General features: G+C 41.5%; 1 protein-coding gene across 1 annotated transcript; it reads left to right on the forward strand.

Annotated features, from left to right (window-relative positions):
• Nucleotides 1-19259: 19259 nt before the first annotated feature.
• On the forward strand, nt 19260-46092 carry LOC147461097 (uncharacterized). Its single transcript, XM_086504747.1, has 14 exons — nt 19260-19682; nt 22109-22168; nt 22447-22587; nt 42831-43013; nt 43677-43744; nt 43847-43983; nt 44117-44179; nt 44275-44361; nt 44527-44592; nt 44682-44759; nt 44939-45004; nt 45103-45236; nt 45343-45499; nt 45619-46092. Exons 1-14 carry the CDS (start codon nt 19260-19262, stop codon nt 45936-45938), a joined length of 1983 nt encoding a protein of 660 aa, XP_086360873.1. The 3' UTR covers nt 45939-46092.
• Nucleotides 46093-72089: the final 25997 nt, after the last annotated feature.

A 72089-nucleotide genomic window follows, 5' to 3' on the forward strand; every position in this document is an offset into this window, starting at 1 on the left:
TTTTTCATACCGGTAGGATTATATCATATTCGGTAAGGGTAGATGACAATACCGGTAGGATTATACCCTAACGGTATGATTACATCCTATCGGTATGATAACATCCTACTAGTATGGTTACATCCGACCGGTATGGTTAGATCCAACTGGTATGATAAAATCTAACCGGTTTGATGTTATGCTTCCGGTATAATGTTATCCTACCGGTATGATGTTATACTATCCAGTATAATAACATTATACCGGTGGGATAACATCATACCGGCAGGATGTAATCATACCGGTATGATAACATCATTATATCGATTTTCAAGCATTCATACCGATTTCATACCTATTTGACATTGTCTGATAACAGAGGTCTCTTGCCTGCAGGAAGAATTATCCAAATGCTTGTACCGTGAGAAAACCTTTGGTCTCTATGTCACGCTTGTGACAGACATGATTAGTCAACCAATGCTACCTGAAACCATAGTCTTACCTGCATGAGTTTCAGCTCCTGGACATAGTGTTGTGTCATTGATGTGTGCAATGCTTTGGTGTAAAAATTCATGATCACAATCTCTCAAGCCATGTTGTTCTATTGCCTTGTTCACATGCATACCATGCATTCTGCTATGCTCACTTGGATGAGAAAGGAAAGTGCATGCTTAAGGATTGCCCTGGAGTTATTTCTGCAGAAGACCAATACCTTCTAAAGAAGAAGCTAGTTGAACCATGCCCAAAAACAGGTGAGAAAATTGTTTCAATGGGTAATCAAGTGGTTGATTTTTGTCTTCTTTGATGTTTTTTCAGGTGGTTGATTTTTTTCTTCTCTGATGTTTTTTCAAAGTCAAGCTGCTTTAGAACTACTGCCGGTAAAGACACAGGGAACGATGCAATGACGCCTGCATACAAGACACCTGTGGAGGTATTGCTTGATGAAAATGTCCCTGGTAATGCTGAGAAACCTGTTTCGGAAACAACAGAAGAAGAACAAAACTTTGAGGTAAAGGAGCAGAGTACGACTGGTGCTGAAGGGAAAACCCAGAATGAGGAAGACGATGTGTTGCTAGACACTGGCATGTGGGTGACAAGATCCAAGACCCCGAGAAAACGAGGCCAACATGGCAAGAGTAAGTTTTTTCATTGATTATGGCTCTAATAAGTGATATTTTGCTGCACAGCTTTCTAAAGCTGATGGTAGTGTAGATGTCAGGCTGGAGGGAAGTCCCGAGGAGACCCTTGCTCAGCATATAAGAAAGGCAAAAAGAAAAAAAATCGAGAAGATTGGAGATGAGAAGCCTGAAATGGAGCAAAAAAGCAAGGAAGAGGAAGAGATCCAGGGGCATCCAGAAGAGGAGATGGACATAGAAGACACTAAGGAGATGTAGAATACCGGCACTACAAGAGGCTCTTCACATTAGCGACGCTCACACAGCGACGCTTATAGCGACGCTCATAGCGACGCCAGCTGGGGTAAAAAAAATAACCGAGCGCGCCCAAAAACTCAGATCTCAGATCTGAGTTTTTCGACGCCCTCAAGCAAAGAGCAGGTAACGCTCTCCCTCACTCTCTCTCTCTCTCTTTTTCTTTTACACACACACACACACACACACACACACACGAGGAGAGGAAGGAGAGACAGGTATGCTCCTTCCCTCTCCTCATTCTCATGTTCCCTTCCTCTCTTTCTCTCTCCCTCGCTCTCTCTCTCACACACACACACATACACACACACATATAGTGTTTTTGAGAGAGAGAGAGAGAGAGAGAGAGAGAGAGAGTGCAAAAACGCACACACATACATAAACAAAGAATGCACACACACATTGAGAGAGAAAAAGAGAGAGAGAGCATGCATAAACAGAAAACGCACGCATTGAGAGAGGAAAAGAGAGAGAGAACATGCATAAACAAAAAACGCACACATTGAGAGAGGAAAAGAGAAAGAAAACATGCATACGATCCAAAAAAACGCACACACATTGAGAGAGAAAGAAAGAGAAACTAAGGGAGCGTCGTAGGAAACTAATTAAAATTAAAAGACCTAAAGATCTAGCCGACGAGGAGTTGAACTGAAGACCTATTATTCAAGAGAGAAATGGCATAATCAATCTATCATACTTGGCATGGGTGATAGAAAGGTTATACCATTTATCTCTTTTTATTGGCACACACATCCACACACGCGCACACACACAGGAAGAAGAGAGTTATAACGTCGTAGGAAACTATTTTAAAAGACGTTAAAGATTAGGTTATATGTAGACTTACATTAAATTAGATTTAGGTTTATTTTTAACTAGATTTACATTTATTTAAGCTAGATTTAGATTTATGTTATATTAGATTAGATGCGGGTCTCCATAGACTGCGATGCCTGCATGAAGCGGGTGAAGAAAGCCCTCAATGGAATATAGGGTATTGCTGCCTTCACTCATAGTGGGCTCCGTCGATCCAAAAGTACTGGTGAAATGTCTTCAGAAGATAGGGAAGAAGGTGGATCTTCAGGGCGGCAAGAGTCACTACATCCCCGACACAATGACCATCTAGACAACCTCTAGTCATTAGACTTACGTTAAATTAGATTTAGCTTTATTTTTAGTTAGATTTACGTTTATTTAGATTTACGCTTATTTACGTTAGATCGAGTCCACGCAAGAATTACTTACGGTTTAGGGTTTAGAGTTAGACGAACAGTGAAAAGATCTACTGTGAAAAGATGTTAAGATGAAGTGAAGTGCTACAGCTAGAGAAGAGGCAAAGGGATTTTGTCCACTACATGCAGTATCATGTAGACGTGGGTGTCTAGATTTCTTGTACCCACAAATATAGGTATTGACCAATAAAGACGAGATTATAACCCGGTGGTTCTGATCTCCGTGCACCTCTAGACCGAGGTGTGCGGGGATTGGACATGACTAGAGAATGTGAGGTAAAGAGAGAGAGAGAGAGAGAGAGAGAGAGAGAGAGAGAGATAAGACGAAGAATGCCAATAGAATATTAAATTTGTTGTCTAGGTTATAAGTTTTTTATCCTCATTATGAGTAGCGACGAGGATGTGGGACCGTCCAACCGAAACACCTATCTCTCAACGAGGGTCTTATGTCCTTGTAATCAATGCAAGCATGCTGTGCGACGGACAAGACGTGTTTCTTTGCAGCACGTTCGTGAATTTGGCGAGTTCGATCCATCTATTATAGATCGAGTTGTTGCCAATTATAACTCGTCGGACTCTGACGCTGGCCAACAAGCAGCAATCTTGCAACCCAATAGACGTGTTCGCAGGCGCTTTGGTCAAGCAGCATATGTGAGGCCACAAGATGTAGCCTCTGACAGCTCGGGGGATGATCATGCAGAGCACATTCCCAACGAGGCAATGTTTGAGCCCGAGATTGATGAAATGATCGAGACGATCATGGATTCAGAAAGGCTTATCTATGATGATATGAAAAGTGAAGCCGATACATCATTGTATAATGGAGCACGTATGTCTAGATTGAAAGCACTCCTGGTTCTTCTCAACATGCAGGCAAAGTTTGGATGGAGTGACACTAGCGTCACAGCGCTTTTCAGGTGATCTATTACAATTAGTTTACTTTAATAGAACTCATGGTGTATAATGATCTGATAGATTTTTACACGACTGTATCATATTTTTATGTTGTGTAGATTGCTGAAAGAGCACATTCTACCAGCTGACAATGTGATGCCAGATTCCCGAGATGAAGCAAGAAAGATTTTGCGAAACTTGGGATGGATTACAATTCTATCCACGCTTGTCCTAATGACTGCATTCTTTTCAGAGGGGAATACACAGACATGGAGAAGTGTCTGAAATGTGATTCCGAAAGATATCGAGTAGATCTCCACGGGACAAAAATTCCACAAAAGGTTTTGCGACATTTTCCTTTGCTTCCTCGCATCAAGCATTTCTTCGAATGTAAGTCCATGGCCGCCCTAGCATCATGGCATGAGGAGAATAAATCTTCGGATGGTGTGCTACGAATTCCTGCAGATTGCGCAGCCTGGAAACATATAGATGGAACATGGTCGGATTTTGCCAGGGAAGCTCGAAATTTGCGCTTAGGCCTGGCTATGGATGGCGTAAATCCATTTGGTCAAAGATCAACATCTTACAGTGTATGGCCCGTTGTCATCGTCAACTACAACATTCCCCCGTGGTTGACTACGAAGAAGGGGCACCTATGGCTAAGCTTGATTGTGCCAGGGCGATATAAAGTGGGGAATATGGATGTGTATCTTCGTCCACTATTGGAAGAGCTACAACAATTGTGGATTGGCATAGAGGTGGTGGATATGAGCCGACACACAGGACGACGGAATGCTTTGATCAGAGGTATTCTAATGTGGACCATGCATGACTATCCCGGGCTAACAGAATGCTCAGGTGATCTATTGACACTCCTCTCTCAGACACTGTAAATCTGGTTTTTCCCCATAGTTGATCTATTATCATGTGTATACATGCAGGGCTTCAAACAAGCGGATACAGAGCATGTGTCACATGTGGACCTAGACTGAATGCACGTAGGGCACCCTCACTGAAGAAGCAAATCTACGAAGGTCATCAAGCGTATCTTCCGGAGAATCATGTGTTACGCGACGGCACGTCCGGAGGGTAGCATGGCAGAAGGTTGGTTGGTATCAGAGTCCCTAGTGTACATTGGAGAGTGGTTAGACGGATTTGATAAATCCCGGGACACGCTATGGCGAACCATAGATGATGAGTGCATATCTGGGATTGTCATGTGCAATCTCGGTGTTGAGAAGAAGATGACGGAAGATCTAGAGGCTAAAATCAACCGATTTTGCATGCTTCACAATCCAGTGATGCAAAAGTGGATTTCACAATATGAGGATGCAAAGCAAGAGCGACAAAGGGCACGAATCGAGTGGAGACGGGGAAGACGACCACCGATGCACTATCCAGCGGTTCTGGAGAGCCTACCAACCTTCATGAGCTTAAGATGGTTGCACAACCAATTGAAAAGCGCACAACAATGCGGTGACGAAGTGACTGAAGAAGAGTGGGAGTACTCTCGGGGTTGCGCGACCAAGGTAAGTTTGCAATGTACGACTAGCAAGTGACTTTATTTATAAACGTTTGAACGGCCACTCATAATCTTTGTTCGTTGTAGTATAAGTCATACACAGCAGCATGGTGTAAAGGTCGACATTTTAGGGTGGAACGAATCGACAAAAAGCGTTTTACTCAAGATTGTGGAATCATGGCAAAATTTGAACAGTCTAGTCGACGACGTTCCTCTGATGCAGATCCCGTGGTGGCGGAACTCACTTACTTCGGCACGCTGCAAGAGATTTTGAGGATCGATTACAGAGGATTTTTTGTCGACTTGTTCGACGTGCAATGGTTCAAGATAATCATGGAGGGTCGAAACGCTACTGTGCGTAGAGGAGAGTCTGGTTTTCTTGAGGTGGATTCTACTAAGAAATGGACTGACCTAAGAGACACTTTCGTACTACCCGAGCATTGTGAACAAGTAAGTATATAAATAGTTAACATCCCCCTTTTACAAGTTATGTGCTTGAAAGCTCTCATGTAAGTTATGTGGCTCTGGCAGGTAGTATTTCATCCTACAAAGTCTACATCAAACTGGTGGTACGTCATAGAGTTAGCCCCTCGTAGTGCAAGGACGTATGAAGGCTACCATGTGCCAATCACAACGACATCAACGGAGGAGATCAGAGAAGATGCTCAATCAGAAGCCGCTGCGGTGGTGCCAGACGAGCATCAAGATGCTACTGCTCTATATGGGGTGCATGCAGAGGAGCTACAAAATGAAACAGAGGATATGTGTTTAAACGGAGAGCTCTATATAGATATAGGAAGTTATGCTGAGTTATGCGAGGATGAGAGAGAGATCTCTTAAAGCCACAAATATTGTATTTGAACAATTTTGCTCACATCTTTTGATTGAAAATTCTGAGTTTTCGACTTGCCTCTTCTACCACTCGATTCATTGCGTCATTGTATTTATATGCGTCATTACGTCATTGTATTTAATGGTCTTTGCGTCATTGTCTACTCTATTCATTCAATATTAAGTTTAAATATTCGTGTGTTTAATGCAGGTATGGATGATGAGGAGTTTCTTTCTTCTTTGTCACCGCAGCAGAGACAGTGGTACGTGGAGCGTCATCGTTCTGGCGCATCATCGCGCGTTCCTACACCATCCGCATCTCCCTCTCTTTCGGAGCATTCGGCGCGCTCCGAAGCTTCGGCGTCGACGAGACGAGCGTCACACTCTTCTAGACACCGGTGCTCTAGTGGTGGCGGTGGCGGTTGTTGTGGGGATTCCGCCACCGATGCCTCCACACCGCCTCGTGTTCGACGAGGCTCTTTACCCTCCCCTTCTTTGCCCGCCCCCACACCAGCCACAGCATCGCCGTCTACGCCAGGTTTTGCACGGCTGACTGTTCCTAGAAGCTACACACCTCTACCTACTCCGCCAGGAGCCACCCCACTCGACACTCCTCGCTTCGGGGCCCAGACGCCGGTGGAGACACCTGAGGTCCGTACCCCCATCGACACGCCGCTAGAGACCCCTGCCGGGACACCCAGGTTCACGCGTCACCGGCCAGAGGGCTTGCCTTACTCCGTCGACATCAGCGGCGGCATCATCATGGATGATGACGGCAAGAAGGTGATCTCGCGCATGCGTGGTCTTTGCTCTCAGCTGTTTAGACACTATATACTAAACAAATGGAGTGAAGTACCAAGTGATTTAAAAAACAGAGTCATCAGCATACTTCATGATGAGTTTCCCGTTCCAACACGGGATCAGCGCTTCAATGAAGACCTGATGAAGATTCGAATGCGCGAATACTGCAAACACAAGCGTTCCGAAGTGCAAAAAGCAATCAAGAATGGGTGGAATAGGCCAGATTGGCTGGCCAAAGAAGATTGGAAGAATGCGAAGAAAGCAGCGCGCGAGAATCCCGACAAGTGGAAGCAACAAAAGGATGCAGCCAGAGCGCGAGTAGAGGCAGGGAGCTCGCACCACTTGGGGAGCGGTGGATGGGCATCATTTGAGGCCGATTTTGTAAGTCTTTTCACATTGCTCTTTATGCATGTTCGATAGTTTAGGGTTTATGAGTTTTTTAGTTCTAACATAATGAAATCTTTGTATGTTTTGACAGTGGTCGATGACAGGACGTGATCCCACACCGTACGAGCGCGAGTACGCAGGCAGGAAGGGCTTAAACGCCCTGATGGACATTCTCAGTTCTCACAGCGGCATGGTTAGTATTAGGGTTTACTCTTTTTTATTTTTTGTATTGTTTTATAAATGTCGTTATATGTTTATACTTACTGAAAACTGTCTTATTGTCTTTTTTTTGCAGAATCCGACAGATACGCCGCTTGGACGCGATGAGACGTCTGATTAGACGACGTCAGTTTAGCCGTAGCTAGATAGCATTAGTTTAGGGTTTCTCATAGCTTATGTATCATGAGACGGATTTTATACGTCTTTTTGAACCATGTATATTATTACATTTGTCACCGCAATTCCTTTTGCCAATCAATTCTTTATGCCTATGATGTTGTACAATTGTCATTATTACATTTGCCAATCAATTCAGTTTGTCTATGATGTGTACAATTGTCAATTTTGCAAACAATGCGTCTTGTGGGTGACTATTTTGGGTCTATTATTTACCTTTGCACTTTTTTTAAAAAGTGAATCAAGTACAATATGGTTGATGGGTGGCAGGCATTCAATGCCCTGCCACCAAAAAAATATTCTCTCAGGCGTCGCTATATGCGTCGCTATTTATGGCTCTGTAGCGTCGCTATATGCGTCGCTATACTCTTCTGTGAGAGCGTCGCTATAAGCGTCGCTATAGGCGTCGCTATAAGCGTCGCTATATAGCGACGTCTATAGCGACGCCTATAGCGACGCATATAGCGACGCATATAGCGACGCTCTCGTAGCGACGCTTTTAGCGACGCTTATAGCGACGCCGGGGGTTATAAAAACCCAGTGTATTTCCGTCGCTAAGAGCGTCACAAGAGCACATAACCTCTTGTAGTGCGGCACAAGTTCTGACCCTAAACCCAGAGCCTGCAAAAGATTTTAGTTTGCCCCCCCTATGTTTCTTTTTATGTAACCACTTCTGAAATTAATATAACTTTCTTTCCCATTCGACGTCTCTTTCATCTTGTGCCTAATTTTTGAACATTGTGTGTTTTTATTGTATGATTTCAATCTATAGATATGTCCTAATTGCATATTTAAATTTGAGTCTTGTGTAATTTTTCATCTGCAGATATGTTTTCAGTTGAAGAATGGCGCCTTGCAGATAGGTTCAGAGCTGACAAGTAGAATTGTAGGGCTGACATTCGTGCAATATGGAAGTGTGTGTTGTCTCTTGCAGTGCTCGTGTTTCCTCTATGGTATAGACTAATTAAAAGAATCCCACTGATATGGCCAAGGCCACCACCTCCGTTGAGCGTCCAGCGTAGGGTTCTCATTTTGGACCTTAATGGATTGCTCAAGAAATTTGATGGAAAATATGGTGAAGAATTGCCCCACTGGCCAGAAATGCAGTATGTTGTTGAAGGGGATACACAGTTTTGGGTAAGGCCCGATGCAGAAGTGCTTCTGAATTTTTTTTCAGACGGTTCGAAGTGTGGATATGGATCTGCTGCGAGTTTGAGAAGCTCAAACGCACGCTAGCGACAGTGTTCCCTGACCACCACAAAAGATTCAATAGAGTGGTAAGTCAGGCGCAGTGCACAAGGGCCCCTTTTAAATTGGGCGCGACAGATAAACCGGTGCTCCACAAGAATCTCAAAAATTTTCCTGACCTACCACCTGACACACTTATCTTTGATGATTCTGGATATAAGGTAATGTTTAATCCATTGGGTTCATTTCTTGTTTTTCCCAAGCTAGAAAAGCAGTATAAAGAAGTGCGCACCTGTTTTCTGTCAACCACTGCCATAAACTGGCTGGCACACTGGTTGTACTCTAAGGACAGAATTGAGTATACAAAGAGGACTGTAATTTGTGCATACGGACAACCTGACGACACCTATGTGCATCGTTTTTATTGGAAATGGTGGATTGACTTTTTCAAGAAGAAAGGAACAGATTTTTTATATAAAAAGAAAGCTTCATAAAGTCTATGAAGTGGGCGACTTTTGTCGATGTATTTTTTTCATCGATGGATGTAAATGGAGAATTACTCAGCCTTCTTGTCAATCAATGTAACAGAATTCATGTATAATACATTTACAAGCAAGTTGCACAAAAATACGTTGTATTCTATATTTGAAGTATCTTGCAAATTAAAGGAGAGAGAGAGAGAGAGAGAGAGAGAGAGAGAGAGAGAGAGAGGGAGAGAGAGAGAGAAAGAGAGAGAGAGAGAGAGAGAGAGAGAGAGAGAGAGAGAGAGAGAGAGAGAGAGAGAGAGAGAGAGAGAGAGAGAGTCTGATAACGGTATTATACTGGGCAGTGACTGGTATGATACTGAGAAGTGAGAGAGAGAGAGAGAGAGAGAGAGAGAGAGAGAGAGAGTCGGATACAAAGAAGTGACTTGTATGATATGGGTATGATTCTTTCAAGTGACTGGTATGATACCGGTATGATACTGAGAAGTGACCGGTATGACACACACACACACACACACACACACACACACACACACACACACAGAGTCTTATACTGAGAAGTGACTGGTATGATACCGGTATGATACTGTGAAGTGACTAATATGATACCGGTATGATACTGAGGAGTGACCGGTATGATACTTAGAAGTGACACACACACACACACACACACACACACACACACACACACACACACACAGAGGGAGAGGGACTGGTATGATACCGATATGATACTGTGGAGTGACCGGTATGATACTGAGAAGTGATAGAGAGAGACAGAGAGCGAGAGAGAGAGATAGGGATTGGTATGATACTGAGGAGTTACTGGTATGATACTGAGAAGTGACTGGTATGATACTGAGAAATGACAAAGAGAGAGAGAGAGAGGGACTTGTATAATACCAGTATCATACTGAGGAGTGACTGGTATGATACCGGTATGATACTGAGAAGTGACTGGTATGATGTTTAGAAATGAGAGATAGAGAGAGAGATAGAGAATGTATGATATGGGTATGATACTGGGAAATGACTGGTATGATACCGTATCATACCGGTATGATACTGGGAATTGACTGGTATGATACCGGTATGATACTGAGAAGTGACTGGTATGATATAGATATGATACTAAGAAGTGACAAAGAGAGAGAGAGAGAGAGAGGGAGACAGTCCAGTTTACAGTTAAGGGGAGATATACACAAAATTATGCATATGCATTTGTTAAGATGGGTACAATTCAAAGTCATACTATTGTAGATAGACTCACTGACATCAAGTGATATTGTATATAGTTTTGAGTTGCTGGGATGGGGTATCATGGGGATTTTGATTGCCCGAACAAGATGTGAATATATGAACACCTCTGGCTTTTTGTCCAAAAGCTCGTAGGTCTGCTCATTTATCATACGATAGTAAAACCCTTTGATAGCATAGGATCTTCACCCAATGATATTGCCCAAATGATCTTCAGCGTTTTAATGAAACTCCAGAATAGCTGCAGTGCATTTCACTATATAGAAATCCACTTTTTCTTCATTGTCATTTGGTGCGGGAACAACAAAATTATCACCAACAATAAGATCTTGACTGAGGGTGTCATAGTGTCCTTCATACGCTGCATCCTCATTTATTTTGTCGTCATCGTCTTCCCATTCTTCTGTAGGCTCCAAAATAAGGTATGTCCAGAAAGGAACGTGTGACTTGCTCACACATCTTCTCCACTTTTCTTGTTTACATGCACTAAAGAAACACGACAGTGAACGTGTTCTCAAAGCAGTTGTATCATGCTCTGAATATGCAGAAACAGAGTGCATTTTTTTTATAGCCTTCACATCCCAATTTTTTCCCCTTTCGACATCTCCCAATTTAATCACCCAAAAAATCCTGCTTACATAACGGGCCTGGGATGCATAGGTGGTTGTAGCACCATCTGACAAGGTCCGTCTCAATAATGCCACAACATCTACAGTACAGTCTATCTTTGGGCAGTTTGGCTGCAATTGGTATTGAGTTAAAGACCTTTTTATCACTGCTCCCGCACCGTCGTGTTCTCCCTTACCATGGCCGGATCCAAAAAAGTTCCAAGAAATTTTCCATCCCATAAAAACACTGTATCTGCAATTTATTCAATGGATAAAAGAAGATTAATATACTCTTGGCACGATAAAATTACCAAAAAAAACACGTATTATAATATTAATGATGTTAGACAAGCATTTGATTACAACTTTAATGCCAATATTATAGGTCTCTATATTAAAACCACCTTCAGATAATGTTTGTTAGAACATGGTATACATGGCAATGAAATAGAATGGTCTTCTTGCTTTGAATTGTGAAGCTGCTCCATCAGACCATACCCAATGATGCCTTATGTTTAGACCAAATTGCTTTAGCCATTCCGCATGTTTCAGAAAACAGTGTTGAACAAAATGTGTGTCATGTTGCTTGTCATCTGAAATGAAGAAGTGAATTGTCTTGTGGATGTCACTTGCATAATATAAAAATCAGAAATTATTGAAGGCTTAATACAAAATAAATAATATTGATCTAAGGTGATGTCGTTACCTGCAATTCGGAAATATGTTGTGCACAAAAATAGTTACTTGATTTGAATACCAGTGCATGGACTGAATCTCATTTTGTTCTTTGAAACTATAATTTTTAGCAAAGTCAACAACTGACACAACGACATCTTCTGGAAAGCTTTGTATACATTCCTTATATTGTTCTGCTTGCCATCTATACAGAAAATTATGCATTATGTATTTCTTAAGATGGTCTTTGAGTATGACTGAGAGATCCTGGCATTATATTTCCTTATGTGACAAGACTTTCCTTTTCTTCTTCAGATCGTCACGCGCAGTTCCTACTTCTAGGTCCTCAAAAATCTTCACCACAATATTTTTAGCAATAAATGCAGCCTCTGCAGCACAAAAGTCTAACTTATCCGGGCCACATATTTTACATTGACCACTCAAGCAGGCAAGGGCATGGAAGGTGGACGTATCTGATTCTGGACACAGTATAGAGTCCAATAAGGCTGGGGTACTCTTGATAGGGTTTTTTGGTGCCTTGCATCCATCATTGTCTTTGAATATGTTGCATTGACATTGGCAAGCTTTTCCATGCAGACCGAATACAGAACTTCGCATGTGATTTATGGCATCCTTTAGGAAGGACACTTGAACATGTGAAATGCAGCCACAAGTATATCGGTCTCTCAATTTCCGCACAAAATATGGCTTCATGTACTCAAACACCCGCTGCCTTATTACAATTTCAGGGTATTGTTCTTTGAAGTTGAGAAAGAGCTCCACCTACAATGAAAGACATATATGGTTAAAGAACATTGAAGAAAACTGCATGTTTTTATTATCTTTGAGGAAAACTATTACATTACTATAAACCAGTATTTTTATTTCAAACCACTATGCTTTTCACTTAATTGGTTAGGTAAACCAGTATATATGAATACATGTCCTTGGTACGTACCAGTGGTATATAAGTGTCAACCAGTGCAAATGTTCTTACTGCTGATGTAAACTAGTCTTTTCATTTATAACCGATATGTTATTTACCTAACCAGTACAAGTGAGCACTTAACCACGATGTATACTAGTGAGAAATAAGTGTTAAAAAGAATGAACACATGCCCTTGGTACGTACCAGTGGTATATAAGTGTCAACCAGTTCAAATGTTCTTACTGCTGATGTAAACCAGTCTTTCCATTTATAACCGGTATGTTATTTACCTAACCAGTACACGTGAGCACTTACCCATGATGTGTACCAGTGAAAAATAAGGGTTAAAAAAATGAACACATGTCCTTGGTACGTACCAGTGATATATAAGTGTCAACTAGTTCAAATGTTCTGACTGCTGATGTAAACCAGTCTTTTCATTTAAAATCGGTATGTTATTTACCTAACCAGTACATGTGAACACTTAACCACGATGTATACCAGTGAGAAATAAGTGTTAAAGAAAATGAATACATGTCATTGGTACGTACCAGTGGTATATAAGTGTCAACCAGTTCAAATGTTCTTACTGCTGATGTAAACCAGTCTTTTCATTTAAAACCGGTATGTTATTTACCTAACCAGTACAAGTGAGCACTTAACCACGATGTATACCAGTGAGAAATTAGTGTTAAAAAAATTAACACATGTCCTTGGTACGTACCAGTGGTATATAAGTGTCAACTTGTTCAAATGTTCTTACTGCTGATGTAAACCAGTTTTTTTATTTAAAACCGCTATGTTATTTACCTAACTAGTACATGTAAGCACTTAACCACGATGTATACCAGTAAGAAAAATGTGTTAAAAAAAATGAACACATGTCCTTGGTACGTACCAATGGTATATAAGTGTCAACCAGTTCAAATGTTCTGACTTCTGCTGATGTAAACCAGTCTTTTCATTTAAAATCGGTATGTTATTTACCTAACCAGTACATGTGAGCACTTAATCACAATGTATACCAGTGAGAAATAAGTGTACAAAAAAAATTACTGGATATGTAAACCAGTATTTTCCTTTCAAACAGATATGTTTTTTACCTATCTAACATGACAAACAGTACATGTGAACATTTGACGAGTACATGTGAACACTTAACCACTATGTATGCCAGTGAGAAATAAGTGTTAAAATATTTTTACTGGTTATGTAAACCAGTTTTTTACATAACCAGTTTATACATATCATATGCGTGTGAAAGTATGCGTTTGCAAACGTATGTTTCAGCAAACATACGCGTATGATAAAAACTATGTTTCCATTTATATTCTCCTTCACATCCAATATTTGTCTACTCTTAGTCTAGGACCAAATACAAATTCCCCTTATTTCCATTTATAACTTCCCTCATATCCGATTTCATATCTACTCTTATCAACCCAATTATAGTGAATATAGGTCATGAATGCAAATATTACAAAACAAAAATGGATATAGTGAAGCAAGTTATTACCTGAGATTGTTCAAGAAGATGCACAAGATGTTTGACATATGAATTTCTTCTAATACGCTTTCTGCACACATCCTTCTTATTGGGTGAGACACGAGTGTTAGACATCCAAAAAGAGAAGATCAACTCTTTCTCATTAGGTGTTATGAACCATGATCCATGGGCTATTGAGCACACAAAGAGATTGGCAAATTGCCATCACCTGTTGCCCTCAACCGATTCTTTGTAGCTATGAAGTTCCTCTTGTGCAAATTTAGCAACTTAGATGCAGTTGAAACATTCACTTTTGAGGTAGATGTACACTCAACATTCATAAGCATTGTGGTGATGAACCTTTTAAGAAAGAGCTCTTGTCCGCTCTTGGGTAATTTGATTGCATCTATTGTGTTGCGTATGGCTTCAATGAAGGTTGTTTGTGCCATGGGCATTTCAAGGTCTCCAAGAGAAGGATGATTGACAAACTTGCACAAAATATCTGAGCGTGATGCAACATCGAGGGCTTTTGTACGCCGATTGAAGAGAATAACAAGGTCATTGCAAAGTCTTTGACGCTTTGCATCATCAGCACCATTTCGATCATTATCTTCCTCACGTGCTACCTGCTCAAGCTTGTTCTTAGCACACTGCTCCCTCTTTCTCCTAGCATGATATTCCTTCACCTCATCAACAGCATACCTAGCACACAGTTCACAGTGAGGATGAGAGCAGTCACATACAGTGTGAGATTCTTTCTCCATGCTAGAGAGAGAGAGATTGAGCGCGGTGATAGGCCTACAGAGAGCAAGAGCAGTATATGACAGCAATAGATGTGTGATAGGCCTACAAAGTAAAACAACAATCTGTGCTCCTACACAGAGAGTTGGAGAGAGCGGGAAGACAAAGAGCTGGGTGACGTGCATAGTTAAGAGGTACAGAGCCGTCTTCTATATTTGAAAAAGAGACGTGGAAATAGTAATGGTGTAAAGAGCTAGCTGACGTGCATAGTTAAGAGGTACAGAGCCATCTTCCATATTTAACAAAAAGCTGTGGAAATTCTATATTTAATTAAAAAGCTCTTCAAAATAATATATCGAATTGAACTAATAGAGATGGTTTTATGTACCGGTTATAAAACCTCTGTCCGGGACAAGGTTTTTGGTCCACCTATTCATGCATCCACCCAGTCATGTCCAATCCCCGCACACCTCAATCTAAGGTGCACGGAGATCGGAACCACCGGGTTTTAATCTCGTTTTTATTGGTCAATCCCTATATTTGTGGGTACAAGAAATCTACACACCCACATCTACATGACAATGCATTTAGTGAACAAAACCCCTTTGCCTCTTCTCTAGGTGTAGCAATTCACAGCATCTTTACATCTCTTGACAACAGATCCTTGTTCGAGGAATTACTTAGCACATTACATGTTGGCCTCCAATCTGAGTATCATGTTGTTGAAAGCTTTCCAATTTAAGGTCGAATTCGTAGAGAGGAAGAGAGGGATCACTGTTCGCCTAACTCTAATTTTCTTCCGTAATCCCGAAGGTAGAATTTAACATAAAAAATAAATCCAAAATATAATCTTAAATCTAACCTAATTGAACATATGGTGATTCTGAGCTAATTGAACATGGTTAGTGGGTGAGTTAATAGGTGTCAGATTCTGATGGAAATATACATAATGTTGTGTACCTAGTGTTTTCTCTTTGTGAAAAGCCTTCTTTGACATGCCCTAAAATTTAACCTAAATCTAATCTAATCTAATCTAACATAAATCTAGATCTAATCTAATCTTAAACTCAACATAAACCTAAATCTAGTCTAATCTTAAATCTAACCTAAACCTAAATGTAATCTAACTTAAATGTAAATCTAATATAATCTTAAATCTTGGTTTAATCTTAAATTTAAATTTAATCTAATCTTAAACTCAATTAACATAAACCTAAATCTAATCCAATCTCAAATCCTAAACCTAAATGTAATCTAGCTTCAATCGAACCTAGCTAATCTTAAATATTCTCCTAATTTTAAATCTAACGTAGATCTAAATCTAACGTAATCTTAAACTCAACATTAACCTAAATCCAACCTAATCTTAAATCTAATATAAATCTTAACCTAAGCTTAGGTCTAAGCTAATTTTACCTTAAATATAAGTTAAATGTAATCTAACTTAATCTTAGATCTTAATCTAATCTACTTTTAATTGTAATTTTAAATCTAATCTAACCCTAAATCTTAATATAACATTCCATTTCATATTTTTTTACTTTTTTTCTCTCTCTCTCTCTCTCTCTCTCTCTCTCTCTTTGCTCTCTCTCTCTCTCATTCTCTCTCTTTTCTTTCTCTCTCTCTCTCTCTCTCTCTCTCTCTCTCTCAATGTGTGTGTGTATGCATTCTTTGTTTATGCATGTGTGTGTGTATGGGTTTTTTGTTTATGCATGTGTGTACTCTCTCTCTCTCTCTCTCTCTCTCTCTCTCTCTCTCTCTCTCTCTCTCTCTCGCAAAGACACAATGTGTGTGTGTGTGTGTGTTTGAGAGAGAGAGAAAGAGAGGAAGGGAACATGAGAGAGAGGAGAGAAAAGGAGCAGAGAGAGACAGAGAGAGGTGACATACCTTCGTGGGAGAATGTCGGGTCTTTGTGGGGGAGACCTGTCGTGCTGCATTCCTTGGGCTGTTTCTTAGGTTGCTATCCATAGCGAAGGATAAGCAGCGTGCACAGGGGGCTATAGGGTGAGCTGAGAAAGGCGCAGAAGGAAAAAGGCACAAAGATACAGAGAAGTCACAGTCATGAAAACATTCCACTAAACATTCGTTCTGACGTGGGCTCCACACGTGTTTTTGAATGCTCCACATGATTTTTAAGATTTTATATCCTCCACACGATTATTTAATTCAAACAGTTCTTGTCCATCACACCAGTTTCATACCCCCTAAATTTTAAGCCTCCAAAAGAAACTTTCAACCGGTTAAAACCGGGCCACCTATTCATGTATCCACCCGACTAAAGAATGTGAGGTAGTTTACAGTGTGAACAAAGAGAAAGAGAGAGAGAGAGAGAGAGAGAGAGAGAACACGAGGGATGCCAATAGAAGATTAAATTTATGTCTAGGTTATAAGATTTTTACATTCATTATGAGTAGTGACGAGGATGTGGGTTCATCAAACCGCATGTTGAATAAATCACAAAACTCCTCACATGAGTAGGGCAAGAGAGTTGAGAGAAGTGAGTGCATGATCGAAAAACTTTACAAATGTAAGAAACTAGTGCCATGAGAGAAAGTGAAAAGCTTCTCAAATCTCTCTATTACATAAGGAAGAAAGAGCCAAGAGATGGTGTATCTTGGTGAGAGTAAGCATTATAATAGTAGAAGCCATGGGTGTAGTAAAGGACACAAACATTGCAAGTGCATGCACTATGTGTGTAGGGAGGAGCATAGGTGTGTGTGATGGGCTCAATAGTTGGTGTGGTGTAGCGATTATAGTGATAGTTATTAGCATAAGGTTTATAGTAGTAGGGTTGAAGTGTGCCTGGATCAAGGGGTGGTCGTGGGTCCTCCACCCAATAGTCTGCACCCTTGCGAGTTTTCCTCACTTTCTTGAGCACCTCACATCTGTCCACCAAACCATTTGCCACCACCTTTTGTAGCTACCGCTCTATGTTCACTGTGTGAACTCCTGCTTACATCACGTTAATTTGACTCTCTCTCTCTCTCTCTCTCTCTCTCTCACACACACACACACACACACACACACACACACACACACACACACACACACACACACAAACACACACACACACACAAACACACGCTCGGTCAGGCTCTCTAGTCACCTTCTATGTTGTATAACGTCTTTTGATTTTGCGCTCAAATCTTGGGAAATCTATGGCCATGCGTAGCTCCACCACCTAGTTTTTCAACTCCAAGATTTGACTCTGCTCTCACTCTCTCTCTCTCTCTCTCTCTCTCTCTCTCTCTCTCTCTCTCTCTCTCTCTCTCTCTCTCTCTCTCTCTCTTCCTCCTTCCTTGCCCATGAAGGCAGTCAATATGCCCGTGAAGGGAGGCTACCTTATCAACTACTCTGGACCCCCCTCTCTCTCTCACACACACACACACTCTCGCTATGTCTCTCTAGTTACCTTCCATGTTGTATAATGATCTTTTGATTTTACGCTCACATCCTAAGCAATCCATGGCAAAGTGCAACTCCACCACCTAGTTTTTTGACTGCCAGATTTGATTGTGTGCTCTCTCTCTCTCACTCACACACACACACACACACACACACACACACACACACACACACACACACACACACACACACACACACACACACACACACACTAGACTAGTTAGCGTTATAATGGCCTCTCTCTCTCTCTCTCTCTCTCTTCCACACAAACATGCATGCACATACACAGAACAAAAATACAGATTTGCAGCAATACAGTTACACTAGGCAAGTCGCAATAGGATTGTGCAGCCCATTTTGCCGGGATGCTCTCTCTCTCTCTCTCTCTCTCTCTCTCTCTCTCTCACACACACACACACACATACACACACACACACATACACGTACACACACACACACAAGCTGAAAAATTTGAGTTATCGACTTGCCTCTTCCATCACTCAAGTTACAAAGCCTTTGAACATTCCAAAGCGACAAGCACCTTCAAGCTCTACGTCAAAAAAGAGAGAGATGGTTGGGCTTCTTGTAGGCTTAGCTTTCCTTGCAAGCTCAATCATCCACCTCTGCCATTGTATTCCTAGATGTGGTGCCAGATGAGCATCAAGTTGCTACTCTCTATGGGGTGCATGAAGAGGATCTACAAAATGATAGAGAGGACATCTGCCTAAACGGAGAGCTCTTTATAGACATAGGGAGTTATGCTGAGCTATGCAAGGATGAGAGAGAGACGATGTATAGATTATAACTTTTCCATGTTTTCTTCTCCATTCAGTATTAAGATTAAATGTTTGTGTGTTTAATTTAGGTATGGATGATGATGAGTTTCTTTCTTCTTTGTCACCCTGGGAGAGGAGGTGGTACGAGGAGCGTCATCTCTCTGGAGCACCATCACATAGTTCCACTCCTTCAACGTCTCCCTCTCTTTCGGAGAATTTAGCACGCTTTGAAACTTCGATGTCGACGAGACGATCTACACAATTGTCTAGGCACGAACGCTCTAGTGGTGGCGGCGACGGTTGTTGTGGAGATGCCACCACTGATGCTTCGACACCCCATCATTTTCGACGAGGCTCCTTACGTTCTCCTTCTTTGCCCGCCCCCACATTAGCCATGGCATTGCCGTCTACGCTAGGTTTTATGCGGCTATTGGCCGTTCCTGGCTACATACCACTAGCTACTCCTCTCGGAGTCACCCCAGTCGACACTCCTCGTTTCAGGGCCCAGACTCCTGTGGAGACACCTGCCGTCCGTACCTCCATCGAGATGCCACTAGAGACCCCTACTGAGACACGCATGTTCACGTGTCACAGGGGAGAGGGCTTGTCGTACTTGGTCGACATCAGCGACGGCATCATCATGGATGACGAAGGCAAGAAGGTAATTTCGCGCATACGCAGTCTTTGCTCTTAGGTGTCCAAACACTTGGAGTGAAGTGCCAAATCAATTAAAAGACAGAGTCATTAGCATGCTGCATGACGAGTTTCCCGTGTCAAGTCGGGATGAGCGCTTCAATGAAGACCTGATGAAGGTTTGAATACGTGAATACTACAAGCAAAAGCATTTTGAAGTACAAAAAGTAATAAAGCATGGGTGGAACAGATCAGATTGGTTGGCCAAAGAAAATTGAAAAAATGAAAAGCGAGGAGCGTGTGGGAATTCTAACAAGTGGAAGCAACAAAAGGAGGCAGGCAAAGTGCAAGTACGTAGAGGCAGGAAGCTCGCACCACTTGGGGAGCGGTGGGTGACATCATTTGAGGCCGATTTTGTAAGTGTTTTTGCATTTCTCTTTAGGTTTGGTAGTTAGTAGTTACGTCTATTTGTACTTTTAAATTCTAACATAATGGATTCTTTGTATGTTTTAAAGAGTGGTCGATGAGACAGGAAGTGACCCCCACATCGTACGAGCACGAGTACGCATGCAGAAAGGGCTTAAACTCCATGATGGACATTTTGAGTTCTCGCGGCAGTATGGTTAGTATTTCACTTTACTCTTTTACATTTGTTGTATTTTAATGATAAGCGAAGAAAATAGATTGTTTTGTAATTATATGTTTATACTTACCCAAAGTACGTATTGTTGTTTTTTCTACAGAATCCGACAAATATGCCGCTTGGACGTGATGAGACTTCTGAGTAGACATCAATCTATCCATGGCTAGATAGCATTAGTTTCCCTTTGTCATAGCGTATATAATGCGACAAAGTGTATACGTCTTTTTTTTGTAACTATTAGAAAACAATATATTTTCTCAATAATGACAATTGTGTTGTAACTATTACATTTGCAAAGCTTAACAATCAAGTGAATTTGTCTATGATGTACATAATTTTCATTGATTTACTTTCGTCCAATTGCTTTTGTCAGTTTTGTATCTTTATTCTTCAAACAATACTATGCATGATGGAGTTAATGGTTATATTGTCTTGTGGGTGACTACTTTGGGTCTATACCTTGCACTTTTTTTCAAAGGTGAATCTAGGCTTATCTTGGATTCATTTAGGTTTACTATATTCTGAAAACATTCAATATAGTTGATGGATGCTTATGGCAGCATGGTTAGTATTTCACTTTACGTACTCTTTTACATTTGTTGTATTTTAATGATAAGTGAAGAAAATAGATTGTTTTGCACATAACCTCTTGTAGTGAAAGGTATAAAAAAAAAAACATAGCACAATCCCATGCAATCCATGCAGCAGTAGATGATCCCCAAAAGAGCTTCAACATTTTTTATTTATACCTATTCAATGCACGATTAGACCACTCCAATAAAAGGCAAAAAATAAATCAGGTAGGGTATCAGAATATCGTGCACAACTCGCAATCTAACATGAATAGGCCATTCTGTATAGTGTCATGAAACCACTTTACATTGAATTCTATCTTCCACCCATTAAGTGACCTGCTTAGCAGTTACAACCACTCCCAATGGATACCTTAAATGCCTAAAAGCAATCCACTTGGGACACTTTTTGCCTTGCTAGATGAGATTATGAAATTGTTATGTAGAGACATCAATCAATTGAAACTTATGATTTAGATGATGACCAACAGCCAACGAGTACAGACTCAGATATATATGACATACATTTTTGCCTTGCTAGGTGAGATTATGAAACTGTTCTCTAGAGACATTAATCAATTGAAACTTACGATTTAGATGCTTACCAATAGCCAATGAGTAGAGACTCAGACATATATGACATACATTTTCTTATGTTAGCATTCTTCGAATGTAGAAAGGTTATTGTGTCATCAACAAAACCCAAATCTAGTATATGTCCAGTCCCAACTTGCAGTCCTTTAAGATTTCCATTCTTAACTTGAGTATATAAAAATCTCTCTCTCTCTCTCTCTCTAATGTTTTCAAGCATGCTACTTTATGTTAATCAAATGTTGTCAGGAATTTTTTAGGAACTTTTTTTATGCTCTTCTTTCATGGCTAGACAATGGACATCATATGTAACTATCCAATAGCTCCTGGTTTTAGCTTGACAGTGTGCATGCATCTATGTAGATTATGTTAATGCCTCGAAAGGTATTCCATGAATTGCTCCCCTACCGATCTTTGATCTCCTTGCTGCGAGAGCTTTCACCCAACGTGCTGACAAAGTCTGCCCTTTCGTTATGTATCTGCTTAGTGCATGTTTCTCATTGATGATGGATGCCATATTAGGTTTTGTTGGATAATTTGATGAGCCCAATAATCCTTGCAACTAAAAACTAATTGGGTACATTAGTGGTCAACTAATACTCTAAAGGGAGAAATTTTAAAACCTCAGCTTCTATGAAAAGGTGACAGTTGTCAAATACAGAAATGGTCGCTGGGGGTTTTTTGGAAAAGGGAGCTCGTGGCGAGCAGGTGAAAGAGGCCATGAGTCATAAGCAGACGGGGTGACCATCCGTGATTGCGAACACAGAGGATGTGCCCTGAACTGACAGGAAGCCCACCTTGGGTAGCCAACTGAAAGGGGTGATCGATCGTTGTGAGTAGAAGATAGGGGACTAGGAGCGCAGACCAAGCTTAGAGCGAGTGGCCAACAATCGAGCTACAGGAGCCTGCAACGAGGTCATAAGGTGCATGCTAGGCATTCAAGGGCACCTTAATTGAGCGAGAAAATAGTGGGTGGCTTGCTTCAGAAAAGCGGGTTGGGGTTGATTGGGTTGATGAGAAGCCAACGGGGCAGCTCTGGGCGGACAGGGGCAACAAACAAGCAGGCTGAAGAGATCAGATCAGAGAACTGTGAGCTCGTGTGGGTAAAGGGGTCAAAGATGACAGAGGTACTGCAGGCCATGCCAAGGCGAAAGAGGCAGTCAGGCCGGGGTTTCAATTGTACCTTGTGAAGCCAAAGTTTGAGAAGCAACTAGGCCAAAGGATAGCTGAAAGAGAGAGCCATTAAGGGGGCAACACTGCCGATCGAGAGAGCAGACCTCTGTAACGAGCTTGCCATTATGGGAGCTTGCCATTATGGGTTGTAGAGTAGTGGTAGATCCTTGCTTCTGAAGACCGAAAAAAGACTACCTTTATCATACCATGAGGTTGTTTTTGCTTTTCTTTCCTTCCTTTTGAGTTGACAAATGGGCCGGGAGCCTTCAAAAGAAAAGTAGATTGGGTCCTTACCCCGTTCCTTGGGAAGTTTGTCAAATGATTCATAGACAATTTCTGTGTATACAATTCAAGAAAAGATCATGTTCAAAAGCTTGAAATGACTTTTGGAAGGTACGATGAATAAGGGGGTCAGCTAAATCCAAAAAATGTCATTTGGCACAACCACGGGTGAAGCTTCTTGGGCATTGAAGCATACCCAGAGAAAGTGGAGGCTTTGCTGTTACTCTCATCCCCAAAAGATACCAGACAGTTGGCCACTTTTATACAGAAAGTTAAATATCTGTTTCGTTTAATACCTTTGGCATCACAACTATTCTATCCATTGCAACAAACAATTAAGAATGATCCTTTGGAGTGGTCTCACGAGTGTGACGATGTTTTTGACAAAGTTAAAGAAGTCCTGAGTACGTTACCTATTATGCAAGCTCCTGACTGGGAAAAGGAGTTTTATGTCAACCCATCGGTGGGAGATGATGCTATCGGGGCTATGTTACTGCAAAGGGGAAAGGAATCTCAAAATATGAAGCATGTTCATTATGCTATCAGAGTAAAGACTCCTCATGAAATAGGTTTTTCAGAAATTGAATTGGTGATTACCAGTATGGTTTATGCTTGTAGACGATTCAGAAACTACTTGCTGCAAAAGTCATTCACCTTCCTCACCATTTACTCATTGCTCCAGGAGCTATTCAATAATTCAAATATATCAAAAGCAGTGATGATGAAATGGGTTATTGAGCTTCAAGAGTTCCAGTTCACCTTTGTGGTGGAGGAAAGTACTCGGGCTACCCTGGAAGATCTTCTCACTTATAAGGATACTCCGGTTTTGGTTAAAGAAGAGGTGGTGCGAAAGAAGGAAGTCGGGATTCTTTCCATCCCTAATGCTTCACTGTTATAATTTGATGGTTCTTATCAAAGAAGTCATGATGCTGCTTCAAGAGGCATTGTTATTTATGATGCACAAGGAAAGCTTATGAGGAAGCAAGGGCTGAAACTTCATGCCAAAAGTAACAATGAAGCACAATACATGGCTCTTGAAGGTGGTTTGCATATTTGCTTACAATTGGGAATTAAACGCTTAGGAGATGCTTTGTTGGTTTTGAAGCAAGTGTTGAAAGTATGGAAGAATAAGAACCCTAAACTGAAAAATTTATGCTTTAAAGTGAAAAGCGTTGCTCAAAAATCTTAAAGCATGGAGTTTGCATCATATGGAGAGGTCTCTAAATGAAGAAGCCCATGATGCTGCCCAAGAGATGATCACTTGTGTGTTTGTGGTAAAGGCAGATGCTCCTTTGTATCATGGGAGGAAAATCTTATCAAAGGAAGTGGATTTTCTATTGACAAATGTTCTACATGAAGGTTTGTCGTCTTCTAAACAATTTACGTTCATAAGGAAAGACAAGAAAGACAAAATGCTTGATGATGTGCTTTACATGAAAGGAAGTGATTTGGTTTTGCGTCGTGTGCTTTGGAAAGAGGAAATTTATAAAATCCTGGAAGAAATCATGAGGGATCTTGTGGAGGCCATTTTGCTATGTTGATCATGTTGCATAAGGTCTTGCAAGAAGGTTATATATGACCGAGTATTCAACGGGACGCTAATCATTGGTGCAAGTCGTGTTTGCCTTATCATAGGAAAAGAATTTTGACGCCTGTGTTTGAAAAATGGGGTCTTGATGCTATTGGACCCTTACCTATGACTAGCAAGAGAAATGCTTACATTTTGACAACAGTGGATTATTTGTCACGATGGGTAGAAGCCAAAGCTATCAAACACATTACTAGTAAGGAGATGGAAAATTTGTTTATGAGTACATATATTGCAAATTTGGTGTCCCACTAGAGTACTTTCGGATAGTGGACCAGTATTTAGAGGAGAGTTGTTTGATTTCTTATGCGAAAAGCTCAATATACAACATATGTACAACTCTCCCTATTATCCACAATGCAATGGTCTTAATGAAAGGTTTAATGGAGAGTTGGTAAAGATCTTGACAAAGATGACTCAGACACATGGGAAGACTTGGGATTCAGAGTTGCCTTGTGCGTTGTGAGCCTATAGAACTGCTACTAAAACTAGAAGAGGCTTTTCCCCTTACCACTTGGTTTATGGCATGACTTAGTAAATTCATGCTTATTCAAAAAATATCTGATATAGCTTGCCAACCCCCCCCCCCCCCCCCCCCCCCCCCCCCCCCCGAGCTTGCCTGCTTAGTCAATCATGACAAATAGAGGTCTCTAGGGTGAACAACTGCTTCATATCATCCCCAGAAACCTCATCTACATCCTCAAATGTCTCAACATTATTTCTCTCCATTTATAACATTTCATCTGTCACAATTGTCATCAAGCGTGCCAGATACTTCTTCAATTTATAACCATTAACACGATATTTATGTCGTGCACCACCCAAATCAGCCAACTGATATGTGCAATTATCAAATTTATTCACAACAATAAAAGGACCCTCCTATTTGATTTAGAACTTCTTTTGAAAGGTACTGTCCAACTTACTATTGTATCCCAGCAGAAAATCACCCTTTCAATTTTTTAATCCTCCATGCACTCATTGGCTTTTATATGAGCCTTCCTTGACACTTCGTCATAGTAACTCAAAGCTAAAACTCTATCCAATTGTAAGCCACTACAAGAGGTTGTGTGCTCTTGTGACGCTGTTAGCGACGGAAATACATTGGGTTTTTATAACCCCCGGCGTTGCTAAAACCGTCGCTACGAGCGTCGCTACGAGAGCGTCGCTATCAGCGTCGCTATATGCGTCTCTATCAGCGTCGCTATATAGCGACGCATATAGCAACGCCTATAGCGACGGTCTCACAGAAGACTATAGCGACGCTACAGAGCCATAAATAGCGACGCTTATAGCGACGCCCGAGAGAATATTTTTTTGGTGGCAGGGCATTGAATGCCCTGCCACCCATCAACCATATTGTACTTGATTCACTTTTTTAAAAAAAGTGCAAAGGTAGATAAGAGACCCAAAATAGTCACCCACAAGACGCATTGTTTGCAAAATTGACAATTGTACACATCATAAGCAAAATGAATTGATTGGCAAATGTAATAATGACAATTGTACAACATCATAGGCATAAAGAATTTATTGGCAAAAGGAACTGCGGTGACAAATGTAATAATATACATGGTTCAAAAAGACATATAAAATCCGTCTCATGATACATAAGCTATGAGAAACCCTAAACTAATGCTATCTAGCTACGGCTAAACTGACGTCGTCTAGTCAGACATCTCATCGCGTCCAAGCGGCGTATCTGTCGGATTATGCAAAAAAAGACAATAAGACAGTTTTCAGTAAATATAAACATATAACGACATTTATAAAACAATACAAAAAATAAAAAAGAGTAAACCCTAATACTAACCATGCCGCCGCGAGAACTGAGAATGTCCATCAGGGCGTTTAAGCCCTTCCTGCCTGCGTACTCGCGCTCGTACGGTGTGGGATCACGTCCTGTCATCGACCACTGTCAAAACATACAAAGATTTCATTATGTTAGAACTAAAAAACTCATAAACCCTAAACTATCGAACATGCATAAAGAGCAATGTGAAAAGACTTACAAAATCGGCCTCAAATGATGCCCATCCACCGCTCCCCAAGTGGTGCGAGCTCCCTGCCTCTACTCGCGCTCTGGCTGCATCCTTTTGTTGCTTCCACTTGTCGGGATTCTCGCGCGCTGCTTTCTTCGCATTCTTCCAATCTTCTTTGGCCAGCCAATCTGGCCTGTTCCACCCATTCTTGATTGATTTTTGCACTTCGGAACGCTTGTGTTTGCAGTATTCGCGCATTCGAATCTTCATCAGGTCTTCATTGAAGCGCTGATCCCGTGTTGGAACGGGAAACTCATCATGAAGTATGCTGATGACTCTGTTTTTTAAATCACTTGGTACTTCACTCCATTTGTTTAGTATATAGTGTCTAAACAGCTGAGAGCAAAGACCACGCATGCGCGAGATCACCTTCTTGCCGTCATCATCCATGATGATGCCGCCGCTGATGTCGACGGAGTAAGGCAAGCCCTCTGGCCAGTGACGCGTGAACCTGGGTGTCCCGGCAGGGGTCTCTAGCGGCGTGTCGATGGGGGTACGGACGTCAGGTGTCTCCACCGGTGTCTGGGCCCCGAAGCAAGGAGTGTCGAGTGGGGTGGCTCCTGGCGGAGTAGGTAGAGGTGTGTAGCTTCTAGGAACAGTCAGCCGTGCAAAACGTGGCGTAGACGGCGATGCTGTGGCTGGTGTGGGGGCGGGCAAAGAAGGGGAGGGTAAAGAGCCTCGTCGAACACGAGGCGGTGTGGAGGCATCGGTGGCGGAATCCCCACAACAACCGCCACCGCCACCACTAGAGCGCCGGTGTCTAGACGAGTGTGACGCTCGTCTCGTCGACGCCGAAGCTTCGGAGCGCGCCGAATGCTCCGAAAGAGAGGGAGATGCGGATGGTGTAGGAACGCGCGATGATGCGCCAGAGCGATGACGCTCCACGTACCACTGTCTCTGCTGCGGTGACAAAGAAGAAAGAAACTCCTCATCATCCATACCTGCATTAAACACACGAATATTTAAACTTAATATTGAATGAATAGAGTAGACAATGACGCAAAGACCATTAAATACAATGACGTAATGACGCATATAAATACAATGACGCAATGAATCGAGTGATAGAAGAGGCAAGTCGAAAACAGAGCTTTTACAGCACGGAGCAAAATTGTTCAAATACAATATTTGTGGCTTTAAGAGATGACAATGACAACGGGCCATACACTGTAAGTAGCGTAGCGTTGCGACCCTCCATGATTATCTTGAACCATTGCACGTCGAATAAGTCGACAAAAAATCCTCTGTAATCGATCCTCAAAATCTCTTGCAGCGTGCCGAAGTAAGTGAGTTCCGCCACCACAGGATCTGCATCAGAGGAACGTCGTCGACTAGACTGTTCAAATTTTGCCATGATTCCACAATCTTGAGTAAAACGCTTTTTGTCGATTCGTTCCACCCTAAAATGTCGACCTTTACACCATGCTGCTGTGTATGACTTATACTACAACGAACAAAGATTATGAGTGGCCGTTCAAACGTTTATAAATAAAGTCACTTGCTAGTCGTACATTGCAAACTTACCTTGGTCGCGCAACCCCGAGAGTACTCCCACTCTTCTTCAGTCACTTCGTCACCGCATTGTTGTGCGCTTTTCAATTGGTTGTGCAACCATCTTAAGCTCATGAAGGTTGGTAGGCTCTCCAAAACCGCTGGATAGTGCATCGGTGGTCGTCTTCCCCGTCTCCACTCGATTCGTGCCCTTTGTCGCTCTTGCTTTGCATCCTCATATTGTGAAATCCACTTTTGCATCACTGGATTGTGAAGCATGCAAAATCGGTTGATTTTAGCCTCTAGATCTTCCGTCATCTTCTTCTCAATACCGAGATTGCACATGACAATCCCAGATATGCGCTCATCATATATGGTTCGCCATAGCGTGTCGCGGGATGTATCAAATCCGTCTAGCCACTCTCCAATGTACACTAGGGACTCTGATACCAACCAACCTTCTGCCATGCTACCCTCCGGACGTGCCTTTTGACGCACATATCCCTTAAGCGTTTTCATGAAACGCTCTAAGAAGAACATCCATCTGGAATGAACTGTGCCAGCTATTTCCACCTCATCAACTATGTGAACAAGAAGATGCATCTGAATGGTTAGCATTGTAGTAGGAAAATGTTTCTCAAACATGCACACAAGCTCCGCAGCATTTAGTTTGGCGAATGGTATGGAGTCTACGTCGATCTCCTTTTGTGAGATCCATTGCACCAGCTTTGCAAGTTTGTAGATTGTGTTACGGATGTCGAGAGACAAACATCCCTCAATGGCAACCGGTAAGATAAACTGTAAAGTATGTGTAGCAATGATATTAAAGTCCACATTTTATGCAATGATATTAAAGTCCACTATGAACGAACCTGACACATTTTATGCCAATCGTGTGACTTCAAACCGGTAAGCTTTCCTTCTTTAGTAAAACACGTTCGGAGCGAGTGCATTACGCCAGTGGGGGTCCGCAAAGATCGAATGGCCTCTTTTACTTTGCGTTCTTGGGCTCCTGTGAAAATCCATGGTGCTTTAGGGAGTTTTATCGATCCATCAGACACTGTTTGCGGCCAATATTGCTCCATACGATCCACATTTCTAAGGTCAACTCTGGCTCCCAAAGTATCTTTCTTGCCGGTCAAATGGTCCCATAGTAGATTACCCACATTCTTGAATATGTGCATTGGATCGAGCAAGTGATTGATCACGAGTCGGGGCCAGTATGGTAACTCGTACCATAGAGATAGTCTCTTCATCCCTGGAGGCAATCCGTCATCGCACATCTCCTTCTGCTCTAACCATGCTTGTGCAGACATCCTTGGTGGCTCTCTTCCCAAAAAGCCGTCGCGTAACACATGATTCTCCGGAAGATACGCTTGATGACCTTCGTAGATTTGCTTCTTCAGTGAGGGTGCCCTACGTGCATTCAGTCTAGGTCCACATGTGACACATGCTCTGTATCCGCTTGTTTGAAGCCCTGCATGTATACACATGATAATAGATCAACTATGGGAAAAAACAAGATTTACAGTGTCTGAGTGAGGAGTGTCAATAGATCACCTGAGCATTCTGTTAGCCCGGGATAGTCATGCATGGTCCACATTAGAATACCTCTGATCAAAGCATTCCGTCGTCCTGTGTGTCGGCTCATATCCACCACCTCTATGCCAATCCACAATTGTTGTAGCTCTTCCAATAGTGGACGAAGATACACATCCATATTCCCCACTTTATATCGCCCTGGCACAATCAAGCTTAGCCATAGGTGCCCCTTCTTCGTAGTCAACCACGGGGGAATGTTGTAGTTGACGATGACAACGGGCCATACACTGTAAGATGTTGATCTTTGACCAAATGGATTTACGCCATCCATAGCCAGGCCTAAGCGCAAATTTCGAGCTTCCCTAGCAAAATCCGACCATGTTCCATCTATATGTTTCCAGGCTGCGCAATCTGCAGGAATTCGTAGCACACCATCCGAAGATTTATTCTCCTCATGCCATGATGCTAGGGCGGCCATGGACTTACATTCGAAGAAATGCTTGATGCGAGGAAGCAAAGGAAAATGTCGCAAAACCTTTTGTGGAATTTTTGTCCCGTGGAGATCTACTCGATATCTTTCGGAATCACATTTCGGACACTTCTCCATGTCTGTGTATTCCCCTCTGAAAAGAATGCAGTCATTAGGACAAGCGTGGATAGAATTGTAATCCATCCCCAAGTTTCGCAAAATCTTTCTTGCTTCATCTCGGGAATCTGGCATCACATTGTCAGCTGGTAGTATGTGCTCTTTCAGCAATCTACACAACATAAAAATATGATACAGTCGTGTAAAAATCTATCAGATCATTATACATTTAGAGTTCTATTAAAGTAAACTAATTGTAATAGATCACCTGAAAAGCGCTGTGACGCTAGTGTCACTCCATCCAAACTTTGCCTGCATGTTGAGAAGAACCAGGAGTGCTTTCAATCTAGACATACGTGCTCCATTATACAATGACGTATCGGCTTCACTTTTCATATCATCATAGATAAGCCTTTCTGAATCCATGATCGTCTCGATCATTTCATCAATCTCGGGCTCAGACATTGCCTCGTTGGGAATGTGCTCTGCATGATCATCCCCCGAGCTGTCAGAGGCTACATCTTGTGGCCTCACATATGCTGCTTGACCAAAGCGCCTGCGAACACGTCTATTGGGTTGCAAGATTGCTGCTTGTTGGCCAGCGTCAGAGTCCGACGAGTTATAATTGGCAACAACTCGATCTATAATAGATGGATCGAACTCACCAAATTCGCGAACGTGCTGCAAAGAAACACGTCTTGTCCGTCGCACAGCATGCTTGCATTGATTACAAGGACATAAGACCCTCGTTGAGAGATAGGTGTTTCGATTGGACGGTCCCACATCCTCGTCGCTACTCATAATGAGGATAAAAAACTTATAACCTGGACAACAAATTTAATATTCTATTGGCATTCTTCGTCTTATCTCTCTCTCTCTCTCTCTCTCTCTCTCTCTCTCTCTTTATCTCACATTCTCTAGTCATGTCCAATCCCCGCACACCTCGGTCTAGAGGTGCACGGAGATCAGAACCACCGGGTTATCATCTCGTCTTTATTGGTCAATACCTATATTTGTGGGTACAAGAAATCTACACACCCACGTCTACATGATACTGCATGTAGTGGACAAAATCCCTTTGCCTCTTCTCTAGCTGTAGCACTTCACTTCATCTTAACATCTTTTCACAGTAGATCTTTTCACTGTTCGTCTAACTCTAAACCCTAAACCGTAAGTAATTCTTGCGTGGACTCAATCTAACGTAAATAAGCGTAAATCTAAATAAACGTAAATCTAACTAAAAATAAAGCTAAATCTAATTTAACGTAAGTCTAATGACTAGAGGTTGTCTAGATGGTCATTGTGTCGGGGATGTAGTGACTCTTGCCGCCCTGAAGATCCACCTTCTTCCCTATCTTCTGAAGACATTTCACCAGTACTTTTGGATCGACGGAGCCCACCATGAGTGAAAACAGCAATACCCTATATTCCATTGAGGGCTTTCTTCACTCGCTTCATGTAGGCATCGCAGTCTATGGAGACCTAAATCTAATATAATATAACGTAAATCTAAATCTAGCTTAAATAAACGTAAATCTAGTTAAAAATAAACCTAAATCTAATTTAATGTAAGTCTACATATAACCTAATCTTTAACGTCTTTTAAGATAGTTTCCTACGACGTTATAACTCTCTTCTTCTTGTGTGTGTACGCGTGTGTGGATGTGTGTGCCAATAAAAAGAGATAAACGGTATAACCTTTCTATCACCCATGCCAAGTATGATAGATTGATTATGCCATTTCTCTCTTGAATAATAGGTCTTCAGTTCAACTCCTCGTCGGTTAGATCTTTAGGTCTTTTAATTTTAATTAGTTTCCTACGACGTTAAATTAGTTTCTCTCTCTTTCTCTTTCAATGTGTGTGCGTTTTTTTGGATCGTATGCATGTTTTCTCTCTCTTTTCCTCTCTCAATGTGTGCGTTTTTTGTTTATGCATGTTCTCTCTCTCTTTTCCTCTCTCAATGCGTGCGTTTTTTGTTTATGCATGCTCTCTCTCTCTTTTTCTCTCTCAATGTGTGTGCATTCTTTGTTTATGTATGTGTGTGTGCGTTTTTGTTTTTGTTTGTACTCTCTCTCTCTCTCTCTCTCTCTCTCTCTCTCTCACAAAACACTGTGTGTGTGTGTGTATGTGTGTGTGTGAGAGAGAAAGAGAGGGAGAGAGAAAGAGGGGAAGGGAACATGAGAATGAGGAGAGGGAAGGAGCATACTTGGCTCTCCTTCCTCTCCTCGTGTGTGTGTGTGTGTGTGTGTGTGTGTGTGTGTGTGGAGAAGAAAAAGAGAGAGAAAGAGAGAGAGTGAGGGAGAGCGTTACCTCCTCTTTGCTTGAGGGCGTCGAAAAACTCAAATCTGAGATCTGAGTTTTTGGGCGCGCTCGGTTATTTTTTTTACCCCAGCCGGCGTCGCTATGAGCGTCGCTATGAGCGTCGCAAATTTACAAATAAATTTGCGACGCTCATAGCGACGCCGGGAAATTTTTTCTTGAGCGTCGTTGTGTGAGCGTCGCTAATATGAAGAACCTCTTGTAGTGAGCATTGTAAATCCAATAAACTTTTTTGCCATGCATCTGTTCACTACAAGAGGTTCTTCGTATTAGCGACGCTCACACAGCGACGCTCAAAAATTTTTTTCCCGGCGTCGCTATGAGCGTCGCTATAAGCGTCGCTATGAGCGTCGCAAATTTATTTGTAAATTTGCGACGCTTATAGCGACGCTCATAGCGACGCCAGCTGGGGTAAAAAAAATAACCGAGCGCGCCCAAAAACTCAGATCTCAGATCTGAGTTTTTCGGCGCCCTCAAGCAAAGAGCAGGTAACGCTCTCCCTCACTCTCTCTCTCTCTCTCTCTTTTCTTCTCCACACACACACACACACACACACACACACGAGGAGAGGAAGGAGAGCCAGGTATGCTCCTTCCCTCTTCTCATTCTCATGTTCCCTTCCCCTCTTTCTCTCTCCCTCTCTCTCTCTCTCACACACACACATACACACACACATAGTGTTTTTGAGAGAGAGAGAGAGAGAGAGAGAGAGAGAGTACAAACAAAAACAAAAACGCACACACATACATAAACAAAGAATGCACACACACATTGAGAGAGAAAAAGAGAGAGAGAGCATGCATAAACAAAAAACGCACGCATTGAGAGAGGAAAAGAGAGAGAGAACATGCATAAACAAAAAACGCACACATTGAGAGAGGAAAAGAGAAAGAAAACATGCATACGATCCAAAAAAACGCACACACATTGAGAGAGAAAGAAAGAGAAACTAAGGGAGCGTCGTAGGAAACTAATTAAAATTAAAAGACCTAAAGATCTAGCCGACGAGGAGTTGAACTGAAGACCTATTATTCAAGAGGGAAATGGCATAATCAATCTATCATACTTGGCATGGGTGATAGAAAGGTTATACCATTTATCTCTTTTTATTGGCACACACATCCACACATGCGCACACACACAGGAAGAAGAGAGTTATAACGTCGTAGGAAACTATCTTAAAAGACGTTAAAGATTAGGTTATATGTAAACTTACATTAAATTAGATTTAGGTTTATTTTTAACTAGATTTACGTTTATTTAAGCTAGATTTAGATTTACGTTATATTAGATTAGATGCGGGTCTCCATAGACTGCGATGCCTGCATGAAGCGGGTGAAGAAAGCCCTCAATGGAATATAGGGTATTGCTGCCTTCACTCATGGTGGGCTCCGTCGATCCAAAAGTACTGGTGAAATGTCTTCAGAAGATAGGGAAGAAGGTGGATCTTCAGGGCGACAAGAGTCACTACATCCCCGACACAATGACCATCTAAACAACCTCTAGTCATTAGACTTACGTTAAATTAGATTTAGCTTTATTTTTAGTTAGATTTACGTTTATTTAGATTTACGCTTATTTACGTTAGATCGAGTCCACGCAAGAATTACTTACGGTTTAGGGTTTAGAGTTAGACGAACAGTGAAAAGATCTATTGTGAAAAGATGTTAAGATGAAGTGAAGTGCTACAGCTAGAGAAGAGGCAAAGGGATTTTGTCCACTACATGCAGTATCATGTAGACGTGGGTGTGTAGATTTCTTGTACCCACAAATATAGGTATTGACCAATAAAGACGAGATTATAACCCGGTGGTTCTGATCTCCGTGCACCTCTAGACCGAGGTGTGCGGGGATTGGACATGACTAGAGAATGTGAGGTAAGAGAGAGAGAGAGAGAGAGAGAGAGAGAGAGAGAGATAAGACGAAGAATGCCAATAGAATATTAAATTTGTTGTCCAGGTTATAAGTTTTTTATCCTCATTATGAGTAGCGACGAGGATGTGGGACCGTCCAACCGAAACACCTATCTCTCAACGAGGGTCTTATGTCCTTGTAATCAATGCAAGCATGCTGTGCGACGGACAAGACGTGTTTCTTTGCAGCACGTTCGCGAATTTGGCGAGTTCGATCCATCTATTATAGATCGAGTTGTTGCCAATTATAACTCGTCGGACTCTGACGCTGGCCAACAAGCAGCAATCTTGCAACCCAATAGACGTATTCGCAGGCGCTTTGGTCAAGCAGCATATGTGAGGCCACAAGATGTACCCTCTGACATCTCGAGGGATGATCATGCAGAGCACATTCCCAACGAGGCAATGTCTGAGCCCGAGATTGATGAAATGATCGAGACGATCATGGATTCAGAAAGGCTTATCTATGATGATATGAAAAGTGAAGCCGATATGTCATTGTATAATGGAGCACGTATGTCTAGATTGAAAGCACTCCTGGTTCTTCTCAACATGCAGGCAAAGTTTGGATGGAGTGACACTAGCGTCACAGCGCTTTTCAGGTGATCTATTACAATTAGTTTACTTTAATAGAACTCTAAATGTATAATGATCTGATAGATTTTTACACGACTGTATCATATTTTTATGTTGTGTAGATTGCTGAAAGAGCACATTCTACCAGCTGACAATGTGATGCCAGATTCCCGAGATGAAGCAAGAAAGATTTTGCGAAACTTGGGGATGGATTACAATTCTATCCACGCTTGTCCTAATGACTGCATTCTTTTCAGAGGGGAATACACAGACATGGAGAAGTGTCCGAAATGTGATTCCGAAAGATATCGGGTAGATCTCCACGGGACAAAAATTCCACAAAAGGTTTTGCGACATTTTCCTTTGCTTCCTCGCATCAAGCATTTCTTCGAATGTAAGTCCATGGCCGCCCTAGCATCATGGCATGAGGAGAATAAATCTTCGGATGGTGTGCTACGAATTCCTGCAGATTGCGCAGCCTGGAAACATATAGATGGAACATGGTCGGATTTTGCTAGGGAAGCTCGAAATTTGCGCTTAGGCCTGGCTATGGATGGCGTAAATCCATTTGGTCAAAGATCAACATCTTACAGTGTATGGCCCGTTGTCATCGTCAACTACAACATTCCCCAGTGGTTGACTACGAAGAAGGGGCACCTATGGCTAAGCTTGATTGTGCCAGGGCGATATAAAGTGGGGAATATGGATGTGTATCTTCGTCCACTATTGGAAGAGCTACAACAATTGTGGATTGGCATAGAGGTGGTGGATATGAGCCGACACACAGGACGACGGAATGCTTTGATCAGAGGTATTCTAATGTGGACCATGCATGACTATCCCGGGCTAACAGAATGCTCAGGTGATCTATTGACACTCCTCACTCAGACACTGTAAATCTTGTTTTTCCCCATAGTTGATCTATTATCATGTGTATACATGCAGGGCTTCAAACAAGCGGATACAGAGCATGTGTCACATGTGGACCTAGACTGAATGCACGTAGGGCACCCTCACTGAAGAAGCAAATCTACGAAGGTCATCAAGCGTATCTTCCGGAGAATCATGTGTTACGCGACGGCTTTTTGGGAAGAGAGCCACCAAGGATGTCTGCACAAGCATGGTTAGAGCAGAAGGAGATGTGCGATGACGGATTGCCTCCAGGGATGAAGAGACTATCTCTATGGTACGAGTTACCATACTGGCCCCGACTCGTGATCAATCACTTGCTCGATCCAATGCACATATTCAAGAATGTGGGTAATCTACTATGGGACCATTTGACCGGCAAGAAAGATACTTTGGGAGCCAGAGTTGACCTTAGAAATGTGGATCGTATGGAGCAATATTGGCCGCAAACAGCGTCTGATGGATCGATAAAACTTCCTAAAGCACCATGGATTTTCACAGGAGCCCAAGAACGCAAAGTAAAAGAGGCCATTCGATCTTTGCGGACCCCCACTGGCGTAATGCACTCGCTCCGAACGTGTTTTACTAAAGAAGGAAAGCTTACCGGTTTGAAGTCACACGATTGGCATAAAATGTGTCAGGTACGTTCATAGTGGACTTTAATATCATTGCATAAAATGTGGACTTTAATATCATTGCTGCACATACTTTACAGTTTATTTTACCGGTTGCCATTGAGGGATGTTTGTCTCTCGACATCCGTAACACAATCTACAAACTTGCAAAGCTGGTGCAATGGATCTCACAAAAGGAGATCGACGTTTACATTGGAGAGTGGCTAGACGGATTTGATAAATCCCGGGACACGCTATGGCGAACCATAGATGATGAGCGCATATCTGGGATTGTCATGTGCAATCTCGGTGTTGAGAAGAAGATGACGGAAGATCTAGAGGCTAAAATTAACCGATTTTGCATGCTTCACAATCCAGTGATGCAAAAGTGGATTTCACAATATGAGGATGCAAAGCAAGAGCGACAAAGGGCACGAATCGAGTGGAGACGGGGAAGACGACCACCGATGCACTATCCAGCGGTTCTGGAGAGCCTACCAACCTTCATGAGCTTAAGATGGTTGCACAACCAATTGAAAAGCGCACAACAATGCGGTGACGAAGTGACTGAAGAAGAGTGGGAGTACTCTCGGGGTTGCGCGACCAAGGTAAGTTTGCAATGTACGACTAGCAAGTGACTTTATTTATAAACGTTTGAACGGCCACTCATAATCTTTGTTCGTTGTAGTATAAGTCATACACAGCAGCATGGTGTAAAGGTCGACATTTTAGGGTGGAACGAATCGACAAAAAGCGTTTTACTCAAGATTGTGGAATCATGGCAAAATTTGAACAGTCTAGTCGACGACGTTCCTCTGATGCAGATCCCGTGGTGGCGGAACTCACTTACTTCGGCACGCTGCAAGAGATTTTGAGGATCGATTACAGAGGATTTTTTGTCGACTTGTTCGACGTGCAATGGTTCAAGATAATCATGGAGGGTCGAAACGCTACTGTGCGTAGAGGAGAGTCTGGTTTTCTTGAGGTGGATTCTACTAAGAAATGGACTGACCTAAGAGACACTTTCGTACTACCCAAGCATTGTGAACAAGTAAGTATATAAATAGTTGACATCCCCCTTTTACAAGTTATGTGCTTGAAAGCTCTCATGTAAGTTATGTGGCTCTGGCAGGTAGTATTTCATCCTACAAAGTCTACATCAAACTGGTGGTACGTCATAGAGGTAGCCCCTCGTAGTGCAAGGACGTATGAAGGCTACCATGTACCAATCACAACGACATCAATGGAGGAGATCAGAGAAGATGCTCAATCAGAAGCCGCTACGGTGGTGCCAGACGAGCATCAAGATGCTACTACTCTATATGGGGTGCATGCAGAGGAGCTACAAAATGAAACAGAGGATATGTGTTTAAACGGAGAGCTCTATATAGATATAGGAAGTTATGCTGAGTTATGCGAGGATGAGAGAGAGATCTCTTAAAGCCACAAATATTGTATTTGAACAATTTTGCTCCGTGCTGTAAAAGCTCTGGCTCTCTAAGTAGCTTCCATGGTGTATAACGCTCTTTTCTACTCGCGCTCACATCTTTTGATTGAAAATTCTGAGTTTTCGACTTGCCTCTTTTATCACTCGATTCATTGCGTCATTGTATTTATATGCGTCATTACGTCATTGTATTTAATGGTCTTTGCGTCATTGTCTACTCTATTCATTCAATATTAAGTTTAAATATTCGTGTGTTTAATGCAGGTATGGATGATGAGGAGTTTCTTTCTTCTTTGTCACCGCAGCAGAGACAGTGGTACGTGGAGCGTCATCGCTCTGGCGCATCATCGCGCGTTCCTACACCATCCGCATCTCCCTCTCTTTCGGAGCATTCGGCGCGCTCTGAAGCTTCGGCGTCGACGAGACAAGCGTCACACTCGTCTAGACACCGGCGCTCTAGTGGTGGCGGTGGCGGTTGTTGTGGGGATTCCGCCACCGATGCCTCCACACCGCCTCGTGTTCGACGAGGCTCTTTACCCTCCCCTTCTTTGCCCGCCCCCACACCAGCCACAGCATCGCCATCTACGCCAGGTTTTGCACGGCTGACTGTTCCTAGAAGCTACACACCTCTACCTACTCCGCCGGGAGCCACCCCACTCGACACTCCTCGCTTCGGCGCCCAGACGCCGGTGGAGACACCTGACGTCCGTACCCCCATCGACACGCCGCTAGAGACCCCTGCCGGGACACCCAGGTTCACGCGTCACCGGCCAGAGGGCTTGCCTTACTCCGTCGACATCAGCGGCGGCATCATCATGGATGATGACGGCAAGAAGGTGATCTCGCGCATGCGTGGTCTTTGCTCTCAGCTGTTTAGACACTATATACTAAACAAATGGAGTGAAGTACCAACTGATTTAAAAAACAGAGTCATCAGCATACTTCATGATAAGTTTCCCGTTCCAACACGGGATCAGCGCTTCAATGAAGACCTGATGAAGATTCGAATGCGCGAATACTGCAAACACAAGCGTTCCGAAGTGCAAAAAGCAATCAAGAATGGGTGGAATAGGCCAGATTGGCTGGCCAAAGAAGATTGGAAGAATGCGAAGAAAGCAGCGCGCGAGAATCCCGACAAGTGGAAGCAACAAAAGGATGCAGCCAGAGCGCGAGTAGAGGCAGGGAGCTCGCACCACTTGGGGAGCGGTGGATGGGCATCATTTGAGGCCGATTTTGTAAGTCTTTTCACATTGCTCTTTATGCATGTTCGATAGTTTAGGGTTTATGAGTTTTTTAGTTCTAACATAATGAAATCTTTGTATGTTTTGACAGTGGTCGATGACAGGACGTGATCCCACACCGTACAAGCGCGAGTACGCAGGTAGGACGGGCTTAAACGCCCTGATGGACATTCTCAGTTCTCGCGGCGGCATGGTTAGTATTAGGGTTTACTCTTTTTTATTTTTTGTATTGTTTTATAAATGTCGTTATATGTTTATATTTACTGAAAACTGTCTTATTGTCTTTTTTTGCAGAATCCGACAGATACGCCGCTTGGACGCGATGAGACGTCTGATTAGACGATGTCAGTTTAGCCGTAGCTAGATAGCATTAGTTTAGGGTTTCTCGTAGCTTATGTATCATGAGACGGATTTTATACGTCTTTTTGAACCATGTATATTATTACATTTGTCACCGCAATTCCTTTTGCCAATCAATTCTTTATGCCTATGATGTTGTACAATTGTCATTATTACATTTGCCAATCAATTCAGTTTGCCTATGATGTGTACAATTGTCTGGGTCTATTATCTACTTTTGCACTTTTTTTAAAAACTGAATCAAGTACAATATGGTTGATGGGTGGCAGGGCATTCAATGCCCTGCCACCAAAAAAATATTCTCTCAGGCGTCGCTATAAGCGTCGCTATTTATGGCTCTGTAGCGTCGCTATATGTGTCGCTATACTCTTCTGTGAGAGCGTCGCTATAAGCGTCGCTATAGGCGTCGCTATATAGCGACGCCTATAGCGACGCTCTCGTAGCGACGCTGTTAGCGACGGTTTTAGCGACGCCGGGGGTTATAAAAACCCAGTGTATTTCCGTCGCTAACAGCGTCACAAGAGCACACAACCTCTTGTAGTGGTTTTCTCTTCATCTTCCAATGACAACAACTTGAGAGCAAGAATTTCCACTTCAATTGGCTTACCCACTAGCAAGTTTTAGAAATGGCCTTGTAAAAATTCATTTACACAGGTGTGATTTTGCCAAGATTGAGTGCTGATGTTTTGGGTTGTTCAAGACTTCAAAATATGGTTTTTAATAAGTATTCTTAGCCATGCTTTATAGCTTGTGAATTGGACTTGTACATCATGAGTTATGAGCATTCAAAGTGGGCGCTCTCACCTTAGAAGGTGATTGCGGGTGCATGCGAGAAGGGCAACTAGACCAACTTGGGGGTCTAAGATTATCAATGCTGAAGTTTTATATTTTTGGAGATAGCGAGGTGATGGGCTTCGAGCCGTGTGTTACGGTGCGTCATTCGATGATCGGAGCAGGAAGATATGCCTCAGGGAAAATTGTCCGAAAAGTCCGCTCATGCTTTGGGAGAAGCTGGGAATTTTTGAGGAAGTTGAGAAGGGTGGAGGATGGTGCCGCATGGACTAATCCCACATGGGGGAGAGAAAGTGGAAATTGGAGGGTATAAGGGGGGGAGTGGGTACCCCCTAAGGTTGTATTGAAGGAGCAAATGGAGCTCACTTGCCTAGCCCATGAGGGCTTGTGGACTTTGGGGGAGGAAAGGATGTCCATTTTTAGTTCCCACTACCTGAACAGCCGCTTGGTCACTTTTTTGGTCCCCGGACACTTTCCCCCACGCCATTCCTTGGTCAAATGGTCACCGAAAACTCTTTTTTTATCCAAAAGTTAAGGCCAAAATTGGACCAATTAAAAGGTGTCCAAAGAGAAAACCATGTCAGCTAAGAGGAGAGAGAAAATTCCTTGGGATAAGAGAAAGAAAACCCTTTTTAATAGCTGCAATTCCCTGCACATCTTTTGGACTTACAGAGACTAGCTTTTTTGGAGCTTTTGAGGGATACCCCAACATTGAAAGCTTGTAACTCTCTCGTCTGTTGTCGGAATCAAGTATATGGATACTCTACGGATGTTTACATGACACGAGCTTTATCTTTATGGTCTTGGTTTTCATCAATTTTAATCATGGTTTAGGTTAGGGTTGTTTCCCGCCGACTTTACAGGTGTTCGATATAGGTGTTTTTCGCAACTTTATGGTGTTTCCTTCCGACGGTGTGGTGTGTTCAAGGCTATAGAGGTTCTCGTTTTCCTTTGTTTGCACGCTAATAACGTGTGTGACTAATTTAATGATCAAATATCTATCTTTCTTTGTCCATTGTTTTAATGAAAAATATTAAATTCTCTATAATTCTTTTAATGAAAAATATCAAATCTTTCTTTGTCCATTTTTATAAAAAATATCAAAGACTTTCTAAATTCTTGTTTGGAAACAAGAAGAAGTACTCAAATTTAAATACTATTGCTCCAAAGCATTAAGTATGCTAATTTAAGTTACTCATATATATGTGATTAATTTAATGATCAAATGTTTGCCATTTTCTTTGTTCACGTTTATGAAAATATCATGCTCTATAAAACTTTTTTTGTAAAATAGAAAGACGTAGTTTTTTTTTTGCAAAATAGAAAGTACTTAAGTTTGATTTTTTTTTGGCTACAAAGCATTGTGCAATAATAACAACAGTAAAAAAATTGACAAATTGCAGAGTTATAAAAATAGCAATTGGCGTAGTAATATGCTCGATAATGTTTAATTTGCAAGAAAGCTCCTTCTTGCCGTCCTCTCTCCTCTTTGGCCACATCATTTTCTATTCTCACTACAAAACACACTTAAATGTAAGTAAGTGATAAACTTTGATAAAATTTTATAATGTCACTGCATGAAATGCCTATCTTAGGTGTTTTTTCAAGATATGAAGGTCTGAATTTCATGAGTGTACCATTAATACTCTCCCTTCTCCCCTCGTGGGAGGGTCACTAAATGGAAACCCTCTATATTATGTATTTAAGGGGTGTTCAAGAAAATCCCTATCTATAGATTTTTTTGTTAAATCTCGTTATTGAATACTTTTTATATTAAAAGTATCCTTATGTATCAAAATTTGACTATTTCAAATAAAAGCACACTGAACTCCATATATCGAACAAGTCTATTATATCCAAGTGGTAGAGCGTCTACTTTTCGTTCTACTATATATAGTTTAAATTGTATATATATATTTTCCCACGCCAACTCTTGGAATTGGCTGCGGCACTAGAAAGTTGGACGATCTCACTTGGCCAACTATCTGACAAAGATATGTGACTATGTTTTTGCCTCAGCACTAAGTAACACCTATATTTAAGAGGGGGAGGCAATGGGATGAAAGGCGGAGAAGTTCACGTACGAAGGTCGAGAAGATCGCAGCCGCAAATATCAAATCAAAAACTAAACGTGGACACGCACTAAACATATACAGACTGGACAATGCATGTTAGCTTACAATGTAACATTGTAAAAACGGCTGTAGATACACAATGCATGTGCGCGTGAAGTGGCTAGCTTATGTGACCCTAAACACGAACTACGAGGTCACGGTTTTAAATCTTCTCGTCATGCCTCGTTTTTCTCACTGACCAGGTTTAATTCGTCTCGCTTTTTTGGCAGCGTGCCTCATTTTTCCCGCTGGCCAAGTTTAGTGCGCCTTGAGATTCCCCCCCCCACCCCCAACCCCAACACACTTAAGTCTTAGTTTCAAGGATGTTTTCGTGCCGAATAGACTCTTGCCATCTAACCGAGTGACATGTACCTATAAGGAACATTCAAATCCACGGCAAGTAATTTGCCCTACCAAATTTACCTGGGTGAATTTAACTTCCACGTCACCCTCCCGCTCTCTCGTTTTAAATTTGTTTCCCGTCGCTGTCTTAGAAGTATTACTTCTTCGCCATCGCCGAACGAGCTCCTGCAGGTTAAACGCAGCAAAGCGATTTCTGCAGGTTATTTCGCTAACTCTCTTATATTACGTGTTTCAGCTCGGCCTTGCCTTACTTATATGCTTTACGTAGTTAACCAATCCCTTAACGTGCCCCGTATTCACAAAGCCATTAGCTCCATTCTAGTGGCTTAGAGCAGTAATATTGTAAATACTCACCAGATCATGCAGGACTTATACCTGCTCGCATGAGTAGTCAGTTCGATGAGCAGGAATATCTACCCTGCAGCTCGTTTGGATTGCTTCGTTGTGCTTGATTAGCTGGAGTACATGTCTCTTGCCACGTCCGATTGATTTGGCTGTTTCTTCTTAGAAAGTGAATTGTCTGCAAACGGGATAAATGAAGAGTAGTCAAGATGACTTCATTAATACAAACATGCTAGGTGATTCAACTCTTTCATCTACGCAGTTGATATATTAATTTAGCTTATAACGTCACGTCCTCATCTTAGAAAGTGAATTGTCTGTCGAAATATATAGCAGCTTATATGCTTGAAGAAACTCGTGATGCTTAGGCGCATATCAATCGGAAAGATGTTAGCAAATTATGCGGCTTCCATGAGAGGATTATTTTTTGAAATCCACTGATCAAATGGATAGATACTATTGTCATCTTCTTAAGCTTGATGCAAAATACTGAGCTTGCAGGACTGGGCATTGCATGCAGATTGCGCGTGGTTCATACTGTAAAGCAGTCTATAAGGCCAAGCCAGCAACAGCAAAGGAAGTCAAAATGTGAACATCTAATCTTGACATGAGTCCTTATCCACAAACGTGCAACCAAGCACCCTAAGAATTTAATGTCAACACGTTCATCTGTTAAGTACTTTAATGCAGGGAGAGGGAGGCAGAGATCAAGGCCCGACATGAAAGGAGAAGACTTGCAATGCAGGACAGCACAATAGCGTCAACACCAGCAGCTTACAGTGATGACGTAATTGCAGCAGCCGATCCAATCACTGTCCGATCAGGGGGTACCTATTGCAAGCTATAATTGCAGAATCAATTAAGATGTCATGGCCGCTGTTTATGTAATTAGGCGATAAATAATTAGGATCACGTTTCTGTTTCTTTGTTACATAAATATCATCGCATGATCTCTTGCAGCTGGTGATAACCCTGCAGAGGTCAGTCAATCAGAAAGCCAGCAGTCATTTTTTGTGTCAGGAGGTAGCTATTGCAAGCTATTGCAAAATCAGCTCAATTTTCGGAGACACAGTTTCTTCCTTCTGTAACAGCTAGCATCGCCTGATCTGATCTTGCAGTGGACACCTCAGGGCCGGCAGCTGCTCTTGACGTTGTTGCAGCGAGTGTACCTATTGATGATCTCGTTCCCGTGATCCGCGAGCTGGGTACCTATTGCAAAATCAATTCAGATTTCACTAGTGGCAGATTGCGGAATGAATAGCATGTCCTTTCTTTATGTAATTACCATAAAGAGAGACGCTGAATTAGAATTAGAATTAGCGTCATATCGCTCGTTCACAGTTATCTTATTAGAATCGACTCTCTCGCAGCTGGTGATGATCCTGCAGAGCTCGATCAATATTCAGAAAATCAACAGTCCATTCTTGTCGCCAGTGGTACTAGCTATTGCAAGCTACTGAAAAATCAACTCAATTTTCATTGACAGTCTCTCTCCGTTATGTAATTAGCATCGTCTTTCTTGCAGAGGGCGCCTCAGGCCGAACAACGTCGACGTCTGGTCTTGACAATGAAGTAGCCGATCTGAGTATGACTGTCCGCGAGGGTACCTATTGCAAAATCCATGCAGATTTCAGTGTCAGAGTGCGGCATGAGTAGCATCATCTCTCTTTATGTAATAAGCATAAAGAGAGGCAATGAAATAGCATTGCCTCTTTTTGTGCATGATTAGCATCATATCTCTGTTTCTTTGTCATATAATGAGCATCACCTTTAATGGTGCAGGTGGTGATGACGCTGCAGAGATCAATCTTTATTCAGAAATCCAACAGTCAAATTTTGTTCCCAGGGGTAGTACCTATATTTTCAAGCTACTGGGATTGTATCAGCTCAATTTTCAGTCACAGCGTCTCTTCGATATGTATAAACTAGCATCGCCTCTCTTGCAGTGGACATATCGGAGGCAGTCGATGGTACGGAACACATCCCAAGGGCAAAGCAGGCGTTGGAAGAATCGGTCTGGCAGTGCATATACGCGGTCTTTTCATACGAAGAAGATAGTTCAGTAAAATATCATTTACAGGTAATTGTTAGAATCTGTGCCAGATAACTTAATTAATACTGCTAGTCTAGTCTTGATTTTTGATAGAGCGTATGTCAGCTCTGCCTCGTGATTGATTAATACACAGGACTTAATGGATATGGACGAGGAAACGCTCCCCTTATTTGCTACGACCCTGGGAGTTGATGACGTGAATCGAGATCCCACAGACGTTAAGATATTGAGGAATAACATTGTGAAAGAGTTAAGTAGTAGAAATCAATTAGTGACATCCACTTCATCAGGTACGACGTACTGAGGCAAGTACATTAAAGTTTTGGAAGGTTACTTCGTGCGCTCTTAACCCTTTTTAATTACTCTGAACCTAGTTTAATGCCCAGTTAATTACTTGCATGACAAATAGATAAAGCCGGCGCTGTGCGAAGGCTCTCAATGGCGCATCTGACAAATGTGGTTGAGGCAGAGCTTGCAAAACTTCTCATCTTCTATATGGCTGTCCCAGGAAGCCGGGGCAGCGAGATCCGTCAGATTCGCTCTGCTAAAGCCTTTGTTGAAGCCTGTTCGGAAATGTTTGTTGAAGCAATGGAAGGTAGCGCTGCTCCTGTTTACGAGCCTCGGACCACATTCCGTGCTCTAAATCTGGCTGCGGCGATGCTGGACCGACTATGTCAACGTCCAGGAAGTCCTCTTTTTACGCGTGGAAGAATAAGTCGACGAGGCTGAATGAATTCAGTTTTCTTTCAAAAAATTTAATTTGTTTTTACCAAATAATGAATTCAGTTTTCGTCAGCAGACTTTCATATAAAACAATTAAAGCGACTTTCATTACTTTTTTCTAGCAAATAGAGATATGGAAATAAAGGAACTAATTGTGTTCTGGATTCGAGAACTGAATCCTCCCTAGTTGTGGAGACAACAGTACAGTTAATGACTTTTGAGAGAGAGGTAATGAAAGGGACTCGAGAGAGAAAGATACAGAAAGAATTTGGACAACAAAGTAGGCACAACAGAGTTTATTTGGTTTAAGAAACTATGCGTTCAAAAAATGTCTCGAATAAAACCTATTCATACCATCGACTTCAACTTAGTAGCGGGGGTGCATTTATTCAATTCACTAACGAAAAAAAACATTTTCTTCGAGAATAATCATGTATTTTCAAATAAGCTTTCTATTGATCGGTATCATGGGGTAATATGAATGTGCAAAAACACCATTTAAGCAAAAGCATGGAATGCTTGCTATCAAAAACTTTGGCCTACAATTATACACGAATTGACATAAGATTTTTATGATGATATATCTCAATGGATAGCTCTTAAAGAATACAATCTAGAAATATAATAACCAATGAATTTTATAATGGCTTAAATAGCATTTCACCTATTCATGCTTTCACCGATTTGAAAGGCTTATCAATTGCATGCTTATACACACTCTCTCTCATCACTCTCCCTCTAGATATCTACACACTCTCTCTCTTATTGTCACCTTCTCTCTAGTTATCCAAACATCCTCTTCCTAGCTTGCAGACACACATTCTCTCTCTAGTTAGCCACACACAATCTTTCTCTACCTACATTCAACTCATTAGCTATATTCTAGATTGGAATATTAATGTTTTGATGTTTTGTACACTCTTAGCATGTAATATGCATCTATGGTGTGCCGTACTACATAAGGGGTGTATAGAGTAGATAGATCACATTACATACAAGGTTTTGTTCACCATCTAGTGTTTTCTATGCGAAAGGTAGTTTAGGGGGACTAGGTAGTTGACTAGACGTTATTGTGGGTTGTTTATCTCTTACTCCCACAATAATGTAGGAGAAAACTGAATACACACCTCTTGTTTGACTTACCGGGTCCTACTTGAGGTGAGGATGTGAGAGACCATAATAAATATGTACACTTTTTGTTTCACCTGTATAGTTTCTTATTTCTTGTAGATCTTTTACGATTAGCATAGCTCAACCATATTGTGAGGTACCACAATTCCTACATCTCTTTGCGTCCAAGCCCTAGATATAACCCTATTTCTTATAAAGAGAGAACACATTGCTAGTCATAGTCATTTTTTTTCAATGTAATCTTTCACAATTCTCGCACTCAATGTTACTTCCTTGCTCGCACAACGGAACTAGAAACCCTTGCATTAGATCTTGAAAGTGGCTTTGATACTAAGGAATTAATATTTGCGATCAAGTGAAATATCTTGTGATCACAATGTTTATTATCACATTCACAAATCACAATTAACGTGATTACAAAAAAGTTGATAATGTTGAGAGAGAAAGAGAGAGCACAGAAATAGAACCCCAAAGTGTGTAGAATACACACATGAGATGATGTATATATAGAGGGGACCTGGGTGCCATATATTGAGTAGCTTCACATATAAGCTCAACACCCCCGCTCAAATAAGGGTCCCTAACTGTGGATGAAAAAAACCCTTGGGGGATGAAGGGAAAAACCCACAGCTCTATATACACCCACCGTTATATTATAAAAATCATTGAATATACAAATGTTCATGAGGAGCTACATCACTCCTTTTACAATGAATGTTTTATGAGGAGTTACATTACTCCTATCCTATCAAATACAATAATGAATACAAAGGTTCAATAAAGAGATGTAAAGGCTATCGATTAGCTCGTAATCAGAAGTGTCTCCATGAATCTGCTATGTAGCTTGTCATCACTATCGTATCACCAAACATATCTTCATAAATCTTTTATTGTCACCAAGTTTGTCTTCATAAAATCAATTCTTTGATGAATTCTACATAGATCATAGACTCAAAAAAAAAAGTCATGAAAATTATTAGCATCGTTAGTGAAATAATTTACGTTCACAATGCCATAAGAGATGGTTCGTGACGCCACTCTTTTGACGACATATATACGCACGAAAACATATGGTACATAGAGTATGAACGTAAAAGTACAAGATGCGTGATTACATGATGCAAATGATATGTGTATATACTACATAAAACAACATTTATCAACGTAGTGATCAATGAATATCATCAAAGTATTAACAAAACATCATCATTGTATCAATAAAAATGAATAAATCATCATGGTATCAACGAAAAGTATCATGATATCATCGAAAATAATCATTGTATCAACGAAACAACATCATGGCATGACCGAGAATAACCATGGTATCAACGAAACAACATCATGGTATCACAGAGAATAACCATGGTATCAACGAAACAGCATCATGGTATCAACAAAAATTACCATGGAATTAACGAAATATCATCATGGAATCACCGAGAATAACCATGGTATCAACGAAACATCATCATGGCATCACCGAGAATAACCATGGTATCAATGAAATATCATCATGGTATCAACAAAAATCACCATGACCAAAGTACTAACAAAACATCATCATGGTACCATCAAAATCACTATGGTATCAATGAGAAATTTTCAATAAAACGACGTAAACTATATCTCTAAAAGAATAATTATACGAGAATCAATGAACGAGTATACCATATAGGAAAAGATCATGTACCAACAGTAGCTCGATAGAATTTGGACGATCATCAACTACTCGACTGAATCAAAACGATATGTAACTGGCTTCTGCAGCAAAGTTACGTCAGTAACAAATATATGATTGATGAAGAAAAAATATAATTGAGAAGTTTTCTATTATGAGAAAAATCAAAAGCAAAAAGTAAAATTTTGCTTTTCAAACATATTCGCAGTCCAAGACGATAACCCAAAATCAGTGCAGAATTTAGAGAAACTTTCTTCTGCAAAGTTATAGACCACATCGATTACGATGGCTTAAGCAAATACTTTCTCATCGATTTCGATGCCTACAGCGGCTAGTTTCTTCTACAAAGTTGTAGACTACATCGATTTCGGTTCCTTGCACGGGTAGTTTCTGCAAAATCATTCTCAATTAGCAGAGAAATCTAAAACAAAAAGCGAAAGTTGATTTTCAGGTATGTACGCAGTCCGTGAACGATAACTCAAAATTGGAGCAGAATTTGAAAAAATATCCTTCTGCAAAGTTGTAGACCACATCGATTCCGGAATCCCAGTCAAGTAGTTTCTTCAAAATCGTTTTCAATTTGCAGAGGAATCAAAAAGAAAAAGCAAAAGTTGTTTTTTAGGTATGTACGCAGTCCGCGAACGATAACTCAAAATTGGTGCAGAATTTGAGAAAACTTTTTTTGCAAAGTTGTAGACCACATCAATTCCGGTCTCTCAAGCGGGTAGTTTCTGCATAATCGTTTTCAATGAGCAAAGAAATCAAAAACAACAACGTACTGCTCTAATACCATGTTGAGAGAGAAAGAGAGAGCACAGAAATAGAACCCCAAAGTGTGTAGAATACACACATGAGATGATGTATATATAGAGGGGACCTGGGTGCCATATATAGAGAAGCCATATATTGAGTAGCTTCACATATAAGCTCAACAGATAAGTGGTGACGTGGAAACCCACAAAAATCTGATTGGGGTACCTGTTTTTCTCGATGGGTCCACACGAAAACTATAAAAACGTTAAACCAAGCCCACCAAGAAATGAAAAAACCCGAGTGGGCGTACTGAATTGGATAATTTCTATAGCTTAAAAGAAAGTCACGTGAATATTTAATGTAATCACGTATTTTGAAATGTGGACACTCAACGCTTTTAACTTGATTATGTATTCGTGATCATGTAAATGAAATCCCTGTTTGCTACTTTCAATGGGCAAGATTACATGCAGTATCATTGTTTTACCATTTTTGTTTGCTTGATTGCATCAATTGTGTTTGCTTGATCGATTACACTTCAATTCGCTTTATTGTATTTTATGTTCTCACATTGCACTTCCGCTTGTATCATCCTATCCATACAAATATCTTATATTATCTCTTGCTTACTGTGTTGGGATCTATGACTGTGTGATTGTGCACATTTGATGTTGCTACTCCATGCAACATGTTCAACAAGCTTAGAAAACTAGATCATTGGTTTATAGAGGAATTTATATGCATGACGCTTCATTCCACTTGAGAGGACAATGTAGTTCATCTGGCTGCAAAGATACTCTAACAAGAGGGGAGCTAGAAATCAAGTGAGATCTCACAAATATTTGGCAAAGTGGTAAGGGTTGCTAGAATCCTTCAGCCAGTGGTTAAGACTTGACTAAGCTTTATGGATTGCATAAAGATTTATAGACTATCTATAAAAACTAAAGAGGGAGGGAAAATTTTCATGCATGGATGATGAGTTTCTTGTTGCTTAGCACTAGTGGTGAGGGTACTAGTAACCCCATCATTGACACACACCCTTGTTTCTCGTGTGCTTTGTATCTTTCACCATGCCTACATTGAGTACTTATTGTCGAGGAAGGTAGATTTGGCATCATCGTTAGAATAGAGGTTCTTGAAAATGGATTTTTAGATGAGTTCCATGTTAACATGTTTGCGTGTTTGTAATCATGTTAATGAAATCCTTAGCTGAAATCATCGTAGCTTACAATAAATAGCCTTGCTAATTATTGTCTTGATCTATAAACGCTTGCTGGAAAAGACCGTGTCAATTTTGAGCATTTAAAACCAAGAAATCTTACAAAACTCTATTGTCGTTGAACCTCCCTTTGAGATTGTTGTTGATGAAGCGGATGATGTTTCCTAAATTTTCGTTGGAAGACTTCCCGTTGTGCAAAGCTCACTCCAAAGTGTTGGCTATGGCGAGGTCCGCTAATTTAAATTATCTTGAATACTCACTTGCTTGGGAATTTCTGTAAATTTATAAAATGTTCAAAAATTCATCAATTTGTAAAGAGCTCATGTGATCACCCTGGAGCGAGTTTCTTGGTTTTCATCACAAGGAAAAGAGGTGAGGATGAAAGGGGGGGGGGGGGGGGGGGGCATGGGCACCCTCCCTTAGAATTACTTGGCCTAAAGGCCTTGGGCGCTTGGTGTGAAAAGTGCTGAGAGCATGGAGACAAGGGAGCGACACCGATACACACGAGGAAGACAGAGATGCGTTACCACAATTTTGCAACCCCAAAGTGTGCATTCTCTTCAGTCTAAGTGTACATATATAATGGGGACTTCAACCTCTATATATATATATATATATACATATATATATATATATATACATATATATATATATATAGTATGAGGGTGAGATCTATACAAAGCTTCAACACCCCCGCTCAAATTGAGGCCCCTTGATGAAAAAACCGTTGGGGGTACAAGGGAAAAACCCAGATATACACTATTGTATTAATCAATTATCAAATTCACAAAATATGTTCCTGAAGAGCTACGTCGCTCCATAATATACAACAATGGTCATGAAGGGTCATAAAAATTCTAATTGACATAAAGTTAAAGTTTTAGTTACAGGAGTCACCCTATACAATTGACCTATTGTAAATGTTTTGGTAGAACAGCTTTAGCATCATTGATCCCCCGTCACATATGCTACTTGATTTGTTTTATATCCTGGAAAACAACAACTTAAGAAACATATCGATATGCGAAGGTTAGAAATGACCACAGCATATTGTCCTTAGAGACGGTTTGTGACGCAGATCTAGAGATGACCTGGGAACAAACGTAATGCAAATGGAATCACTTGTGCAGATGACATAGAAAAAATAATAATATTAATGTAATCACATGTGTAGATGACATAGAAACAAATGTAATATGAATGTTATCACATGCTGTTGAATGTGGAGTCTAATGAAACATAGTTAAACTTAGACAATGAATATGTCCACGTTAGCATGCTTCCTTGTTGTGGACCACGCGAATGGATCATGATGGAGGAGCCAACCAAGTGTGCCTACCCCTTGCTGTCTTATCAAGGTTGATGCGATGAAAAATAGCAAAATTGTGCTAAAACCACTAAGGCTCATTCGGGTCTCGTAAGACGCTCAATGCGACCATTGTTGATCAAGCTAAGCACTTGAGGGCTAAGGAATAGGAAAAGGCCACACAGACGTAACGAGAACATGTTAAATAAAGCACGTTTAATAAAGCATGGTCAAGGTCAATGGATTGCTTAGAGAGATAAATAAAGCATGCCAAAAACAACCGCTTGCATGCTGATATATATTTTTCTAGGCTTGGCCATGGAGTAGACCCAAAATCAAAACTCTCAAACCCAAACTCACCAGCAAGAAATTATGGCTAGAAGGTGCTACTAAATTTAATACCAAAGAATGTGCATGTAGTATCAGTATTTATCCCATTAACAGTCAACATTCAACACGATCATTATAGTTCATTCAATGAGAGAGTGAGAGAGAGAAAAGAGAGATTCACGTTTTTCATAAAAAATGTGAGACAAAAGATGATGTGCATTGTAAAATTTTTTTATGATTTGAGATAACTTTTACAATATAGTTCAACAAAACTTATGTATTTTTTAAAATTTGTAGTCGTGGCCGGTTCAAATCTTCATATGCTTCAAACCTTTTGAATGATGAATGCCAATAGCCCAAGCAAATGTCTTACACGTACCCTATAGGGCAACACATTTTGTTTGGTCTACACCCTTCAGGGCAGCTCACTAGTTATGTTCAGAAGCACCAAACACTCGCTCTCTCTCACACTAAAGTCCCATCTCTCTCTATCAAATATGGCCCAAAAGATCTCTCTCTCTCTCTATCCTTAAACTCACCCTCATCTCTCTCTCTCTCTCTCTCTCTCTCTCTCTCTCTCTTTGGGAGTTTATTTCCATTAATTACATCAAATCATCTTGCACTTATGTCACAATTGTGCCATAAACTGCAAACATCTCTCCCTCATCTTTCCGTAAGAGGAGACACAGAAACAATCCTCCATCATCTTTTTCTTAATAATCTCCCATGGGAATAATGACTCTACAAAGTGAGACTTTTTCAAAGCATGCATAATTCCTAGCGTTCTAGATGAAAAAAAGTAACCATGCTCTAAGGACTGCATACAGAATTGCATAGCATCATCTCAAAATTTGTACAAATCAAAGAAAGTAGAAAATTTAAAAGCATCCCAATTCTACACATGCTGCAGAATCCACGACCAACACTGCCTTACATTTTCTGCAACTACAAAATGTATGTTTAACAGTTTTCATAGTCTTACATGTAGGACATTTCCCCTGAGTAATACATTCTTGTAGCAGTAGTTCTCCATAAGAAAGGGTACCTGTAAGTAGTCTCCACATAAACACTTTGTGCTTGTTTGAGCAAGGGAGACTCCATAAAGAATCCAGTCTCTGTATCCTCCAGTCTTGTGATCTGTTAAATCTCCAAGATCTATTACATATGACATATATGTCCATAGTTGGTATAAGCAATTTGTAAAATTGACCTGTAGAAGACTTCCACCTATCACCTAGATTCCCTAGGAGGTGCCAGTCTTTGAATCTCTCCCATAGGTTCTCTATAATGAGAACTGGCAGCGTGAAAGTTTGAATACACAAATCTCTCCAACTTGTTCTAGTGAAGGCATTGGAAAGTTTGAATTGTCTCCTGGCTGCAAAAAGAGAACAAACAATCCATGAGAGTCCATCATTTTCTCAATGCATGTAATACCTTTTCTAAACATCCTAATAGATGGTTTTCAAAGCAAGAGGGTTTTCAAAGAAAAAAATCTAGAAGACATTCTCTTTTCCAAGAGAGTTCCATGTATGCCTAAGCCAACCCTGCCATATCAAGTTAGAGCATATATGTTTCTAGGAGATGATCATCAACTGAGCAGTGAGACATAATTTCTTTGATGGAGCATGTGAGAACAATTTATCCCATTCAGACATATTCCATGTCCCATGAAAGTACACCATTAACAAAGATATATTTTCCCACATACATTTGGACCAAATAATACCTCTTTTGAACATATGTTTCACTATAGTAGCTCGTCTAGCATGAGTATGTGCCTACAAGTTTGGGATTCCCAAGCCCCTTGGCTCTTAGGATAGACAACAAAGTCCCATTTGATAAAAGAGTGGGTTTTCCCTTTATTCCCCCAAAGAAATTTTGTAAGAAAAGTTTGTATCTGACCTAGATGAGTCTTTTTCCAGTCGAACAATGGAAAGCAATATCACAGATAGGGAGCCAGAATAGCGTGTATAATTTTGAGCGTGACATGCAAAGTCCACTCATCAATACCATGCAACAATTTTAGTTTTGACTCTAGATACCACCCACTGAACCAGTTGGGTGTTGGATGTGTGCATCCCTAAAGGGTACCCCAAATACCTTAGAAGGTGACCTTTGTGAACTCTTTTGCCAGCCACATGAGATTTTCAAATTGTTTAACATTTATATCAATAAGTACAAATTTTTTCAAGTTCAAGTTCATACCAGCAGCCATAGAAAACGGAGCAAGGTAAGACATGCATTTAGTCAAGTTTAGATTTGTAGCTTGTAAAAAGATCACAATTTCATAAGCAAAACCAAGAGCCAACATTTGTTCTTTGGTGAATTTTAGACCAGTAACTCTCCGTAAAGTTGCTTGTTTCTCCATAAAGTAGAAAAATAGATGAGTTGTAACATAAAAAAGAGAGGACAGGGGAACCCTTGCCTCATTGATCTTTGCATATGAACAAGGTCTGAAAATGGATCACAAACAATGATCCTTGAAACATCATTTTGACCCAGTAAGAAGATGCAGACACTCATTTTGGCCCTCAAAAATCTAATTTTTGCATAATGGCATGAATAAAGTCCCAAGCTACTGTATCAAATGCTTTGGCATATTCAATTGTAGAAATATTGTGTTTAGGTGAGTTTTGACAACATATTCAGACCCCAATTTCATAGCCATAATGTTGTCCATGATAGATATGGACCCACCAATAAACCCACCATGACTTGTATGAATATGTTTCCTTAGCAAAGGAGACAGTCTTACGGAGATTGACTTAGCATGAATCTTATACAACATACCCATCATGGTTATGGAGTCTCCACTAAGAGAGAGTTGAGCAAGACTTTTGCTTAGGGATGAGTTTTATAATCCCCTCCTTGAGATGGGGGTCCATAGACTGTGATGCCCATATAGAATTGATGGCTTGCTTAACCATACATTTGAGGTGAAGCCAAAAATACATTAAGCATTCCTTAGAAAGCGCACATCCTCTAGGGGTTTTATCATTCCCCAGCTTAGTGATAGCATAGTTAAGTTCTCCCTTATCAAAGCTTTCCTCAAGCCTCTGGGAGTCAAATTTGTAAATACAATAGTCCACAAAATCTAACATCACATCCATAGCATGCTACCTTTCCTTGGAATCATCCATCGGTTTATTGAGAATGGCATTAAAGTGATCCGCATAGGTTTGCATAAGGTTCTTGCTGTCAGTAACCTCAGTCCCATTTTTTTTTTAATTTAATGATAACTTTGTATTATGCTTTGCCTTCAGCTTAAGAAAAAATACCTTAGAGATGTCATTCACATCAGATAAGTCTCTCAATCTACATTTGAACCTGTATATATTAGCCTCAACTATTGAGAGAAGGAACCCTTTATGTACTCAATTTCTTTACTCTGTACAACTACTTGTCTGTTGTGCACCTGATCCAACAAGGGTTTTAGTTTGATATTCAAATCAGACACTCTTTGCTTTTTTTTGAAGCCACCATCTTATCATTATATCTTACGTATTTTTTCATTTCAGAGAAGAAAAAAATCCAGGTATTAACAAGATCATCATTCAACATTTTAGCATGTCTAGCATATCTTAATACATATTCCTAATAGTGTTTACTATGTAACAACAAATTATTCACCATTAAAGGCCTTGCTTTACCAATTTTAACAGACATAGAATTAGCATTATCTAAAGATTCATTACGAGAGGAAAGTGATCAAACACACAAAAGTTGGGACCTGAACTTGCATTTGCAGGTAGCCATACATCCTACAAAGAATACAATATATCCAACTTGGACCAAGGTGACATATGAGACTTAGAGTGAAAAGTGAACCCATTTAAATTGAAAAACTTTAACTAGGTTTAGTTGGCAGTGGAGGCAGCCCGACTTAAAGACAAGAAGCTTCACATGCAAGCAAGAGTCAACGAGTCAGAGGAATGAAGCTTAGTCCAACTAGCCCAAGTAATTGCAATAGCCACTATGAGCGGGATGCAAACACACAGAACGCCTCTATAATGACTTGACACACACTCTTGGGATGATACACACACACACACTATGGGGCACCACTCGGCTTACACAACCCACCTGGCCGAGACAGGGAACACACTGATGGAGTGAGAGGAGATAGACTACCCATTTACCCACTCCACACAGAGAGACACTCACACACACACACCCAAAAAACTTAGCTCAAAAGAGGAGAATTTTTTATGTTTAGATACAATTGAGCTTGGGCCAACACCAATGGGGCAAATAGCTCACACAATATGGGTAAAATATTCCAGATACAATCACAAATTAGAGTAGAAGCTTCGCTCATAGAAGAAACTTACACAGCCAAAACAAAAGAAAATCAGTGAGGAATTTGGAAAAATGGATGGAGCCATTGCGTCCGCAACGGCCCAAAACCCCAGTCTACAATGTCAAAGTGCTCAAATCCGACCTCGGATGAGCAGTTTACGGCCAAAACATGCTCCAAAAACAGCAAAAACATAGTTGCAGCTATTCCTCCTCTTCTCTCCAAGTTTTTCTCTCAGTTTATTCAGTTCTTACACTTAGATTTATTACTTGGGCACCCTTGGCCTTTTAGTTGACGTCAAACGGACCCCGAACATGCCAAAAAGGGGCTAGGATTTAGAACATGCCAAATCTTGATATGATCAGCAACATCAAAAAGAGATATTAGACTCACCGCGTCACAGGTCTCCTCATCCCTCACATAACTTACTTGTTCTGCAGACAGCTCATCTTGCTCCACCATCATCTACTTGCCATGATACAATTTAAGACGCAATCCATTTACCCTTGACTTATGTAGAATCCCATCCAGGTTAGCCAACTGCTATGTACCATTCAGAAAACACTCCACTACCTTAAAAATGCCTTCCCACCTAGCTTGAAACTTCTTTTGGAAGGTGTTGTCCAGCTTACTGTTATAGCGCAAAACCAAGTCATGCTTCTTGATACCCTTACTTTTGACCTTTTCATTTATCTTTGCCAAAGCCCTATCGTGCATTTGCCCATAATGTTCCAATGCACTCATCCTATCCAACCGAACCTCTTGTAACTGTAAGAGCCTCTCTTTGAATGCATCACTAGGCAGCCCAAGAAATTACTTCTCTAGCATCTTTACTGCAGGCAACTCTACTTCCATAGGCAATCATGCTTCCTTTCCATATACCAAGTGAAATGGAGTAAACCCTGTACCTGTCTTCACCGAAGTACGGTAAGCCCATAATGCACTAGGAAATTCCAAATCCCAATTCTTTCCTTGGTGCTCTGTCACTTTCAAAAGAATCTGTACCAACTCACCATTGAACCTTTCATTTAAGCCATTACACTGCGGGTAATAAAGAGTGGTATGCTAGTGCCTAATCTTCATCTTAGCGCATAAAAAGTATAGCAGTTTAGCTCTAAATCCTGGCCCCTTATCTGAAAGTAACTCTAGTGGCACCCCAAACTTGCAACATATTTCATCATACATAAATTTTCCCACATCCTTTGGAGTGATCTATTTTACTACTATAGCCTCTGCCCATCTATAGAGATAATCCACTACAGTCAAAATATAGCTTTTGACCTTGCTTGTGATAGGTAATGGGCCTATTGCATCAATCCCTCACTTTTCAAACACATCAAACGCCATAATGGTTTTTCATAGCTCTGGCTTCAACACTCTCTTCCCAAATGCTTGACACTTATTGCAAGACCTACACCAATGGTGAACATCCTTGTGCAAACTAGGCCATACATTTCCTCTTGCAAGATCTTATGCAAAGTGATCTTTAGAGAAAAATGTCCGCCACATGCGCCTTCATGATTCTCTTCCAACACTCTATAAAGCTCCTCCCGCCAAGGTACACGTCTCAACATGAGATCAGCCCCTTTGATGTACAAGACATCACCAATCAATTTGTACCTCGATGCTCTACGCACAAAACCATACTTCTTAGACTTTGAATGTCTTTCGAAATGATTCTTGTTAGCAAAAACTCCTCTTCTTGAGCCAAACTTTCCCGGCCATGATAAAGAGGTAAATTGGTCCTCAACACAAATAGCTCCCCAATCTTACTTTGAGCTGCTTCATGTGCCTCTCCATTTAGAGCACGTTCAATGTGTCTGATGCTCCATGCTTCAAACTTTTTTAACAAGCCTTTAATTCTGAAACACATTTCCTTCAATGAGGTGTTATTGCTCTTCCACACACACAGCACTTGCTTCACAACTAGCAAGGCATCACCTTTTATGCTCAACCTTCTAATTCCATGCTTCAAACAAATGTGTAATCCCGCTTCCAAAGTAGCATATTCGGCCTCATTGTTACTATGAGCATCCAATTTGAATCCTCTCTTACATACTAGCTTCCCCTCTGGATCATAAAGTGCTATACCCCCTGAAGTGGCATCATGGATCTTTTTGTATGAGCCATCAAAGAACAACACATGTGCATTGCTGATCTGTGGCACTTCTTCAACTACCTTTCTCACCACCTCTTCCTTAACAAAAAGGGGATTCTCCTCGTAAGTCAGCAAATCAACTAGGATAGCTCTTGTACTGTCTTCCACTAGAAAAGAGAACTCAAACCCTTGTAGCTCAATTACCCATTTCTTCACCACATGTGACATGTTAGTGCCATTAATTAACTGTGGCAAAAAGGAGTAACTCGTCAAGAAAACAAAAGGTCATGGTAGCAAGTAATGATGAAATCATCGACAAGCAAATATTACAGTGGCCATCACTAGCTCTACTTTAGAGAATTTTCTCTCTGCTACCAACTTCACTCGGCTTGCACAATACATTGGCCTCAGATAATGGTTGCCCTTCCCCTTTTACAATAACATGGCTCCAATGGCATCATCCCCTACTGATGGATTTACATAAAAAACTTTCTCCCAATCAAGAGCCTGCATGGCTCACAACCCCCCTAACACCTCTTTCACCTCTTGAAACACTTCTTCACACTTGTCATCCCATTGCAATGGATCATGCTTTGCCACTTGTTGTAATGGATACAGGAGTTGTGAACACAATGGAATAAACCGTGCCATGTACTTCACTTTGTGTATAAAGGTTGTTAATTGCTTTGTACTCGTAGGTGATGGAAGAAGAATAATAGACTTAACCTTATCTGGATCAGCCTCAATGCAATTTTCTAACACCATGTGGCCCAATAACTTCACCCTTGGCTGTGCTAGATGACATTTCTTTGGATTTAGTTGTCCTCCACATTCATCATATCGAGCCAATACCATTTGCAACTTCTCATGGTGCTCAGCCCTACTGCTGTAGACACAGAAGTCATCCATAAAAGCTTTAACATAACTACCAATGAATGGTGCCAATACCCAATTTGCTCTCTCTTGATAGAAAGATGGTCCATTTGACAACCCAAATGGCAATACCATGTAGCAATAACAACCCCATGGCGTAATGAAAGTTGTCTTTGTTCGGTCTTTAAGAGCAATATTCAATTGAAAATAGCCTGAAAAACCATCACACACACTGTACCTCTCATAACCTGCAACCACTGAATCCAAGATCTGATCAATGAATGCAAGAGGATATGGGTTCTTCTTAGTGGCTGCGTTTAAGGGTTTAAAATCTAGACAAATCCTCCACTTCCCATCCTTCTTTGGACTGACTACTACTGGACTCACCCATTCTGTGGTCTCCACAGGGACTATGAACCCTGGCTTCAATAACTTGTCCACCTCTTCCCTCAAGGCTTCCATTTTCTCTTGACCCATCCTTCTTAGCCTTTGCCTCACTGGCTTAGCACCTTCTTTTAGCTCTATATGCATCTCTTCTCCCTTGAACCCTCTAATCTCTTCATATGAAGTAATGAACAAATCAGGAAAACTAGCTAGCATGTGCAAATATATCTCCTTCTCCATAGCTCAGAGGTCTTCACTGATCATTTGTGTCATCATTCCGCTTCTTTGACAATTCAACCTTGGTTTGCATCAGCCCTTCAATAACTTCATAAGGCCGTTCACTTTCATCTTCAAACTCATTTGCAAATGCGACTAAACCAAACTCCTGGATTTCTTGGTCCATTAAAAGAAATGCAACATCAACATCCTCATCACTGCCATAGTACTATCACTATCCTCATCAGTCTCACTATGGAATAGTCTTCATCACTAAACTCATCTTCATCTTCATAAAGCTCCTCCAATCGTTTTCTCGTGTCCATATTATATAGCTTCTTGGAACGTGTCTTTCCATAGAGGCTAATCGTACCACGTCTCCAATCTTGAACAGCTCCTACTGCACGTAACCATGGTCTGCCCAGTATAATAGGATATGCTCCCAACCCCGCTGGCATGACATGAAAATAAAGCACCGCCTTTGCATCATAGGCCTCCACTTCTAAGCTCTTTACAACACCCAAACATTTTAGTTATTGATGGTTTGCCAATCTCATCCTTAACCCTGACACCCCAGTCACTGTAAGACCCATCTTCTCAACGAATGAGTGTGTTATGACACATATTTGGGCTCTGCAATCAACATGACCTTGTCCCATATTTTTTTCTTTTGTGCCACACATCTACTATTGGACAAATGTCTGGTAGCTCATCCATCACCAATACCTTCACTGAACCTCTCTTTGGCTCTTTCTCCATTGGATTAACCATCGTCTTCCACTATTGCTGTAGCTTAGGCACCAACTCTATAAGCTGCCCAAAAGTAACATCTGCTCGTCAAATCCTCCTTCAAGTCATAGCATAATTGCCCATCCTCTAGTGGAAAATCTGAAACATGAAACTTGCGACGAGCTCTCCTTTTTCTCTTGGCCTTGACATCCTCGCCTTCATGACTCTTTCCTTTCTTCTTACTAGGACCTGGGCCACTTCTTCCTTCCTTGTCCTCTGTGGTACTCTTCTCAATAGGCACCACTAATGTATCCTCTAGCTTTGATGCCTTCTCCAAGGTGACTACACTTATCACTTTTGTCTTTCCCTTTTCCTCCTGGGTTAATCCACTGGTTTCTTCTTCTCCCTTAATTTCAATGCCATAATCATTTGATCTAGTTAGCACATGTCTTGGCAATGGATACATGTCTCCACCCATCCTTGGTGGCTTATCACATTACGGGCTGATGTGGCCCAACTCTCCGCAATTATAACATATGGGTGTCTGCCTCCAAAACCTAGCATTGCTTTGTCCAACACCATTCCTAGGTCTTTCTTCACCTCCTGGATCATTTTCAAACCTCCCTCGACCTCGATTATTTCCCACTTGACCTAGCATGTTTAGGCTGAGATTCTTCATTAAATCTACCACTTGCCTCATGTGTTGCCTTAGCCCATCATCTTGCACTGATGTAGTGACCACTGTTGGCATAACCTGAGGAGTAATAGAAACCCCTGGTTCATGATGAACCCCTGGCATGCGACCCTGCGAAGAATCCATAGGATGAAACTTAGACCTCATGGGCAAAGACACTACTCCTAGCTGGCTCATTTTTCTCAGCTTCCACTCTTTGTTCCTTGCTACCTCTAGTGCATCTTCATATGTCCTAGGCTTCTTTAGCTCCACTCTCCAACGTACATTCTCCCAAAGAGCAGCCAAGAACCTGTCCTTCTTCATCATGTCAGGCGGGGGTACTTGTGGTGCTAAGGCCTTGCACATCCTCTCTGTTGGACGGATACGCAGCGACGGACGTCAGCACAGTGAGAACTCACTTAACAAGTAATGTCAGCTAAGGACGAAGCTCGACCCACACGCACGTGGAAGCAAGCATAAGGTGTCAACCTACACTCGACCAACTCCTAACTAATTCCTACAGAGGTCTCTACCAATTTTCTAAGTCACAGCCTTCAAGAGTGCAAAAGAGGAAACTTCCTACAACGCTGGCTAGAGCCGAACACCCATCAAACACTTTCAAAACACCATAAAACTTGAAGGAGACCCTACTAATACCTATAGGCCACTCTCCCTAAGGTCTATGAACCAAAATCACGACCCAAATCACCCGGTGCAGAAACACGTAGGATGTCTGGCCGAAATCTGCAGGTCTTCGGTTTCGAAATCTGAAGTGCCTAATGTGTAGTTCTACTCAATGTGAACGCGTGGATATGCTGCAATGCGAAATCGGATAACGTATGCTCACCCAAACAACCGATGAAGCTCGTAGAAGGAGCTCCCAAAGCCGGCGGACCGTATGCGCGCAATGTTGGTATCGGCGCGTAGCTCTAGCCGGGGGCAACACGCTGCACTTCTCTGCACTCGATTCCGACCACTGTAGCACACGTGGGTCAAGACAAAGCTCACACTCTCTCTCTCATACACAATACGCTCACTCACAGACTTCAAACTTGTTTTAAAATGACAAAAGGTTTTTTCATTAAGGTCAAAAAGTGGTATATATACCTTACAACTTCTAAAACCATAAAGTTCCAAAATCAACCATCTACTCAATCTAACTATCAAAACTGGGATACAATCTGGAAACTTCTGTAAGTCCCAATATTTACAAGGTGAAAAATCGGGTTTTCCTCAATGAATGAATAATTACAAAAATAATATTCCGTCGAGTAGTTAGATGCCGTGGGGTGTGTCCAGCTTCTAACATCCCCCTCCTCCTTGTTCATGTCGTCCCCAACATGGTCTGGATCAACTGCTTCATCTTATGGTTTCTCGCAGCTTTAGCAGTGATTCGTACCTTGCATGTAGGTTCAGCATTGTTGGGCCAAAGATATCTGTGTGCATGGTGAAGAATCCTGTATAAAATGCTTCTTCAAAAGCCTAGAGGTGATAGGATTGTAGAAACATGATTCTTTGGTATAGCGCATGTATCACCTCCTTGGAAGGCTGACCTGACAGATCGTAAGCACATCTGTATGTATCTTGAAAGAAGAATATGTTGTCGGTCACCTGGCCTGGCTTGAAGGTCTCAAACACTGCTAGGATGGTTCTGTAGATTTTTCTCATCATAATGCATGTAAGGCCAGGTGAGCCAGTGAACAACTTTATGGTGCCCGTTAGGGTTTTCACCATGTGCAGGATTTCTTGTGCCTTCCACGTCCTAACCCTTGGTAGAGGACAGAAGCTGAGGTTGTCTCTGATATGTTTAGGTGCCTCTACCAAGTGGATTAGGTATTGTGGGTACTTGGTAAGCCAAGCCTTCCTCCAATTTGGTTGAGAATCCACTATGAGCTTAACTCCTTCTAGCCTCGAGGTGTCTGCATTGTAGAGAGGTTCCGTTGGCTCTTCTCTGATTCTCTTGTTTATTGTTGCTGCCTCATATTTCAACAATGGATACGGGAGAGAGGGTTGAAGCCACTCGCACCTGAGATTGCTCGCGTCGATCTTCTGAATGGTCATAGATTTGAAGACCCTCTGCTCCCATTCCTAGGCTTCCTTTGTGCTTTCTCTTAGCTCTGCCTCTATATTCTTACGCAACTTTTCCTCCTCTTCTTGTGTTAGATCCTGCGGCTCTTGAGAGGATCCTGCTATGCTTTCCTCTTGCATGGGTGTGTCCACAGGATCTTCCACATTTTCGAGGTCAATGCCCTCATTGGCGGCTGGCCCTGAGCTTTCTGCCTCTGCTTGTTGCTGGCCTTTTAACTCCTCAATTTGCCTGAGGAGTGTTTGTTTTTCCACTTCAGCTTCTTTGCCCATATTTACAAGGAGGTCATTAAGCTCAGCGTTTACTCTTTCCGCCTCCTCGAGCTTTTTCTTTATGCTTTCCACATCTTCTTGTAGGGATTTTTGGCTGTCCTCCATTCTTGTTTGCATTTCTATAGAACCTTCAGCCATCAATAACCTCTGCTTTTTCTCGAGAGTCAGCTCCTTCTGAAGTTCTTGCATCTGCTCTTCATATATTTGACTCTTGGAAATGATTTGAGTCGAGCTCGTAGCTCTAACTCTAGCAGGTGATGCTCGTAGCCTCTGGATGGTTTGATCTTTGACTTTTAATTTTTCCTTGAGCTCAAGGACTTCATCTAGGCTTGCTTCTAGTTCTATCTCTGCTTTTTCCTTGGCCTTTCTCATGGCCTCTACTTATTTTGTTTCTTCTGCCAGCTGTAGTGTCAGATTATCCCGTTCTTTTTCAGCATCTCGTAATGACTTGATGAGCTGCAGACACTCTTCTTTAGCTGCTTGTATTCTTTTTGCTGCTGCCTCATTTTTGCTGAGCCGTTGCCAAGCTGGCCTGGAGGTCAGCTTCTCTCTCTTTTTGCCCTTGGCTTTGTGCCTGCAGAGAATCCCTTTCCATCTTGGCCTTTTCTTCGGTGACCTTTAGAGTTATCATTTCTTTCTCTGATGCCATAGATTGTGCTCGTATTCCAGCTAGCTTTGTCATCACCACGTCCCAGTCATTGGAGGACGGGTTCAGGTCTACAGTGTCTGTAGCAATTTCTTTAAGTTCCACTAGCCGAATGCCTTGCACCTGTTCTTTATGCCCTGTCCTCGCCAAGTTGAATGCGACTGTGGCGGCTTCTTCCCTTGTATAGCCTGCAGCTAGCAGGTCCAAAAATGCATAATAGGCCTCATCTAGTCCTTTTTGTTCAAACTCAGGCTTGGCCTCTTCCTTTGGCTCAGGTTCTTGCCTTTGCTCTTGCTCCTCATCTTGGTTTTCTTCTTGTTTGTCCTTAGCCTCCTTATCTTCTGGTGGAGGGCTGCTAGGAGGTGGTGATGGATGTGGGCTGGGTTTAGGGCTACTTGGTAAAGTTTCCGGTTTGCCCTTTAAATCCGTGTCTGCTTTTTTTTCCTTTCCCTTTCTTGGATTTCTTGCTCATCTAGCAATGTTTTCCTTATCTGCTCCACTTACTCCTCGGTGAAAGGGACATGGGGAATGTTTTCCGCTGCTGCATCAAGAATTTCGAAATTCTTGATATAATCTTCAAAGCGGTCCCTTTGCACTCTTCTTGATGATCCGGACATAGACTCGAGAGATGGCTTCCAGAGTTCGTTTAAATCACCCTTGAGGGCTCTTTCTACTCGGAAACTCTCCATCAGCCTCTCGAGTCTTGCCGCTTTCTGAGACCTGGTTTCTTTAGCCGGCACTTGAGCAGACTCCTTCTTTCCTTTCTTCTGCTCGGGTTGCTCCTCTTCAACTGGCTCTAACCGTCTCTTCAATCTCGTAGCCACCCTTGGTGCTCTTTGTGGCTCATCTTCCTTGTCTTCTTTTACCCTTAGCCAATCTTTCTGAGATGGGGGATCCGACCACCTTCCTTTAGCGTGTAGTGCTGCATAAACCACCTTGGTTATAATTTCTCTTGGCACTATGTAGGTTGGTTTTTTGTTGCCCATTTTTACCAAGCTGTCATGTATGTATACCGCATAGTTGATTATCTTTGGGGTGCCTTTTGTCATTGCCCAAGTAAACGTTGTGGCAATTGCACCTGGCAGCATCCTGTACTTCTGTGGCCTCTTCGTGCACATGTGGAAGTACTGGTTGTACAATTGGCTCATGATTGCCACCTTTGGGTTGGCAATGTCTTCAAAGGTGTAATTTGCCTTTTTCTCTTTGTACACCTTGACTTCATCCCTTCTTTTTGTCACACTATCTCCCTGATTGGAGAGGTCTAGTGCATGGGCTACAACCCGCTCCATGATTATGATCTCTGTATCTGGTCCGCCTTTTAAATCTGTCACCTTGGCCACTCCATTCTCTTTGATGCTTGTTACAAAATCCCATACTCTTTTGATGTCCACCCCTACTGGTATCGCTTCAAAGTAGTTATAGAGGTCAATTTTCTCCAAGTAGCCGGCCATTTTGCTTCGTACAAATTCATTGAGCTCTCTTGGCAGCACTGGTAGCTCTATTATATTGCCTTCATTGTCTTTGAAAACTCCCTAGTAGATCCTTAGGTCATTGGACTCTAACAGATCCTCTTGTATCCAGGTGCTGGTGGGCTTTAATGTTCCTTCTGAAATGACAAAAGGTTCCACCTCGTCCAGATAATCTTTGATTGTCATTATTTTCTTCTTTGCCATTGACTTCGAGGCTGCCATCGATCCTGTTGCACTCAGTAATCCAAAGTTAGCGTTTTTCCCATATTAACTGCGAAACTGAGTTTTACTTATCCAAATGACTTGAAAATTGAAATTATAGCTTAAAAGGGACTTGTGAAGCTGTGCATGTGCTTACAGTGCAAATCTGGCCAAAAATTTCTATTTAGACATCCTACGCGTAGGATGTCTTTTTCTTCAGAATTGGTTCATACTTGACATGCAGGTAGTGTAAGGCTCATGGAGCATGGCTATAGGCTTGGATATCAAAAAGTGGATTTTTGGGTTGATTCAGGCTTTAGGTCACAATTTGGGTAGAATGTCCATCATCGGTAGCAATTGATGTCCAAATGGGTTGAAAATTGGTATATGGGCTCATTGCACCATGGTATTGGCTCCTATGATGTCATTTCTTGCACAGAAGGCTAAATTTATGCTAAAGACATCCTACGCGTAGGATGTCTTTTTCATCAGAATTGCATGAAACTTGTTCTGTGGGTTGTTCTTGGCCTATGGAACATGGCCATGTTCTTGGATCTGAATTTGGATAAGATTTGATGCTTGTAGGGCTCTGTGAGGTGTTTTTGGGCTCAAAAAGTGTATCTTGAAGGTGTTGGGGGTCAAAAGTGATTAGAATGGCTTCAAACTTGACATATGGGCTCTTGATGATGAGGTAATTAGATCTGAAATAACAAAACATCCCTTCCATGCCAAAAATGTCCATTAGACATCCTACGCGTAGGATGTCTTTTTCATCATTTTGACTCCCTCACCACACAGATTGTTTGCTGATGTGTATGTGAATGTGTTGTGAAAGTTTCATGAGATTTGGACAAGATTTGGTAGGTCAATGGCCCATTATTGCCTCTATGTCCTAACTTTGCGTTTTTCCATGCATATGAGGTCAAATCTGGTCCAAATGTGATGAAACTTGGTGTATGGCTTGTAAATGTCATTCAGAACATGTGCATGACAAAAATTGATGAGGTTTTTGCCAAAAAGTGCCCTTGAGACATCCTACGCGTAGGATGTGTCCTGGTGATTTTTTCAGTGCTAGTGCTCTCAGTGCTTTCCCTTTACCCCCCTAAGTCCCTTTTGAGCCTAATTTCAACAAAAAAATCAAATGGATAGAGTATAACTCCCTGTGTGGGCTTCAGAGCCTCCGAGCCGTTTTCTGACTTTTGGAGTGGCTTTTGGCGATGAAATTTTTCGATGTTGGTCTCCATAGCTTCCCAATCCCTTGGGGATCCTTGCCGTATGGTTTTTGTCGACTTTGGCTTCACCGGAGCTCCATTTAGCAATTTGTCGCTCTAGAAGCACCCGTGGTTGCGTTTACATACCTTTGATGATTTGTGGTGGTCTTCCACCATAGGACTTGGTTGTTGATGGTCTAGGAAAGCCGCTCGTGAAGTTTGGTGGCAAACAGACTTGCGGTTTGGCCGCAAGTGCATTTTGACGCTTTGTGTGTCTGATGCCGTTTCTGAGGTTTAGTGCCGCTTCGAGTCACTTTTTGGTCACGCGGGTCATATGGACTTGTCGAGCATGTCGAGATGCTCCTATCCATGAATTTTGGTAGCATTTGGTCACCGTTTCGCCGATTTCCCATTTGGTGGCCTCTTGCGGGTTTTTGGGAATTAGTGTTTTTTCTGATGGTTTTCCACTGCCTTTGGCTATCCAGGACTGGTCTCCTAGACTAGGGTAAGATGTCAATGAAATCTTGTTGCTTTTGGGTTAGCCGTTAGGCCACCGTCTCTACTTGCAGGTCTCTACCGCTCGCTTTGTGTGTGACCTCTACGCTAGTTTTCGTGACATAATGACAAACATGCGTGAAAAGCTCAAATTGGTGATCCTACTTCTCATGTCTGGAGCTGGTCCAGTAGACGTGCGCTTCATAGAAGCTGCTGGAAGGTCGATCCGCTCTAGGTGACAGAAGCTCTCTCCACAAGGTCAATAGTGAGAATGAGCTAAAAATGGGGTGAAAATTTCTTATAATGGAGGTCCCCGAACCACTTTTCATGAAATTTGACATGTGCTCCTATCTTCTTGCGAGATGTGGTTTAGGCTCAAAATTTCTTGATTTGGACTCCGTTTGCTCTATTTGCCAGAAATTTGGCATTTCGGTCAAAACCTGGACAAAACACACTTTCCGCTCCAGTCTCATAATTGCACCCCCACTCTACCATAGGTTGTCTCTGGTCATCACCATATTTTTTGTTTTTCATTACGACTGTTTTTCACCTGCTTTTTGTATTTTTGATGTTTTTCTGTCTAAAATTAGAAAAATTAAAAGAAAAATAGCAAATCAAACCCAAAAAATCCCCAAAAATCATAATAAATCATAAACATCACCGCAACACATTATATACACTCACATGCAATTTTTATGGCCGGATTTCTCCGTTTTACCAATATTTTGCCCGAAAAATGGCTATTTCTACTTATATACACACACGTAGGGGCTTGATTTGGCGTTTGGCCCCATATACCTGTAGATTCATGCTGTATAAGGGCATATGTGCTTGGGTTACTCCAGAAAATTTCACAATCAAACATCAACCCTTAAAATAGTCGAAAATCATGCCCTTTTTTGCTGTTTTTGTTATTGGTTCCGCATTTGAGAATGCCTCCCCCCCTCCTAGCCAGAGTCCTCCCGGACGCAAAGTTTTTTCCTCGGAGTATGTGCCGTGCATAGGTTGAAAAAGTTGTGCTAATGCCTGGCCGATTAATGTGGCCCTATTTTATGCATACTCGATCAATGCATGGAAAAATTAATGCTGTGCAAGAGAAGGGAATAAGCAAAATGCTGATTGGCATTCGCCGTCGAGGTTTCCTGCTTTCTTTGCAAGTAATAGTTGTAACTCTACTGCTCTCTATTTAATCGTCTTTTCGGCAAAAGGCAATTGCTTTGCCGACGTTGTTGATGGAGTCGTAGTTGTGTCTAAGGATAGAATTGGCGGGGATGTAATGGCTATGGGTCTTATGGCCTTGACTTTCCATTGGTATTGTGTTGCTGCCTTTTTTGTAGATGTTTTGGCTCTGGCTTGTTTGCCACTGGTTTGTCTTTCATCGGCATCCACTTATGTCGGTTCTCCTTTTTGAATGCAGTTGTCTGCCTTCCATTGTTGCTTGTACTGCAAGTAGTTGCTTTTGCTTTGGTATCCAAATGTGAGTGACATTTGGGTTATGTCTAAGCATTTTCTTTGGTATCCACATCTGTTTTATGCCCTTGGTTTGGGGTTGAACCGTCTGCTCTGTTGGAATCCGTTTGTTACATTGTTGTTTTTCCACCATTGCATTTCTATCCTTCCGCATCCATACTTGTTGACCTTGTTTTGGTAGCCTAGATTTTTGCATTGTGGCCGGTGACTTCATCTGTCTATAATTAGCATGGTTGCCTTTTACCTTGTTGTTGGTCTCGGGTTTCATGTTGTTCATTGATGGAATTCGTGTTTTTAGCTCTGTTGCCAGTGATTGCATGGCTTGCAGTTGAGCATGATGGTATTGCTGAGCAAAAGCTATCACCTGTTGTTCATGTTCATGTTGAATTTTGACCGCCTTTGCTTTCCAGTCTATTTGCACATTGTATGGTTTTTGCCAAGGTTGCCCTAGCATCATTGGGTGTTGTGTGCTTTCATCTGTTACCACATAGAACTTGTGTGGATAGATATATTGATGTATCTGTACATGCAATATAGTCCATCCCAATGTTTTCAATGGGTGTGATGTGCTACTTTCCAGCACTTGGGGAGTAGGATGAAGTTGATATGTGACTTTGAGCTGTTGGTATAATCCGTAAGAGATCAAATTTGCTTGAGCACCCGAATCAAGCAAAGTTGTTGATTCAACTTGATTGTTGCCTACTTTGACTGTAATTATTGGCTCCATTGTTTCCTCCTCCAACTCAGTCAGTCGAATGGCATTGATTCGCAATGGTGTTCCACTTTTCTGTTGTTGTCGCAGAAGCCGTCTTTTTGCAATGCGTTCCTGTGCTTCGGCTTGAGCTTCCTCCGGTACTCTCTCTTTTTCCTTCATTCATTGTTTTCCTTGATGAATTTGTTGGAGCATTTCCTGTATGAGTGGTAGATGATACCTCCTCAGTCGACATCCACTAATCCAGTTTGGCATTTCTTCACCTGCTAATGTAGCAAGCTTGACAGCTCCACTTTGTGATAGATCACTAATCACAAATGGTCCCATCCCTCGCTTTTTAAGTTTCTTGGTATGTTTCTTCAAGGTATAAACAAGTACGTAATCACCTGTTTTGAACTCTTTGGTACACACATGTTTGTCAAAAAATTCCTTTTGTCTTCTCTTTTTAGCATAGATTGAAGCGACAGCTCGCAAGCGGAGTTCCTCTAGCTTTTCAAGATCATCAATCCTTGAAGAGAGCTCATGCCCTGTCCATTCCAAGCTTGCTGCTACTCGTAGAGTTGGGATTAAAAACTCTATGGGTAGTATAGCATTTAGGACAAACACCATGTTGTATGGTGTTGTTCCTATTGATGTATTGTAAGCTACTCTGTATCCCATAGTGTTGATTGTAGTTGATGATCCCAATCTGTTCTTGAGTCTGACACTATTTTAGTGAGAACCGTGCATAGTGTTTTATTTGTGGCCTCAGCTTGCCCATTGGCCTGTGGATGGTATGGTGCTGATTTTCTATGTATGACCATGAATTCCTCTAGCAGATATTCAATGACTTCATTGAGAAAGTGTGTATGTTCTAGAATCAGCAGGTATTCGCTTTCACTTGCACACATTCTAAGTTGATTGTCCTTCCCCCGCTTATAGAGTTGGTTCCTAATTAACTGAAAGTCACGAGCTTCTAGCTCTATAGCTTTTCCCCGTGCTCTTGTGATGTTCTCAGGGAACGTCCTGGTGGTTAAGAAGTCAATAATATATTGAGTCCATGCAGGTGCTATGTTCACCTGAAACAAAGTTGCGTGATCCACTGGTTGTTTGGCACTACATATTGTACAATTGGTAACATGAGAATGTGTGTCCGCATACATAGTTGGCCAATAAACCCCTAACTGTTTCAGTCTCTGGTGTGTTTTCACTGTTGAACAATGAAATGCAGAACCCTGGACATGTGCCTCTTCAAGGTAGCACTCAAATTCTTCCGGATTTATACATAATCGTAGGATTAAGTCCGATCCAAGATGATACAGCCGTCTTGCTATCAACTGGAAGTTTCTTGTTTGTTGAATTGTTTGTTGTTTAGATCTGCATTCCGTATTATCAAACTCACTTCCGAAGGAAAGAATGCTAACAATTTCCTGAGACCATTTGGGTACCATTTCAATGTTGAAAAGATAAGCATCTGGTATGTCATCATCTACTCCTTCAGGAGCTTCCCCGTTGTGTATCCTTGAAAGATGATCTGCTCGCAGATGGGTTTTACCCTTTTTGACCACCACTATGAAGTCAAATTCTAGCAATATAATAAACTAGCGTACGATTCTTCCTGTATTGCAAGGTTTATTTACTAGGTACAAAAGAGCTTGATGATCCGTGAAGAACACAAATTTGTTTGCAAGAAAATAATGCCGAAATTTCTTTACAGCATAAATCATTCCGAACCCTTCCCTCTCAGTGGTTGTGTAGTTATGTTGAGCACTGTTTAACTGTCGGCTCGCATAGCAAACCGGAAAATCCATTGCTCCGTCTCCAGGTTGAGCTAGAATACTTCCGATGGCATATGCTGAAGCATCAATGTGCACATGGAATATCTTTTCCCAATCTGGTGCCTTTAATACAGGTGTTGATATAAGG

Source organism: Adiantum capillus-veneris, chromosome 3, assembly GCF_014529385.1.
Source record: "Adiantum capillus-veneris isolate H3 chromosome 3, ASM1452938v2, whole genome shotgun sequence".
Lineage (NCBI taxonomy): Eukaryota > Viridiplantae > Streptophyta > Polypodiopsida > Polypodiales > Pteridaceae > Adiantum > Adiantum capillus-veneris.

Excerpts from the sequence above, each read along its gene's own strand:
- LOC147461097 (XM_086504747.1), top strand. The coding sequence starts at position 19,260 with ATGTCGACGAGACGATCTACACAATTGTCTAGGCACGAACGCTCTAGT. Across the intron at positions 22,169-22,446 it reads AGGGAGCTCGTGGCGAGCAG|AAAAGCGGGTTGGGGTTGAT; the intron begins GTGAAAGAGGCC and ends GGCTTGCTTCAG. Across the intron at positions 43,984-44,116 it reads AATCACTGTCCGATCAGGGG|CTGGTGATAACCCTGCAGAG; the intron begins GTACCTATTGCA and ends GATCTCTTGCAG.